The sequence below is a fragment of the Perognathus longimembris genome, chromosome 6 (genome assembly GCF_023159225.1).
Source record: "Perognathus longimembris pacificus isolate PPM17 chromosome 6, ASM2315922v1, whole genome shotgun sequence".
Taxonomy (NCBI): domain Eukaryota; kingdom Metazoa; phylum Chordata; class Mammalia; order Rodentia; family Heteromyidae; genus Perognathus; species Perognathus longimembris.
In genome coordinates, this window is record NC_063166.1 from 12,176,688 (window position 1) to 12,246,920 (window position 70,233).

General features: G+C 49.2%; 2 protein-coding genes across 4 annotated transcripts in view; both read left to right on the plus strand.

Annotated features, from left to right (window-relative positions):
• The first annotated feature begins 1,943 nt into the window (after positions 1-1,943).
• Ilrun (inflammation and lipid regulator with UBA-like and NBR1-like domains) lies at positions 1,944-47,222 on the plus strand. Of its 3 annotated transcripts, none has more exons than XM_048347928.1 (5): positions 1,945-2,295; positions 16,811-16,965; positions 22,949-23,146; positions 29,954-30,282; positions 44,262-47,222. In XM_048347928.1, exons 1-5 carry the CDS (start codon positions 2,138-2,140, stop codon positions 44,295-44,297), a joined length of 876 nt encoding a protein of 291 aa, XP_048203885.1. In that variant the 5' UTR covers positions 1,945-2,137; the 3' UTR covers positions 44,298-47,222. The 3 variants fall into 3 exon arrangements, with proteins under 3 accessions (XP_048203884.1, XP_048203885.1, XP_048203886.1); XM_048347929.1 differs by having other exon boundaries at positions 29,954-30,057; XM_048347927.1 differs by lacking the exon at positions 44,262-47,222 and having other exon boundaries at positions 1,944-2,295; positions 29,954-31,507.
• Positions 47,223-65,613: 18,391 nt separating this feature from the next.
• Positions 65,614-70,233, plus strand: part of Spdef (SAM pointed domain containing ETS transcription factor) — a 12,908-nt gene continuing 8,288 nt past the window's right edge. The window contains exon 1 of the mRNA XM_048347313.1: positions 65,614-65,656. The gene's annotated coding sequence lies outside the window, so the exon portion shown is untranslated. The remainder of the gene's footprint in view (positions 65,657-70,233) is intronic.

Sequence of the window (70,233 nt, forward strand, 5' to 3'; positions counted from 1 at the left end):
TACCAGCACCTGGCATTCATTTGTGTATCTTCCTTAGATACTGGAAATGTAATATTAGTTTTATGATTATCTTTTGTCTCACTATATAGTGCAGCATAGTCTTAAAATTAATATGTAGCACAGGCTGATGTTGAACCCTATATGGTCTTATCTCAGTTTCTTGAGTGCTGGGATTAGATATGTTCAAGGCCATGCCTGGCTCTATTTTTAGTTTTAATATTGAAATTTTTTCTTTTGTGCCTTTGAGGGTTGAAGTCAGTACTGTCCACATAGTAGGCAGGTGTTCTACCACTTAAGATACATTCTCAGCCCTTAACACTGAGATTTAAAAAAGAAATCTGCAAGGTTGGGATTGTGGCTTAGTAGCAGGGTGCTTGCCTAGCATGCATGAAGCCCCTGGGTTCAACTCCTCAGCACCAAATACACAGAAAAAGCCAGAATCTGCACTGTGGCTCAAGTGGCAGAGTGCTAGCCTTGAGCAAAAGTGCCCTAGACCTAGGACAGTGCTCTAGCCCTGAGTTCAGGCCCCAGGACTAGCAAACCAACAACAGTGTTTCCATTCCATCACCCATACAATTGAGATATATGTTGCTCACTTGTGAAAAGATACAAAATTTCTCTAAATGTGAAATATTCCAACATTGTGACCACACAAAAGTCTGGTTGTGGCAATGATTCAAACTAGCTAGGATTAAAGGCATGAGCCAGACTCTGGGCCAGTTGAAATTATTATGGAAAATATTTCATTAAAGAATCACAAAGCTGGGGCTGGGGATATAGCCTAGTGGCAAGAGTGCCTGCCTCGGATACACGAGGCCCTAGGTTCGATTCCCCAGCACCACATATACAGAAAATGGCCAGAAGCGGCGCTGTGGCTCTAGTGGCAGAGTGCTAGCCTTGAGCGGGAAGAAGCCAGGGACAGTGCTCAGGCCCTGAGTCCAAGGCCCAGGACTGGCCAAAAAAAAAAAAAAAAAAAAAAAAAAGAAGAATCACAAAGCTGGGTTTTGTACACTCTATTTGTGCACAAGATATATAATCTCTCTGGACTCCACTTCCCTGTTACTCAAAGGCCAGAGAACATTTCTTACCACCTTTCAAACAAGTGATGTTTAGAAAACACCTTTAGATTGTAGAAGAGGCAGTCTATGTTCCTTATTCCACGCAGACATGGGACCCTGACCAGGGTCAAGTGGGTTAAGGGTATACATAATATACAGTTACACTTTGCCTTAGGTGTTAAGGATAGAACAAGGTTGGTTAAATTCTGGTGACTTAACCTAATGTGTCTGTCGAGAGGTCTGGTCCAGAGTAGGGAGTAGGTGGTGTTCATCTGGTGTTTGTATTGTGATCCCTTTTACTATCTGGAGAGACGCTTCACAGATGGTCAGGAAGGGTGACCAGGGGCTGCAGGTTCACGACGGCTTTCCTCCGGGACAGCAGATCTCCCCACGAAGTCCTTCCAGGGTGAGTCTCAGCCCTCGGGCGGGGCGAGCTGCTTCCGGAGCGCGCGCACCAGGCACGTTTGACCTTGTCCTCCGTCTCGGCCCCAGCCTGGCCTTCCGCCTCCTCACCTGCACGGCGGTGGCGGGGGCCACCGCCCTACACCCCAGACCCCCCCACCCCGTCTTTTACTCCTCCCCTAGACCGTGGGGGGCGGGGCGGGAGATCTTTTCCCAGGGCCGCCCCCTCCCCCCGCCGCCCCACCGCCCAGCCAACACCTTCCTCCTACCCACTTCCCGCCCCCTCGCTCCACCGCGGTGAGGTCACGCGGGAGACGTCACGGGGTTATGACGTCACTGAGGGCGGGCCTTCAGGAGAGGAAGGGGCGGGGTCTGGGCCGACGACGCGTGCGCACTGGGCGCGGCGCGGGGGGAGGCGGTGGTGGCGGAGAAGCTAGAGGCGGCGGCGGCGGCGGAGGCGGCGGCGCTGGGGGGGGTGGGAGGGGGGGGAGCGAGAGTGAGAGAGTGGCTGAGTGAGTTTACCCCTATGAGGCGGTGAGAGGCCCGGGGCTTCCCTCGGAGGAGCGGGGTCGCGGCGCCGGCTAGCAGCGGGCCCCCTCCCGGTCCCCGGGCCCGGCGGCGCGGCGGCAGCTTGCTGGTGAGGAGGCGGGGAGGTGAGCGTCCGTCCGGCCCCCGCCATGGAGGGCATGGACGTGGACCTGGACCCGGAGCTGATGCAGAAGTTCAGCTGCCTGGGCACCACCGACAAGGACGTGCTCATCTCCGAGTTCCAGCGGCTGCTCGGCTTCCAGCTCAACCCGGCCGGCTGCGCCTTCTTCCTGGACATGACCAACTGGTGAGCCGGCCTGCTGTGCCAGCGCCGGCGGCGGCCTCGGTCCCGGCCCCGGTCCCGGCCCCGGTCCCGGCCCCGCGGGGAGGGCAGGAGAGGGCAGGGACACCCGAGCCGGGCGCCAGGCCGGGCCGGGCCGGGCGGGAAGCAAGGTGGCTCTCCTGGTTGGGATGGAGCCCCGGGGGCGAGGGGAGAAATTCGGAGGGTGAGCGGAACTCGGAGAGAGTTAGGGGGCCGTGGAGGCAGGAAGGAGATGGGGTTCTGCGGAAGATAGCGCCCCAGCAACGTGGGCAGTGGGGAGAGGAGGCATAGTGGGGTAGACTGCGAGGAAAAGCGTGTGGTGTTTCTGAAGAGTAGAAAGGTCGGGAAATGTGGATTTAAGGTGTATGTGTGGGGGGAAAGGTATGGGATTTGGAATCGGGGGCTGAGGATGACAAGGTTGGGAGGAAACTATTGGGGGGGGGGTGTTTGTTAGGTGCTTTGGATGAACCTGGGGCTCGGGAGAGATTAGGGAGTTGGAGCTGAGACGAACGCGCGCGCCGGTGTGGTGTGGTGTGTGTATGTCCACCCAAAGGTAGGGTAGAGACATGGTGATTTTAGTGGAGGAGATAGGTCGTGTTAGAGTTGTGCCTGGGAGAGGTGGGACCTATTTCTCTGGGATGAGGCCTGGAGAAAAATATCTTTGAAAAGTGGGGGAAAGGGGATGATCATTGGGGAGGGAACTTTGTGAACAGACTGGAGCCTTGGCAGAGGAGTTCGACTAGGGAACTTGCCTCCAGAGTATGAGTGAAGAGAGGGGGTTATATTAAAAGAAAATAAAAGTTGATAAACCTTTGGGAAAATGGAGAACTTGACTCAGGCTAGGAACCAAATATTTTTGGCTTGAAGTTCGGTTGTAGAAGATTGAATCGGGGTAGAAGATTACCACCCATAAACGATTGTTTCTTGGCTTGTGAAGCAGTATTTGCTATTTTTGATAAGCAAGTCTTCTCTGTGTTCTGTAGGGGCTGTTGAGTTCACTTAGGGTGAGGAGAGCAGAGACCATTAGATTTCCTTTGAAAAGCTTTCAGGTGAAGCAACTAATCTTTCTTTGGACAGAAAGCAATGGGGGATGAGTGCCCTTTGGTCTGTGTGGGCATTTAGTCCCCTGACATGTGGAATCTTGTTTCTCTTGGTATCTCTTGCACAATCGAATGCCCCTTTATTTTCATATCCACTAAATTCTGTAAAGCAGTGCCAAGCTTTTCCTACTTTTTATCCCATGCCTCACCTAGCCCTTGGAGCCTTGTAGGTATGGTAGAACTAGAAAAATGGCGTGTTTTTTTTTTCTTCCCTTTTTTGGCGTAGCATCTTTGGATTTTAGTATTTTATCTTTTTTTTTTTTTTTTTGCCAGTTTGGGGCTTGGACAGAGGGCCTGAGCACTGTCCTTGGCTTCCTTTTTGCTTAAGGCTAGCACTCTACCACTTGAGTCACAGTGCCACTTCAGCCTTTTTGTTTATGTGGTGCTGAGGAATCTAACCCAGGGCTTAATGCATGCAAGACAAGCACTCTACCACTAGTATTTTATCTTTAAGCTGGAGTGGGACAGAATATTTAGGTGTTGAAAAACACTCTGAAGCTTTGCATGCAGGATATCTTTAGAAATGTATGTGAGCTTTGCTTATGTCTTCGTTTTGCCATATTGCCACTGTGGGCTTCTTGCATGCTAGGCAAGTGCTGTACCACTGTGCTACACTTCTAGCCCGTGGCTTGTGCTTATTATGTCCAGATGATCTCAAACAAGGAATGTAACTTTAGTTTTCTGACCAACAAAACACACTCAGAGGATTTATTGCTCTCTGGCTGGAAAAGTGGCTTAGCAGTAGAGTGTTTGCTTAGCATGCATGAAGCCCTGGGTTCGATTCCTTTGTATCACGTATACAGGAAAAGCGCTACTTCTTAGCGCTGTGTCTCAAGTGGTAGAGTACTAAGCCTTGAGCACAAAGAGGCTCAGGGACAGTGCTCAGGTCCTGAGTTCAAGCCCCAGGACTGGCCAAAAAGAAGAGTTATTACTCTGGTGTAGTTTTATCTTGAGGAGAGTTGGTCTTTGCCTACCCAGTTCTCACCGCCAGTGCTTTTCTCTCCCCTTTACACCATTTCACTTTAAGAAACTTGGCATGTTGGTACTGCCCATGTGGTAGGGAAGGATAATTTTTCTTCCTACCCTCTTCTGTTCTAATAAGTTTTTTGAATTTTTAGTCAGTGTTTATTAGTATAATTATTATGACTACAAAAGCAGTGTAATGAATTTTATATGCTTGAGTTGTGTTTAGCATCTAGAATTGTTTTCACATGGTAAGGAAGAAATAGGTGAGTCATAGTGTGGATAAGAAAAAATAACTTAAAAAATATCTGGTTATGAGTATTTGAATTTGTAAATTAAAAGACGTGGAATAGCCTGTATACTGATCTCATGTTTCTTCTATATAAAACAAGAACAGCCAGCACCTGTGGCTCTTGCTTATAATTCTAGCTACTCAGGAGGATCTGAGGATCCGGGTTCGAAGCCAGCCGGGGCAGGAAAGGGTAAGAATCTAAACTCCAATTAAATACCAAAAAAGCCAGAAGTGGAACTGTGGTTCAAGTGGTACAGCACTAGCCTTGAGCCAGAAAGTGCAGGAATAATGTCTAGGTCCTGAGTTCAAGCCCCAGTATTGCCACACAAACAGATGATTAAAAACAAAGAATGGGGTCTGGGAATATGGCTTAGCGGTAGAGGGCTTGCCTTGCATGCATGAAGCCCTGGTTCAATTCCTCAGCACCATGTAAACAGAAAAGCCAGAAGTGGCGCTGTGGCTCCAGTGGTGGAGTGCTAGCTTTGAGCAAAAAGGAAGCCAGGGACAGTGCTCAGGCCCTGAGTCCAAGCCTCAGCACTGGCAAAATATAAACATAAAGAAAAAAAAAGTGAACCATTTTTTTAAATGTGTGTTGTTTTTTTTAGTTGTGGGTATCAAACTTAGGACCTGGAACATGGTAGACTAGTGCTCTATCCCTGAGATAAACTCCCAAGAGCTAGGACTTTGTGTGTGTGTGTTTGGTGTGTGTTTGTTGCTGAGCATTGACTCCTTGGCCATGTGCATGTTAGGCAAGTGTTTGTGATCTGCTTTAAAGCAGTTGAAGTCAGTGTTTTGTTTTTTTTTTGGGGGGAGGGAGGAGGGTTGTCGATCGGAGGGCTTGAACTCTGGGCCCATGCACTATCCCTGAGCTCTTCAAGCTGAAGGCTAGCACTTTATCACTTAAGCCACAGCCCCACTTCAGGCTTTCTGATGTTTTATTGGAGATAAGAATCTCACAAGGGGCTGAGAATGATAGGAGTGCTTGCCTAGCATGCACAAAGCCCTGGGTTTGATTCCTCAGTACCACATAAACAGAAAAAGCCAGAAGTGGTGCTGTGGCTCAAGTGGTAGAGTGCTAGCCTTGAGCTGAGGGGCTCAGGGACAGTGCCCTGGCCCTGAGTTCAAGCCCCAGGACTGACAGAAAGTCTCAAGGACTTTTATGTGCCCAGGCTGGCTTTGAAGCTCAGTCCTCGGATCTCAGCCTCCTGAGTAGCTAGGATTACAGGTGGGAGCCACCAGTGCCTGTCAGTGTCTTTTATTTACGTACTTATTTACTTATTTATTTCTGGCCAGTCCTGGGGCTTGAACTCAAGGCCGGAGCACTGTCTCTGGCTTCTTTTTGCTCAAGGGTAGCACTCTAACCACTTGAGCAACAGCGCCACTTCTGGCTTTATTCTATATGTGTGGTGCTAAGGATTCGAACTCGGGACCTCATGTATAGGAGGCAAGCATTTTACCACTAGGCCATATTCCCAGCCAGGTATCTATCTTTTTAAATAATATCCCCTTCCCCTCCCCTCCCCCCACCCCCATCTCCCATCTCCATAGGGTTTGCCCAGGCTGGTTTCTAACTTGAGATTCTCGGTTTTCAGCCTACTAAATGCTGGGATTGCAGGTGTACATCTTCATGTCTTATTAATGTAGAGCAATTTTTTTTTTTTTTTTTTTTTTTTTTTTGCCAGTCCTGGGCCTTGGACTCAGGGCCTGAGCACTGTCCCTGGCTTCTTCTCACTCAAGGCTAGCACTCTGCCACCTGAGCCACAGCACCCCTTCTGGCTGTTTTCCATATATGTGGTGCTGGGGAATCGAATCCAGGGCTTCAGGTATACGAGGCAAGCACTCTTGCCACTAGGCCATATTCCCAGCCCCTAGAGCAAATTTTGTAGCTACTTATATTTGCTTAATTTAGAAGCAATTGTTGTTGATGTTTTCTACCAGTGTTAGGGTTTGAACTTTGGGTGCTGTCCTTGAGCTTTAAAGCTCAAGGCTGGCACTCTACCATTTGAACCACAGCTGCATGTCTGTCTTTTTTGGTGGTTAATTTAAGAGTCTTACAGACTTTCCAGGCTGGCTTTGAACTGCAATTTTTAGATTTCAACCTTTTTTCCCCCCCTTCGTTCATGGGGCTTGAATTCAGAACCTGGACATTCTTCCTGAGCTCTTTTGTTCAAGGCTACCACTCCACCACTTTGAGCCACAGCACCACTTCTGGTATTTGGTGGTTAATTGGAGATAAGTCTCTTGTACTTTCCTGCCCAGACTGGCTTTGAACCATGGTTCTCAGACCTTCTGAGTAGCTAGGATTACAGGCATGAGCCACCAGGGCCCACTTAGGAAAACATACTTTGTAAAATAATGTCCTATTGATCTCAGCATTATCACTCTACCAGATAAAATAAACATAACCGTAAAGTAATGAAATAAAAATCTAGGGTAAAAATTAGTTATACTTCTTATCTGAATTGTGTGTTGTTTATGCTGGTACTTGAACTCAGGGCCTTGAGCTCTTGCTTAGCCTTTTTGGCCAAAACTGACATCACCACTTAAGTTACAACTCCACTTCTGATGTTAAAAGTCTCTTGGGTTTGTCTGGCCAGGCTGGCTTCAAACTTGGATCCTCAGATCTCCTGAGTAACCAGGAATTACAAGTTTGAGCCTCAGTCATTATGCTCTTTTGCATTTTTTAGGGGAGAGGGTGTTAGTTTCAGGGCTTGAACTCTGGGGCTGGGCACTGTCCCTGAGCTCTTTTGCTCAAAGCTGAGGAATCAAACCCAGGGCTTCACGTATACGAGGTGAGTACTTTACCACTCGGCCATATTCCCAGCCCCTTTTTCTGCATTTTTAAGAAAGTTGAGGGCTGGGAATGTAGCTTAGTGGTAGAGTGTTTGCCTAGCATGCATGAAACCCTGGGTTCGATTCTTTAGTACCACATACACGGAAAAAGCCAAAAGTGGTGTTCTGGCTCAAGAGGTAGAGTTCTAGCCTTAAGCAAAAGAAGCTCAGGGACAGTGCCCAGGCCCTGAGTTCAAGCTCCAAGACTAGCAAAAAAAAACCCCACAAGTGGCATGTAAGTGGCATGTATAGTTTGGGACTAATATAATGTATAAATAGAGCAGCTGGATTCATTATAGGTTTTGTTTTTGGTGGCACTAGGATTTAGTTGGCTGGTGTGCTACCATTTGTGCTGCACCTCTAGCTCTGCTTTTTGCTGATTATTTTGGGGAGAGAGTCTTTTTCACCCCCCAGTCCTGGGGCTTGAACACAGGGCATGGCACTGTTCCTGAGCTTCTTTTGCTCCAGGCTAGCACTCTACCACTTGAGGCACAGTGCCACTTCCAGCCTTTTCTGATGATATGGTACTGAGGAAGGGAACCCAGACGCTCATGCATGGTAGGCAAGCACTCAACCACTAAGCCAGGTTCTTAGCTCCTGGCGAGAGTCTTGAGGACTTTTCTGCCCAAGCAAGCTTCAGGCCATGATCCTCCAGGTAGCAGTCTCCTGAGTGGCTAAGATTATAGACAGTAGATATGAGTTACTGGTCCCTGGCTTCTTTTTTTTCCTTTCTGGAATAGGGTCTCTCTCTATATGGTCTAGACTTTCAGTCACAATCTTCCTGAGTATCACTTTATAGTGTTTCAGAAGAACATGGTAAAAAGTGTATTGCTTTTTTTTGTTGGTGGTGGTGTGGGGTTTGAACTCCAGAGTTCAGCCTGGGCACTGTCCCTGAGCTCTTCAGCTCAAGGCTAGTGCTCTACCACTTTGAGCTACAGCAATACTTCTAGTTTTCTGGAGGTTAATTGGAGACAAGAGTCTCATGGAATTTCCTGCCTGGACTGGCTTTGAACCGGGCCCGCTTTGAACTGTGATCCTCAGAGCTCAGTCTCTTGAGTAGCTAGGATTACTGGCTTGATCCACCGTACTGGGTTTATATTCCTGTCTTGCAGAAAGTCTCCTTTATTGTGCCATTACTGAAGGATTTGTGTTTCCAATCATAGGTCAAGTCAGAACTGATGACCATTATAACCAGGGCAGACAGATAAGGTTTCTTTACCTCCTCCCACTGACTTACACATGGAAGCAAAAATTTAATAGGCATGCAATATTTAACTAGATTTTTTTTGGGAGGGGGGGGCGATAGATCCTTAGCAGATAGAGTAACATAAAAGTCACATAGCAGGCAACTACTATTCTAATTTACTATTTAAGAGGAAGCACATATACCTAAAAACTATCAGAGGAAAGTTATAGGATAATGAACCATGTATATATTGGTGAATTAACTGAATAAAACTTCAGAACAGGTAGGAATAGACTGAATTACATAGAACCTGGGATTCACAAAGATTTCTGTGCCTTGTGTGTGCAAGTTGCTTTCTTGGAAGTTAAGTTTCAAAGTTGTTGGGATTAGAATAGAAGGAGAAGCTTCATATTGTAATTAGACGATATTTCCTGAATGAGATCAGGAAGGAACAAGGTGGGCTTGGACCATCTAGAAGATTGCTGTGACTAGAATGTGGATGAGATCATTGGTGAGATTTGGACACTGCTTCTACCAGTCGCTTCATACTAGACTGCTGCCTATTTCCCACTAAAACCTTTGCATTCTCAGTAGTAAACATTTTCCTTCTGTATAGAATGGTCTTCTTTCTTTTCTTCCTGCCCTATAAAGTCCTACTATTTTTCTGGAATTGTCATACTAATTACTGTTCCTTAATAGTACTTATTCTCTGAACTTCACTGTTACCTTTATGTAACTTACTCTTCAGAAGAAAATGCCTTTGTCTCTAAGCATCTTAGTAGAGGCGATCAGTAAATATCTGTTCAAATAGTGTAGGACAATGAGAGTTTATTTTACGTAGCACAGGCTGGCTTTGAACTTGAATTCATCTTTCTTAGCCTCCCAAGTGCTAATATTATAGATGTATGCTAACCTTGTTACACTTTCTACAGTGTGTGTGAGCCTACAGGTTTGCACTTGAATTACTGTGCTTAAGTCAGTGATTCACAACCTATTTATGGAGCATCTAGCTACTAATGATTGAATAATATACATTGTGCTTTTTTATTTTTGCAATAGTGGGGTTTTGAACTCAGGACCTTGCACTTGCTAGGCCAGCATTCTACCACTTGAAACACACCTCCAGACCTTTTTGCTTTTAGGTGATTTTTCAGATAGTCTTGCTTTTTGCCTGGGGTGGATATTGAGCTGTGATGCTCTTCACTATGCTTTCCATGAGGCTGGGATCACAGGTAAGAACCTATCATGTGTGGCTGGGGATATGGCCTAGTGGCAAGAGTGCTTGTCTTATATACATGAAGCCCTGGGTTCAATTCCCCAGCACCACATGTAAACAGCCAGGAGTGGCGCTGTGGCTCAAGTGGCAGAGAGCTAGCCTTGAACAAAAAGAAGCCAGGGACAGTGCTCAGGCCCTGAGTCCAAGGCCCAGGACTGGCCAAAAAAAAAAAAAAAAAAAAGAACCTATCATGTTTGGCTTGGTTTGTTGCAATGAGGTCCTGCTGACTTTTTTTCCTGGTCTGGCCTTGACAATCCTTCCCATTTCTACTTCCTGAGTAGCTGGGATTATAGGAAGGAGCTACCATGTCCAGCATGGTGAATGAAAGAAACAAATGCTTTTCTGGTCATTCGTTTTCTAAAGTGAATTTTGTTCTTTCATCCCCCACCCTCCAAATACTTTGATAACTTGTCTGAAGAATGGAAACCCCTGGTTAGAGGATCCCTGGGTTTCTATAGAACTGTGACAGAAAACTGCCATCTTATTTTCAAAATTTTTAAATAATTCATTTTTTTGTGGTTTTGTGTTGGAACTTACTGCCTTGCTAGGCAAGTGCTCTAACACTTGAACATGCTCCTTCCTAGTCCTTGTGCTTTAGTTTTACTGCTTAGATGGGAGGTCTTGCTTTTGCCTAAATCTAGCCTCAAATAACAATCCTCCTACCTCTGTCCCCCACATAGTTAGGATTGCAGGTGCACAAAAAGTAAACAAGCCTTGGGCTAGAGCAGTAGCTCAAGTTGTGGAGCATTTGCCTAGCAAGTGAGTGAGTTCATTATCCAGTACTGCAAACAACAAAGTCATTTGTTTCTATATTCTTCTAATATAATACAATTTATTTATTTATTTTTGTTGGTCATGAGACTTGAACTCGGCCTGGGCGCTAACACTGAGCTCTTCAGCTTAAGGCTAGCACTCTACCACTTGAGCCACAGCACCACTTCCAGTTTTCTGGGGGTTAATGAGAGATTGAAGTCTCACAGACTTTCCTGTCCCTGTTGACTTTGAATTTTTTTTTTTTTTTTTGGCCAGTCCTGGGCCTTGGACTCCGGGCCTGAGCACTGTCCCTGGCTTCTTCCCGCTCAAGGCTAGCACTCCGCCACTTGAGCCACAGCGCCGCTTCTGGCCATTTTCTGTATATGTGGTGCTGGGGAATCGAACCTAGGGCCTCGTGTATCCGAGGCAGGCACTCTTGCCACTAGGCTATATCCCCAGCCCTTGACTTTGAATTTTGATCCTCAGATCTCAGCCTCCTGAGTAGGATTACAGGCATGAGCCACCAACGCCAGGCTTACTACAGTATCATTTTTGTGTTTATGTATCTGGGCTTGCTTTATAAAAATGGAATATTTGTTATATTTCAGGTAATATTGTAATACGTGTTTAACATGTACTTTAATAGTCACAATAATTTTATGTAATACTGTTCCTTCTTTTTTTTTTTTTTTTTTGCCAGTCTTGGGCCTTGGACTCAGGGCCTGAGCACTGTCTCTGGCTTCTTTTTGCTCAAGGCTAGCTCTCTGCCACTTGAGCCACAGCGCCACTTCTGGCCGTTTCCTATATATGTGGTGCTGGGGAATCAAACCCAGGGTTTCTTGTATGTGAAGCAAGTGCTCTTGCCACTAGGCCATATTCCCAGTCCATGTTCCTTCATTTTTTAGAAAAGGAAAATAGAGTTGGGCACAAGTGGCTTACACCTGTAATCCTAGCTACTCAAGAGGCTGAGATCTAGGGATCTCAATTCAAAGCCAGCCAGGGCTGGAAAGTCTGTGAGACTATCTCCAATTAGCCAGCAGCAAAAAAAAACACGTGGAATTTCTATTGTAGAGTGCCAGCCTTGAGCAAAAAAACCCCTAAGTTTTAAGTCCTAGCAGTGGCAGAAAGGAAAGGAAGGAAGGAGGAGGAATAATGAAAAAGGAAAGGAAAACAGGCTCAGAGAAGTTAGTAACTTAAACTCACATGAAGGGAGATGAGATTTTTTTTTTTGTCCTGGAGTTTGAACTCAGGGCCTGGGCCTGGTCCCTGAGCCTCTTTGTGCTCAAGGGTAGCGCTCTACCACTTTAGCCATAGCACCACTTCCAGCTTTTTTCTGTTTATGTGTACTGAGGAATCGAACCCAGGGCTTCATGCATGCTAGACAAGCACTCTACCACTAAGCCACATTCCCAGACCTCATTTTAGTTTTCTGTAATTACATATTTGAGAAATTTTTGTTTTGTTTTTTGCTATTACAAATATCTGTTCACTGGCCTAATTCTTCTCTTTCTCTCTCACACACACACGCACCCACACATACACACACAGAGTGTGTTGTGACATGTAACATATATTTGGTTGGAACAAACTTTAAAAATAAATTTTTGGTGGTAAGGGGATTGGAACTCAGGGCCTCATGTTCCACTTGCTTGCCCAGTTGGCTGTGGCTCTACCACTTGATCCACACATTCAACCCTGATTTTTACTGGTTCCTTTAGAAATAGAATTTTTGTGGACTTTTCTACCTGGTCTGGCTTTGAATCTCAGGCGTCTAGATCTTGGCCTCCTGAGTAAGCTAGGGTTATAGGAATCAGTGACTGACTGGCAGGTGGCTTAGGAAGAAAATTTAAAACTTTTTTTAAAACTTCACTCCTTATCTTTCCCTTCTTCCTAATTTTTCGTCACTTTATTATTTTTTTTTTAGTACTAGGTATCGAACTCAGGACGTTGCACTTGCTAGGCAAGCGCTTTGCCACTGAGCTACATCCCAGCCCTTTTTCGTCACTTTATAATGAGAGTAGATGGTAATTTGGGGAACATCTGCTGTAAGTTATTTGAAATGGGCTAACTACCACCTTGTATTTGTTAGGGTTACACACTTAGAGAATTTAGCTGCCAAAATACAGCAATTCTGAATGTAATCTGACCTGCAGAAGTTTCAGATCTCTGGCTTTGGAGAGAAAGGACATCTTTGCTCAGTTAAGTTAAATTTTTGTGTTGTGTGTCATATCACCAGAATGGATTGGATTGTCGTCTTAAGAACTGTAGTTAACACAGTTTTCTATGGCTAGCCAAAAGGTAGAAAACCAACCAAGTCCTTCTCTCAGGTCAGGTAAACCTTGATTAGTACAATTGGAAACTGTTATGCACCAAGCCCATTTTTCCGCCTTGAGGAAGAGCTAGCTGCCTTGGGCTGATAGGCTGTTGTAAGCAAGTTGTGCCTTTTATCCCTAGTCCCAGACCAAGTGATTAACACATGAGTGAGTGTTGATTAAATATTGGTTGAATGAATAACTGCGCATTAAGAACATGTCCACACATTGGTGAGGGGGTGATATCCACTCAGTTTTGCAAATGAGTAAACTGCTTTGAGACTTAGCCTATCTGCCCCAAGCCTGACAGCCCAGAGTAGGAACTGACTCCCAAAACTGATACTCTTACTAATTTTTTTTTGGTGTGGTACTATCTACATTGCAAAACATTTACTGTTTAAACCACCACAAGTATACAGTGCCCAAGCACTAAGAATTTACACTGTTGCAGCCAGCAGCCATGGCAGGTCCCAGCCTCATGCCTCTCTTTGTTCTTCTAGTGCTGTTCACATGCTGGCAGCCCATTAGAAACTGCTTTTGAGCAAAAACCCGGAAGGAATCTGGGACTTTAAAGTGGCCGGAATGCAGGGCCCATGATGTTTACCTTTCTTGTCTCTTTGGCCAGCTTAATTTCACTAAAAATTGTTGTTTGCTAATAATAGCCATGTTTTCAGTTGGAGTACATGTTAAGGCTACTTTTCTGTCCCTGACTTATAGCTGTTTGGTCTATTCCTGCTCTTGCTCAGCCCAGGGAGGCAGGCAGGAATCTCAGTGATCCTGCCTGGAGGAACTGTGTACCTGCCTGCTAGCTTTAGAGCACCCCTGGCCAAAGTCGGCTTTCTGCCTTGTGCGTGGCAAACAAATTTGCTTTGTCATCCTCCATGCCAGCCTCCTGCCAGAACTCCGATTCACTACTTTCAGTTTCTGTTTGCATTCGGAAGGATAGTTTCTTTTTTTTTTCTGGTTAAATTACCTGTAAAATACAGGTACAAACAAGCAAGTTTTGTTTCCTTTGCTTTTGGATGAATTGGTTTGAATAAAAGGAGACTGGAGGAGAAGATGAGCCTGCCTAGAAGCGAGGGCGCTTGACTTCTCCATAGGTGTCCCTGTTGCAATGGTCTCAGGGCTCTCGTGGAGACAGAGCCAAGAGGTGAAATAGAGCACAGGCTGGAGATGAGAATTAGCAGTTGTCCTGAATGTTCAAATAGTTTCTTCCCTCACAAGTATATTTCACAGCCAAGTGAACAGAAAACAGTTTAGCAGGCTACTTGCTGGAGACCAGAGGCAGAAAAATTATGTTTGCAGCTATTACAAAATGTTTTCAAAAGCACAAATTGCAGAGTAGAATTATTTTTCCCCTCGTTTTATACCTGATCCTTAAGGGAAGGGCTGATTCCAGATCTACTTTTGAGCCTGTCTGGGCCATAGAAGCTAGACTTGGGAGGTTTGTTTTATGTGTATGTATGTGTATATATATGCACATACCTAGTCTTGGATCACAATAAACCAGATAGGAAAGTGCTGGGAAGACTGAAGCTTAAGCCTTAGTATCAAATAGTGAGCACACAGGTGCCATGTGGCCCCTGGACCAGCCTCTGCTCTGTGTAATTTTATCTTGCACACACATACAGGCAAGTGATTGGTATTGTTGCATTTACTCACTAACTAATGTAACAGGCCGTTCTTACGTGAGGTCAACTAAGGTAGCTGCTCAAAATATAGCCTTCCTTTTTGGTAGCTGAAACATCTGGAGGAGTAGGTAACCCCTGCCTCTTCATCCCCCTAGGAAAGTATTTGTACAGAACAATTGTGTACAGTCTGAGCTGGTTTCTTGCTGTGTTTGTGCATAATTGTGGATTCATTAGCTTATGTTTGGAAACATGCAATTTAGATTGTTGTCTGCTGTGGGAATTGGAGATATATTATGGGAATTGTGATGATGTCACTGATTTGAGTAGTACAGAAGAGAAGCAGTAAATGTAATTATTGAAAATTTCTTTGATCTCTGAAATGAACATAGCTTACTTACATTGCTTTTGTGGCCTTTTCCCTGGCATTGATGAATGGTGGAGCAGTCAGTGATAAGATTCTGATCAATTGAGGAAGACTTGGGTATATGTACTTGGTAATATTTTCTAAACAATAGAGGGTGTGTGAGTAATTTACAAAGTAATTCTTCCAAAAGTGAAATTAAAAATAGCACTTAAACATATAAGAAGATATTTACTATACTTACCGAGTACCCCTTCCTCTTTATTTAACTCAGGGACTAGTATAAGCATGTATTGATGCAAATAATACCTGCATCCCCAAGAGAAACATTTTAAGATCTCACTGAGATAATATATATTCTCAGATTGACAAAATGCTAGAATATTGAAGAAACAACACTATGGATAAACAAGTAAAATAGACACTGCTATGCACACTTTCAGGTCGGGAGAAGCATATATATATCCTTTGTTGAAGGCTATATGGATATATCTGTGAAAATCACAAATACATACCCTCTTGACCGAGCACTGTCACTTAACAGGAATTTATCCCAAAGACACATGTGCATGGCATGTATCCAAAATGATACATGCTTAAACTTGTTTATGGAAAAGTCAAAGATTAGAAACACTCAAGTCAATTGGTTAAATAATGATCTATCTATACAGTGACTATTACTGCTAAATAATGAGAATATTCATTTTGCATTGACAGAAATATCTTTCAAGACCTAGTGTTAAGGGCATAAAGCCACCGCTGGTGTATAATATGACATCAGTTGTGTTAAAGGAGAAAATAGGAATGTGTACTGTGTTTGCTTGTATATGTACAAGAACTTCTAGAAGGATATTTTAAAAAGTAATATAAATGGCTATACATGAGGTTTTGTGGATTGAGGGAAGAAGAGAGATTTTTTCAGTTGTATGCTAATACATATATATATATATATTACTCATGTATATATTTTTTTCAAGAAATTAAATTAGAATGCCCTTATGTGGAACTTAAATGAGTTTCGCAGTGACAGTTAGAGGTCTCATGATTTCCTTACCCATTCTTTTTTGTGTTTGGAGCTTGAAGTCAGGGCCTCATACTTTTGCTTGGATTTTCCCCTCAAGGCTGGCACTCTGTACCATTGAACCACATTTCTACTCTCTTTTTTTTCTTTCTTTTTAGTTGGGGGGAGGTTCTCTCACTATGTAGCCCAGGCCTTGAACTCTTGAGTCTTGCCTCAGCCACCCTTGCATCTCAGCCTCCTGAGTACTAGGATTACAGGTGTGCACCACCCCTCTTGGCTCCCAAACCTGTCATCCTTGTGGATAACAGATGTCTTCATGTTGATGCTAATAATACTTGGTTACTTCCTAGATGGGTTACTCCCTAGTGGGCTGGGAATATGGCCTAGTGTTAAAGCACTCGCCTTGTATACACGAAGCCTTTTTTCGATTCCTCAGCACCACATATATAGAAAACGACCTGAAGTGGCGCTGTGGCTCAAGTGGTAGAGTGCTAGCCTTGAGCAAAAAGAAGCCAGGGACAGTGCTCAGGCCCTGAGTTCAAGCCCCAGGACTGGCAAAAACCAAATACTAGATGGGTATCCTAACAAGTGACATACACACTTGTTAGTCCTGGTGGGTTTTTTCCAATTGTTCCTCAGCCAGAATTGATAACTTTGAAGATTTGATACTTTACGGGTCAGCATTAGGTTCGGTAACAAACTCCATGAAAAAAGCTTTTCCTTTGGTTTGGTAGTAAGGACTGTAGTCTTTTCCCTTTTCTCTTTGTTTATAGGAACTTACAAGCAGCAATTGGCGCCTATTATGACTTTGAGAGCCCAAACATCAGTGTACCCTCTATGTCCTTCGTTGAAGATGTCACCATAGGAGAAGGAGAGTCAATACCTCCTGACACTCAGTTTATAAAAACATGGCGAATCCAGAATTCTGGTAAGAGTATAATGGACATTTCTTCCTCACTCGGTTTTTTAAAAAATGAATATAACATGTTTATTTGGTAAAATTTTATACTGGCCCAAAATGTTGTTATTCTTAATAGTTATTAAGAAACAAGTATTTTAGCTTATGGATGAGATAATTGTGGCTCTGAGCTTTTCATATACATAGAAATTTCTTTCTCTCTCTCTCTCTCTCTTTTTTTTTTTTTTTTTTTTTTTGCCAGTCCTGGGGCTTGAACTCAGGGCCTGAGCACTTGTCCCTGGCTTCTTTGAGCTGAAGGCTAGCACTCTACCACTTGAGCCACAGTGCCACTTCCGGCTTTTTCTATATATGTGGTGCTGAGGAATCGAACCTAGGGTTTCATGTATACAAGGCGAGCACTTTACCACTAGACCATATTCCCAGCCCAGAATTTTCTTAAACTAGCAAGGTAACCAGTAAAATATACCTACTCTATAGAGTAGGAAGAAGTGTTTAGTTTTCATGCTGGCATCTAAACACAGTCGGATATTTGGTATTAGGAGCTAGGCTGGTTATGTGGTGAAATATCTCCATCGTTTTTTTTGTTTTTGTTTTGCCAGTCCTGGGCCTTGGACTCAGGGCCTGAGCACTGTCCCTGGCCTCTTCTTGCTCAAGGCTAGCGCTCTGCCACTTGAGCCACAGCGCCCCCTCTGGCCGTTTTCCATATATGTGGTACTGGGGAATCGAACTGAGAGCTTCATGTGTAGGAGGCAAGTACTCTTGCCACTAGGCCATACTCCCAGCCCTCCATTGTTTTTATTTCTGATTTGGTTGATTTCAGTTTCCTTGTCAACTATTTACAATTCAGTTCATAGTGAGGGGAAAGACTGGCTAAATTAGCTTTTTTTTTTTTTTTTTTTTGCCAATCCTGGAGCTTGAACTCAGGGCATGGGCACTGTCTCTGAGCTTTTGCTCAAGGCTAGCACTCTACCATTTGAGCCATAGTGCCACTTCCGATCTTTTCTGTTTATGTAGTACTGAGGAATTGAACTCAAGGCTTCATGCATGCTAGGCAAGCACTCTACCACTAAGCCACACTCCCAGCCACCTTTAACCTTTTGTATAAGAATTAATGAGCCAGGGCTGGGGATATAGCCTAGTGGCAAGAGCGCTTGCCTCCTACACATGAAGCTCTCGGTTCGATTCCCCAGCACCACATATATGGAAAACGGCCAGAAGCGGCGCTGTGGCTCAAGTGGCAGAGTGCTAGCCTTGAGCGGGAAGAAGCCAGGGACAGTGCTCAGGCCCTGAGTCCAAGGCCCAGGACTGGCCAAAAAAAAAAAAAAAAGGAATTAATGAGCCAGACACTGTGCACTCCTGTTATCCTAGCTACTCAGGAGGCAGAGATTTAGGATGATGGTTCGAAGCCAGTCAGTGAAACTCTCATCTCCAATAAACTACTCAGAAAAAACTGGAAGGGGTGCTGTTGTTCAAGTGGTAGAGCGCTCCCTTTGAACAAGAGACGCTCAGGGACAGCGCCTAGCCTCAGAGTTTAAGCCCCAGGACCTGGGGGTGTGACAGGGGGGTGTTAATGTATCAGATTCAATTACTTTTTTTCTGCAAGTTAAAGATTATACTCTTAGAAAAATGTTATGGATGTCACTGATCAAACACCTAATCGCAATGGACCAGACCCAGTGTTATAGATGACTCGAATGCCTGTGGCTTTATAACATTTTCATTAGCTTCCTTTTCTTTTTGGATTATCAGTGGTCCATTGTTAATATGGGAGGCACATAGTAACACAGGAAAAGCGAATATTTTATTTTTTCCTTGAAATTCTTGGTCTAAGTCTGATTTTCTGTGTGTGTGTGTGTGTGTGTGTGTGTGTGTCTTGGACTCGGGGCCTCTCTCTTTTTTTTTTTGGCCAGTCCTGGGCCTTGAACTCAGGGTCTGAGCACTGTCCCTGGCTTCTTTTTGCTCAAGGCTAGCACTCTGCCGCTTGAGCCACAGCGCCACTTCTGGCCATTTTCTATATATGTGGTGCTGAGGAATCGAACCTAGGGCTTCGTGTATATGAGGCTAGCACTCTTGCCACTAGGCCATGTTCACAACCCAGGGCCTCTCACTCTTAACTTGTATTTTTTTCCTCCAAACTAGTGCTTTAGCACTAGAGCCATTCTTCCACTTCTGGCTTTTTGCTGTTAATTGGAAACATCTATCTTTCTTAAATTTGTTCATTTGGACTTCCTTTTAACCTTGATCCCCAGATCTCATTTTCCTAAGTAGCTGGGATTACAAGTGTGACCACCAGCTCCCTGTTTAGTTTTTGTTTTCAGACAGAAAAAAATACCACCTCAATTCCTGAATTTTTTTCAGTCTTGGGGCTTTTTTTTGCTCAAGGCTAATGCTCTATCAGTTTGAGCTGCTGCGCCACTTCTGGTTTTCTGGGGGTTAATTGGAGATTAGAGTCTCACAGACTTTCCTGCTCCAGGCTGGCTTTGAACTGCAATCCTCTGATTTCAGCCTCCTGAGTAGCTAGGATTCAGGTGTGAGCCACCAGTGCCTGGCTGTATACCAACCAGAATATTAATCAATTACAGCATAGCAAAAATCCTACCTACTTTAAAATCTGGTTCATGTAAAATAGTTTTACAGTTACAGGTTGTGGGATTTTTTTGCTTTGTTTTGTTATATTGTCAGTCCTGGGGCTTGAACTTAGGGCCATTGTCCCTGAGCTTTTGCTCAAGGCTAGTGCTCTACCACTTGAGCCACAAGGCTGGTTCCAGCTTTTTCTGTTTATGTGGTAATGAGGAGTCAGACCAAGGACTTCGTGCATTTTAGGCAAGTACTCTACCACTAAGTCATATTCCTAGCCCACACTTTTTTGTTTTTGTTTTTGTTTTGTTTTTAAATACAAAATAGTGTGAATTGCTATGCAGTAGTATCTCTACTGTCAATATTTTAAAGTGGTTTAAAGTGGTCTGTAATTTCTTTAGGTTTTTAAAAAATGTTACTATAAAGGTAATGTACGGAGGGACTGCAGTTACACAAGTCAGAGTACATTTCTTTTTGGACAATGTCACCCCTCAGGCTTGATTTTTTGTGTGTGTTGGTACTGAGCTTAAGCTTTTTCTGCTCAAGGCTAACACTCTGCCACTTGATCAACAGTTTTGCTTTCATCTTTTTGCTGGTTAATTGGAGATATGAGTCTCATGGACTTTCCTGCCTGTGTTGGTTTCAAATCTCCATCCTCTGATCTCAGCCTCCTCTCCTGAGTAGCTAGGATTACAGTCAAGAGGCAAGGGAGCCCAACCGGGGTAGATACGTACGTGTGTATGTGTATCCCCTTAAACAAATGTGTTTGCTTGGCCTGGTGGTGGTGGGGATTACATGTATTTCCAGTATATTATCCACAATCCTTCCCTGCATTTGTTTCCTTCATAATGTTAATTTAAAAGATCTGGGGTGTTTTGTCAGTTAGGTCCTGGGTGCTGTTCCTGAGCTATTTTGGTCAAATCTGATGCCCTACCATGTTGAACTCCACTTCCTAAAAGTACCCTTTTATGGAAAGTTTTTTTCTTTTTCATTTTGTTTCTTTTTAAAGAATCAAGGTCTTTCCAGGAGTCGGTTGGTGGCTCATGCCTCTAATTCTACCTACTCTGGATGGAGGCTGAGATCTGAGGATCGCGGTTCAAAGCCAGCCCAGGCGGGAAAGTACATGAGACTCTTCTCCAATTAACCAGCAGCAAACCAGAAGTGGTGCTGTGGCTCAAGTGGTAGAGTCCTAGCCTTGAGCTAAAGAGCTCAGGGACAGCGCCCAGGCCCAGAATTCAAGCCCAAACTAGGCAGGCACCTTACCACTTGAGTCACATATCCAGCCCTTTTTGGGTTAGTTTTTCACATAGGGTCTTAGGTTTTTTTCTTGGGCTTGCCTCAGACTATAATCCTCCTACAGTTTACAACTTCCCAGCTTCCCCAGTAGCTAATATAGTTGATGCCACAAATGTATGCCACCACAGTTGGTTTATTTTGTTGAAATGGGAGACCTAGTAACTTTTGCCCAGACTGGCTTCAAACCATGAACCTCCTGATTTGTAACCTCTCCAATAGCTAGAATTAGAGGTCTGAGCTGCTGTACCCAGCAGATTTCTCATTTTGAATAGCATACTTTTTTTTTTCTGTTTTGTTTGTTTGGTTTTGTTTTTGTGGCTAATCCTGGGGCTTGAACTCAGGGCCTGAGCACTGTCCCTAGCTTCTTTTTGCTCAAGGCTAGCTAGCACTCTACCACTTGAGCCACAGCACCACTTCTGGCCTTTTCTATATATGTGGTGCTGAGGAATCGAACCCAGGGCTTCATGTATACGAGATGAGCACTTTACCACTAGGCCATATTCCCAGCCCCCTCTCCCCCCCTTTTTTTTTCTTTTGCCAATCCTGGGGCTTGGACTCAGGGCCTAAGCACTGTCCCTGGCTTCTTTTTGCTCAAGGCTAGTACTCTACCTCTTGAGCCACAGCGCCACTTCTTTTTTTTTTTTTTTGGCCAGTCCTGGGCCTTGGACTCAGGGCCTGAGCACTGTCCCTGGCTTCTTCCTGCTCAAGGCTAGCACTCTGCCACCTGAGCCACAGCGCCCCTTCTGGCCATTTTCCATATATGTGGTGCTGGGGAATCAAACCGAGAGCTTCATGTGTAGGAGGCAAGCACTCTTGCCACTAGGCCATATTCCCAGCCCACAGCGCCACCTCTGACCTTTTCTGTTTATGTGGTGCTGAAGAATCCAACCCAGGGCTTCATGCATGCTAGACAAGCACTCTACTGCTAAGCCACATTTCCAGCCCTTTTTCTTTTTTTTTTTTAAATGCTGGTACTGGAGCTTGAACTCAGGGCTTTGCCCTCTGGTTCTGTTTTTTGCTTATGGCTGTAACCACTTGAGCTATCCTTAGTCTGGCTTTGTGCCATTTATTTGGGAAATGGAGTCTTGGGAATTTTACTGCCTGGGCTGACTTTTTTTTGCCAGTTCTGGAGCTTGAACTCAGGGTCTGAGCACTGTCCCTGGCTTTTTACTCAAGGCTATCACTCTACCACTTGAACCATAGTGCCACTTCAGGCCTTTTCTATATATGTGGTGCTGAGGAATCAAACCCAGGGCTTCATGTATACGAGGCAAGCACTCTTGCCACTAGGTCATATTCCCAGCCCCCCTGGGCTGATTTGAAATTTGATCCTCCTTTTCTGTCTCCCAAATAGGTATGACTGTAGGCTTCAGCCACCAATGCCTGCTTTGTTTTTATTACTTTTGAAACAGAGACTTATTAGATAGCACAGACTGGTAGAACTTGTTGTGTGGACAAACTGGCTTGAACTAATGATCCTTCTACCTCAACCTCCCAATTGCTTTATTTACAGGTGTATTCTGCCATGGCCAGCCTTATTTTTATTTGGTCAGGTTTCAAGTGCAAGTGGATATATGGTATCTTTTAGTAGAGTTAGCAGTCTCCCAAAGGAATGAGTGATCACTTCATCTCTATGGTTCTTTTTTTTTTTCTTCTTCTTTTTTTTGTCATGGGACTTGAACTCGGGTCTCGGCACTGTTCCTGAGCTATTATACTCAAAGCTAGCACTCTTCCACTTTGAGCCACAGCTCTACTTCAGGCTTTTTCTGTGTATGTGGTGCTGAGGAATTGAACCCAGGGCTTCATGGATGCTAGGCAAGCACTCTACCGCTAAGCCACACTGTGTATGCTTTTATCGGAGGTCAACTAAAACACTCATCTTCTTAAGGAACTACTTTGGCTTTGCCATAAACATAGTTTCATGAAGACACATTGTAGGTCAGTGGTTGGTTTTGACAATTCCTTTTGCTTAGTCATATTTCCTTTTGCCCAGTCATATGAGACATTATTATATATATAGATTTCCTTATATGAGAGAAACAGGTTTCCCCAATTCATATGTTATACCAAGCAAAGGACCACAGATTGCCTAACCTTTTTCTCTTTTGTTTGAACTCAGGGGCAGAAGCCTGGCCTCCAGGGGTTTGTCTTAAATATGTTGGAGGAGACCAATTTGGACATGTGAACATGGTGATGGTGAGATCTCTAGAGCCCCAAGAGATTGCAGATGTCAGCGTCCAGATGTGCAGCCCTAGCAGAGCAGGAATGTATCAGGGACAGTGGCGGATGTGCACTGCTACAGGACTCTACTATGGAGGTGAGTGTGTCCTTGTGTAGCCAGAGTGAAGGAATTAAGACGGCATCTTTTGACATCGCCGGTGTTGTTCGCAGAGCCTGTTGACTTGAATGACGAAGTATGGCTTCTTATATCTACACTGGTAAATAACCTGAATTTAATGACTGACTGGCTCCGTCTAGTGCTCTTCTTTTTATTCAAGATGTGTATGAGATACTGTACTTTGCATTGTGAATGGTGGTTTAGTGTTGTTGTTAATTTTATTAGAAAAGCTTGGTAGGGATGCTATGAGTAGACAGTTGTGGAAGTCTCCAGACATGAGTTATATACTCATGAGTTATATATGTGAAAATGCACACAATATATATACTTTCCAGTCTGATAATTTGTAAAATTACTAATGCCTATTATTACTTCATTATTTATTTGCTTGTTACTTTTGTTTAATGTGGGGGGGGGTTATTTTTTTTTAGTCGTGGCCTGGGCACTGTCCCTGAGCTCAAGGCTAGTGCCCTACCACTTGAGGCACAGCACCACTTCTGGTTTTCTGGTGATTAACTGGAGGTAAGAGTCTCAAGGACTTTCCTGCCCCAGCTGGCTTTGAACCTTAATCCTCAGATATCAGCCTCCTGAGTAGATAGGATTGCAGGCATGAGCCACCAACCAGCACCTGGCTTCTGTAGGTTTTTTTTGAGGCAGAACCCTACTATGTGCCTAGGCTGGCCTTAAACTCTTAATCCTTTTGCATCAGCCCCTTGAGTGCTAGGATTGCAGACGTGTACAACCACACCCACTTTGCCCTTTATTAGCAAAAATTTTGACAGTGATCTATATTGTCTCTCCTTCCACATTTTCTCTTTACTCTTTAACCCACTCTCCCCCTCTTCTTTATCAGTGATTGCCTAGTTATTTCTAGTAGCTTCTTTGCAGCCTTCATACTAGCCAATCTTTAATTATTATTTGGAACTATACTACAGATATTCAAATGTGTACCTTTTTTTTTTTTTTTTTAATGTGTACCTTCTTAAGTGCAGGTGATACCTATCCTGTTTTTCATTCTTCTCATTTGTCCTGGGTTACTACGTTCTGAGCTGGGTCCTGTTCATGCTCAGTGTCCTCATTTTTTTACACATATCCATTTTGATGTCACCACATCATATGTAGTCAAGTTCTTATCCATGACCACAGTCTCATTTCAGAGCTTCCAGCCCATTTTAACTGCTTATATTCAGAAGACCTAAATCTTCATAGATGTCTGAGTTTTAACATTTTTCCAGACAAAACTTGAAATACTTCTCATTGGAAACTTGTTGAGATAATCAGGCCAGAAACTTTGGATTCATCATTTTTTTCTTTCCATCATCCTTAATCACATGTCTCATGCCCTGGAGATCCAAAGAAGAAAATAAATATATTTTGCTCTCAGGGAGCTCTTAACTGGATTCATGGTCAGTGGAACCTTTGGAGTTATTTTGTTGACTCTGGAATTAATGTCCTCATTTTTTTCTTTTTTTTTTTTTTTGCCAGTCCTGGGCCTTGGACTCAGGGCCTGAGCACTGTCCCTGGCTTCTTTTTGCTCAAGGCTAGCACTCTGCCACTTGAGCCACAGCACCACTTCTGGCCATTTTCTATATATGTGGTGTTGGGGAATCGAACCCAGGGCCTCATGTATATGAGGCAAGCACTCTTGCCACTAGGCCATATTCCCAGCCCCTAATGTCCTCATTTTTAAAAAATTGTCATTTAAGGTAATATACAGAGGGGTTACAGTTACGTAAGTCAAGTAGAGAATACATTTCTTTTTGGACACTGTCACCCTTTCCCTCCTACTTCATATTTTTGTAACTGGAAATTTTCAATATCTTTTTAGTTTAAAAAAGTTAGTAGTAGAGGGGCTGGGAATATGGCCTAGTGGGAGAGTGCTTGCTCATATATATGAAGCCCTGGGTTCCATTCCTCAGCACTACATATATAGAAAAGGCCAGAAGCAAAGCTGTGGCTCAAGTGGTAGAGTGCTAGCCTTGAGCAAAAAGAAGCCAGGGACAGTGCTCAGCCCCTGAGTTCAAGCCCCAGGTCTGGCACCCTTCCCCCCCCAAAAAAAGTAGTAGTAGAATGTTTCATAGTGCTTATGTGCCATTATTTTATTGTTGCTTTATTTTGGTGCTGGTCCTGAGGTTTGAACTCAGGGTCTGGGTGCTGTCTCTGAGTTTTTGTGCTCAAAGCACAAGACTTGAGCCATACTCTTCTTCTTGCTTTTTGTTAGTTAATTGGAAATCAACGTCTCATGGACTTCTGCCCAGGCTGGCTTTGAACGATGATCCTCAGATCTTGCCCTCCTGAGTATCTGGGATGACAAGCTTGAGCCCCTGGTGCCTGGCTCACTAGAATCTTCCTTATAGTCAGTCCCCAAAGATGCCACATGCTTTCTTTTCAAGAACTAGATAGGCAAATGGGCAAACACAGAGAGAGCATCAGAAACTAAGAAACCTCCTAAGGAAACAGGACAGATAGAAACTAAACTAAAATCAACAGCCTGAATTGGGCTCATGCAAAGAACAAGAAGTAATAAAAACGCTAGGGTGACTTTAGTTACCAGGGCCACTACATTTTTCTGAGTTTTGCCTTCAGCAGTTCTCACAGTGAAATATTGGAGAAAAAGCCTCCTTCGCTTCTAGCTGGGGAAGGGGGAAAGTAATAAAAAATTTAATTGTTAAGCTTTTTTTATCCAGTGTTATTTAGGTGCTTTTCAACATTAGTGTCAAAATTATTAAGAGGTCAGTTTTAAGCCGGGTGCCAGTGGCTCACACCTGTAATCTTAGCTGCTCAGGAGGCTGAGATCTGAGGATTGCAGTTCAAAGCCATCTCAAGCAGAAAAGTCTAGGAGACTCTTATCTCCAATTAACCAGCAGAAACCTAGAAGTGGTGCTGTAGCTCAAAGTGGTAGAGTGCTAGTCAGGAATAAAAGAGCTCAGGGACAGTGCCCAGGGCCTGAGTTCCTCCAGCCCCAGGACTACCGACCCCACTACACACACACAACAATCTGGTTCTAATGGTGTGACATAGCAAATTCCTGGTTGGCTAAGAAGTAACAAAATCACTGGCAATCGAGTATTTTTATTTTGATTAATGTAACAAAACGCACATAACATTTGGCATCAACTTATTTTCTTTTTTCTGTTCCTGGGGCTTGAATTCAGCCTGGGAACTGCCCCTTTGCTCTTTGCTCAAGGCTAGTGCTCTACCACTTAAGCTCCACAGCTCTACTTTTGTCTTTTTCTGTGGTTAATTGGAGAGAAGAGTCTCACAGACTTTCTTGCTAGGTGTCTTTCATATGCTTATTGGCCATTTGTGCACACTTACAGAAGTATCTCCTCAAGTTCTTGGCTTTTATTTTTTATTTTCTGTAAAGCTTTAAGCCTTATCACTTTCTTTCCTTCCCTCTCCCTTTCTTCCCTTCTCCCTCTTTCCTGGGCTAGCATCAAACTATGAGCCTCAAATCTCAGCCTCCTCAGTAGTTGGGGTTACAGGGCTAAGCTACCAGCGTTCATGGTTTGCAGGGATTTTTTTCATTTCACTATGTTGGATTTTTTTATATGGTGCCCAGGAGGTAGGGTTTTTTTTTTTGTTTTTTTTTTTTTTCCTTTCATTCTTTTCAAATAGGGTCTCACTTTATGCCCAGGCGGGCCTGGATCTATACTTCCTATTTATTCACATGTAGTTGAGATGACAGGCATGTACCATTATTATGCCTGGGCTTTTATTAGTTGAGGTAGGGTCTCACTAGCTTTTGCCCAGGCTGGCCTCGACCTGTGATCCTCCCAATCTGTATCTCTTATGTAGAAGTTTCTAATTTGACACTTAATTTTGATGTATTTTAAAATTCTATTTCCTTTTGGTGACATATTTTTAAAAAAATATTGCCAAATCATATGTTTTGAAGTTTTCTCCTATCCTTTATGTTTGGTTTTGTTCACTGATAATTGGATGGTAGCTAGGTAAGATTCACATCTGTGATCTCAGCTACTAGGAAGACTGTATGTAGGAAGTAAGTAGTCCAAGGATTGTAGTTCAGACTGAAAAAAGAAAAAAAGAAGGACTGGGTATATGGCTTAAGTGGTAGAGCCCTTCCTAGCAAGCAAACCCCAGTGACACTAAAACTTAAAATAATAATTCACATATATACTATGCAGGAATGAACTTATTCTGGCGTGCAAGTCTCAGAATGGTGCCTAGATAACTGATTCATGGTGGCCCATTGTGGTGATAACTTTGAGGGTCAGAATTGACATTTATAAATCAGTATCTCAAATGATTTTCCTTTCTCAACTGCTGCCTGGAATCAGAATAGCCAAGGGACAGAGAGATGGCTCAAGTGTGATAAGATCCAGTGAGTTAAAGAAGTTTTAGATCAAGCTAGTAGCTCACACCTGTAAGGAGGCTGAGATCTGAGGATAACAGGGTCACAGCCAGCCCAGGCAAGAAAGACCAGGTGACTCCCAATTAACTGCCAAAAAGCCTGAAGTGGAGCTGTGGCTCAAGTGGCAGAGTGCTAGCCTTAAGCACAACAACTCTGCCCAGACCCTGAGTTCAAGCTCCAATGCCAGAAAGAGGGGAGGGAGGAGAGATGATAGAGAGAGGAGAGAAGAGGCAGCAGCAGCAGCTTTAGTTCTCAAATGATGATGGATTTTCTAAGACCCATTCTCAAAAGCATTTAAGTTTCCTGAACTATAGTAATGTAGCATCTGACCTGGAGCTGATTATACTGGACTTGTTGTGTGCTTAGAAAAGGACTTTTTAAACAAATGGAAAAAGACAAAAGTAGGAATAAACATAATTATATAAGACCTATGAATTTGGGGAAAGTGATCATTAGAGTGATGAATAGAGAAGTGTGGAATGACTCTGCTATCAGATTATTCTTATGGAATAATCTTGTATCATACTGGTTATGAGATTAACTGACTCTGTAACTCAGAGCCTCTGACCTGTCCCACGTTTAAATAGCATGCTATATTTAGTGTTAAATCAAGGTTTAATGTTTTGCATTGTATGCATGTATGGAAATACCGCAGTGAAACCCCTTCATGAAAACTTTTAACTTATAGTACTAGTTTGCACGAGGGGTTATATTTAATGATAAGAGTGTCTGTTGTGATTGTACTTTGCATTGTCTACTAGTATCCCTATAATTTAGCTTCCTCTTCTTAGGAATGAAGCATTGCAATTCCCAAAGTGAACAGCAGATGTCACTCCATCTCCACTTACTAGGCTCTGACTCTTAGGCTGCTTGGATAAAATCAATTTTCTAATGCAGCTCCCCAGTCTCTACATTTAAGTATTTATGGCTGTATAACATCCTGAGATCCCTTTCTTCAGATGAAGAAGCCACTTAGACAACTGAAAAGCTGGGTGCTGGTGGCTCTCACCTGTAATTTCTACTCAGGAGGCTGAGATCTGAGGATTGCAGTTCAATACCAGCTCAGGCAGGAAAGTCCATGACACTCTTCTCTCCAATTAACCACTAGAAAACCAGATGTGGTGCTTTGGTTCAAAGTGGTAGAGGGCTAGCCGTGAGGAAAAGGGCTCAAGGACAGGGCCCAGGTCCTGAGTTCAAGCCCCATGAACTACAAAAAGCACCTGAAAATAAAACAAAACACAGCCTAATCAGGTTTTCTCCATTTCCTTCCATATTTAATTAAAGCAGATGAATGACCTGTGTTGTAGCTTTGGTTTCATTAGACGGGCAGTAGGGTCATATATTACACAAAAGCACAGTTTATCCTTTCCTACCTGGGCTGGCTTTGAACCATGACCCTGATCTCAGCCTTCTGAGTAGCTAAGAATTAAGGCCTGAGCCACCAAATACCTGGCCTTTTCAGTGTATTTTGATAAAATAGATTGATATAATAGACAGATTGATACTGTGTCTCAGTTTGTCGAGGATAATAATTGGCTTGTGCTTGCTGCCTAGTCTGATGATTAAAAGTTCCTTCTTTCACTCTTAGTTGCCCACATTTGGACAACATGATCCCTCTAGTTCCTCAAAAGGGAGGACAGGTCAATATATTGTAATTATAGTCATTAAAAAATGTCTTTTTCGTGCCACTGTTTCTGAGTCCTTTTCTTTTTTTTCTTTTTTTTTGCCAGGCCTAGGACTTGAACTCAAGGCCTAAGCACTGTGCCTGGCTTGTTTTGGCTCAAGTACAGCACTCTACCACATGAGCCACAGTGCCATTTCTGGCTTTTTCTATAAATGTGGTGCTGAGGAATCGAACCCAGGGCTTCATGTATGTGAGGCAAGCACTCTACCACTAGGCCATAATCCCAGCCCCTGTCTCTGAGTTCTTTTGCTCAAGGCTAGCACTCAGCCACTTGAGCCACAGCTTTACTACTGGCTTTCTGGTAGTTAATTGGTAATAAGAGACTCATAGACTTTTCTGGGCTGGTCAAACCCAGGACTTCATGTGTGCTAGACAAGCACTCTACCACTAAGCCACATTTGCAGTCCAGTAAGCATCTTTTGATTGAAGAATTCTTGCCTTTCTTGGATTTCTTAGTTAAGGGCATGCAAAATAAAGCAAAAAGTCTAGGAACAGAAGTTTCTATGTGTCTGCCATTGTCTGGAGTAATATTTCCAAATATGGGTGTGTGTTAGAACCAAGTGATAAACCTTTAGTTTTATGGATCTGTAGCAGGGCTTGTACTTGGCTCTACCAAAAACGTTGAAATAAATACAATGCACTTGCTCTTGGTTGCCATATGGAACATGATTTCTGTCTCTGGTTTGGATGATGCCTGGCATTGATATGAGTTACTTTTTCATTTCAGATGTCATCTGGGTGATTCTCAGTGTGGAGGTGGGTGGACTTTTAGGAGTAACACAGCAGCTGTCATCTTTTGAAACGGAGTTCAACACACAGCCACATCGCAAGGTAGAAGGAAACTTCAACCCGTTTGCCTCTCCCCAAAAGAACCGACAATCAGATGAAAACAACCTAAAAGACCCTGGGGGTTCCGGGTTCGACTCGATCAGCAAAAACACATGGGCTCCTGCTCCTGACCAAACTGAGCAAGATCAGAATAGACTCTCACAGAACTCTGTAAATCTGTCCCCCAGCAGTCACGCAAACAACTTATCAGTAGTGACTTACAGTAAGGTAGGTGCCCTCGGAGAAGAGGAGAAGGGGCAGGTGGTGGGCCTTGGGATTTGTGATACCCCTTCATGGCAAACCTAGAATACTAGACTGCCACTCCCCAGAGGCAGTTTTTTAAAGATTTCTTAGCTCTTCTGCCAACAGCAGCGATATAGAAGCCTACCCCTTCTCCCCTCCCCCTACAGTATCCACAGGATACTGCTTCATCCACATTTAAATCACTCTTGTCTGTCTGCTCTGGTTTGGGTGTTGGAAGACTGAGTTTCTTGACCTTCAGCATTAAAAAACAAACCCAAGGATGTCAAAAATATCACCAGCTATAATACTCCCACTGTTAAATGTATACAAAACTTAGAGTAATAACAATGCACAACCAGTGCACATTTTCTTTTGGGGGGGGGGAGTGAGGGTTGTCCCCTGAGTAAACAGACAAGCTCGGTTATTTTGTCCTAAATAGTATTACTGGGCTTTCAGTTGGTTCTGTTTGTGTATCTTATTACTGATGTACTGATTCCCTACATCCCGGAAACTAGCCCAGAGTAGCTTTTCAAATGTGGGGAATAGGTGAAAGAATTGTTGAGCTGGGATCTTAAACATTCTGCTTATTGCAGATACTCTTCCAGGTGTTTGAGTTCTTGATTTGTCTTGCTCCATGCTAGTTGGCCGAGCATCTCCCACACCTTCCAAATTGATGATAGTTCCTGGTTCCTAGGTTTGATTGGTTCAGTGACAGCGGTGATGCTGAGCGCTCAAGGGCTGTAAGTGGTTGGTTGTCATGACTTAGTAGTGTGAGCATCTTAGTACATTCTCCTTTGATAAATAATTCTGTGCATTTAAGCCTGCATTCCCACCTATATAACCATATAAAACTGTTAAGTCTGTCTTGGCTTCATGCTGGTATCCACCTTCAATTTTTAAAAACAGAGTTCATTTGAGGGGCAAGTTGCTCTGTTACTATATAAGAATGGCTATTTCTGGCCAGTATTTTATGGCATGAGGACAAGAGGCAACTTAGTAAGAGAAACCTGGTGATGTGAATCTTGGTTCTTCACATGATCTAATAAGAGGGACTTCATTTGGGAGCACTAATAGAATGAGGAGTCGATTTGGGTTGATAGTCATTACAGAGGTGTCTGCAGTCCCATTGGTTGTACAGGATATAAGAGAAGTACATTTCCTGGAAAGACATCATATCGTAGTATTCTAATAAATTAATAGAAACTTAAAATTCTAAGCTATATTTTGTACTTTTGTTTATTTTGTCTGCCTGTTTGTTTATGGAGGGGTTTGAGACTAAGCCTTGCTATGTAACCCATGCTGACTTTGAGCTTCTAGTCCTCTGCCCTCATCTTCTTTCCTAAGTGCTGAGATTATAGGTGTCTCAAGCTCATTCTTTTGTTGTTGTTGTTTTTCCTCTCTTAAACCCCAGAATCTGTGACTACTTTGGGTCATAAATGACTGGACTTTAAGCCTAAACATGTCTTATTAGAATGGAAACTTGAGGCAGTTGCATTTAATGGGAAGATGAAAGTTGGCAGAGGCAAAGTTAGATATTCCACTACTTTCTGGACTGGAAGTTGCTTCACTCAACTGAGCTGGCTGGCTGAGCCATGACTTTAGTCCTAGACAGGTGGGTATTTTCAGCCAGAGTACTGCACGAATCCCCCAAATGAACCCCAAGGTATGAATCTGGTAGTTGGTGCTCTCTACAAGGACTGATGTTCTTTAACCTGCTCAGTGTTGGTCATCCATAGGACAGGTAATGACCTGATTTTGGCTGCCAGTTTTGATTAAGGCCTGGTAGGTTCTGCTTTGAACTATGGTGAGGCCATGAAAGTATTTCTTGAAGTTGATGGATGTATGCCATTTACTGAATTTTCCTCACAGACTCTGCGGGATCATTTAAATCATTTAATAGTAGCTTCCCATTGAAAGTAATGTCTAAAGGGCTGAGACTGTGGCTTCGTGGTAGAGTGCTTGAAGCCCTGGGTTCAATTCCTCAGCACCACATAATCCAAAAAGACCAGAAGTAGCACTGTGGCTCAAGTAGTAGAGTGCTAGCCTTGAGCAAAAAGAAGCCAGGGACAGTGCCCAGGCCCTGAGTTCAAGCCCCAGGACTGGCAAAAAGTAAAAATAATTTTAAAATTAAAAAATAATATCTAAGAAAATTATATAATATATTAGAAATGTAGGTCCCAAGGAAAAATTGAGGAATTCTTTTTCTTAAGCAGCATTTTAGTTAAAAAAGAAATGACAGAAAGCTTCCAGTGAAGCTCTCTGAAAGTATTTCTGGCTAAAATTGTTAGCTCTGTTAGGACGCCTTGGGATGGAAGTGGAATGGGGGTTATTCGGTAAGTATTGTATTAACAAAGCTGTGTACTGTTTAGTGTACGTTTTACAGTAGGAGACTTGAGGAAGAAAACATTGAATCCCTGCCCTCCTGGCTTACAGTCAGTGCAGTAGGGAAGGTGAAACATGCTCAAAACAATTAGAAAGCAGTTGGGTCTGGATGAAGTGTGAATTTGGCCAGAGGACTGCATTTCAAATTGCATAATTTGTAATATCACAAAAATTGGTGTGTGCAATAAGAGTTACAGAAGCAGAGGGGCTGGGAATGTGGCTTAGTGGTAGAGTGCTTGCCTAGCATGCACAAAGCCCTGGGTTCAATTCCTCCGTACCACATAAACAGAAAAAGGCCAGAAGTGGTGCTGTGGCTCAAGTGGTAGAGTGCTAGTCTTGAGCTGAGGGGCTCAGAGACAGTGGCCAGACCCAAGAGGAAGAATAAAAAAAAAAAAAAAAAAAAGATAACCAGCTTTAATGTGAATTGCCTGTTATATCTTGTTTTTACAACACCACCCTGTTTGCTGGGTATTTAAAATAGTGACTTTGGCTGCAGCCTTGTGGCTTCTGCCTATGATCCTAGCTACTCAAGAGGCTGAGATCTGAGGATCGCTTGCTGTTCAAAGCCAGCCGGGGCAGGAAAAGTTCGTGAGACTTTTCTCCAATTAACACCCGAAAGCCAAAAGAGGAGCTGTGGTTCAAAATGGTAGAGCTGTAGCTTTGAGAAAAAAAAAAAACACCAGAAAACTTAGGGACAGGCCCTGAGTTCAAGCCCTATGACCAACAAATAAAAACAAAACAGTGGCTTAATTTCTTGATTGATTAAAGCCATTTTTAATACTGAGGGTGCACAAACCAGTGTGGTCTTTATAATCAGTACTTTTTTTTTTTTTTTTTTTTTTTTTTTGGCCAGTCCTAGGCCTGAGCACTGTCCCTGGCTTCTTTTTGCTCAAGGCTAGCACTCTGCCACTTGAACCACAGCGCCACTTCTGGCCATTTTCTGTATATGTGGTGCTGAGGAATCAAACCCAGGGCCTCATGTATACGAAGCAAGCACTCTTGCCACTAGGCCATATCCCCAGCCCCCTCAGCACTTCTTTTTAAATGAATGAGTAGAAAGGAAGAATGAGATCTGGCGCTGTGGAGTTGGAAAGTGTTTTCAGTTCACTTAATGTGGCATTGTTTTTTGTTTTTGTTTTTTGCCCAGTCCTGGGGCTTGGACTCAGGGCCTGAGCACTGTCCCTGGCTTCTTTTTGCTCAAGGCTAGCACTCTACCACTTGAGCCACAGTGCCACTTCTGGCCGTTTTCTATATATGTGGTGCTGGGGAATCGAACCCAGGGCTTCATGTATACAAGGCAAGCACTCTTGCCACTAGGCCATATTCCCAGCCCATGTCCATCGTTTTTAATGGGTTGGAGGGGTGGTACTTGATACATTGGCATCCAGGTTCACTGAGTAGGCAATCGTTTTAATTTACTCTAAAGAAACTCCTTGCCTGCCATCCAGACTGGGAAAGACCACGATGCTCCTGGAAGCCGGGCTCACAGTTTTAGTAGGCAAATGATTCCCTGTTGCCTCCATAATTCGTTTAATGTGCTAAGGTTGGTAGGATGAAATGAAAAGATTGTTTGGCATACCTGTTCCCTGAGGAGTGAGTGGATTTTTGTTGACAGAATGGCGTATCTGTCAGCGTCAGGAGCTGGTTACCCTGAGCTTTTTTGCTAAAGGCTAGAGTGGTGCCATGAGCCAGAACTCCATCTCTGGCATTTTGGTGGTAGATTGGAGATAGCAAGTGTCTCACAGACTTTCCTCCCCCTGCTATCCTTAAACCGTGATCCTAGATCTCAGTCTCTTGACTAGCTAGGATTACAGGAGTAAGCAATTAGGTGCCCCAACCACAGCTGCTTTGGAGTGGTCATAAACTCTCAGTGCTCTGACCCTGAAGATAAGCTGTGGGTGGGAAAATGTCCCAGCTGCATCCCACAATCAAGAGTTTGGTTCCTCCCTGTGAGAGCCAAGGAAGCCAGCAAAATAAGTATATGATGACCTCCAGAGATTCATAAATCTGGGTCTTTGCTTTTGTTAGAAGCTGTCACATTAGTGGAGGCAGGTAAAGGTTAAAAGGTTAAAAGTTATTTATTATCTCGTTTACGGTGATAGCTCCAATGCCTCTGAGCTCCAGCAGATACAGCAGGATACAGGGGAACTCTTGACTCAAGGCTCCTCTTAGCATTGACTCATCTCTGGAACCAGAGTAGCATCTGTTTGGACAGAAAAACAATGGAAAGCAATTTACAGAGGGCGCTGCAAGGAGGGGAAAAATCCCATTAAAACTTGTTATGTCTTTTTCTAATAACTAGTAAGTTTTTAGACCTGAATTTTTAAAGAAGACCTTCCAAAGCAGTAGGATACCAAATGACCTGATTCAGGACAGCTGGGAAAAAAGTGTGGCAGGCAAAAAATGACACGCTATTCTTCAGCGCAGCCAGATGCCTGTCTTCCTTTATAAAGGATAAAGGGTTTGTTCAGGGGAGAGTGGAGGAGCTGAAAAGGATCCTGAATTCATTTGTTTTGTTACTTGGACTGTGATTATTTTGTGTTTGTTCTTAAAAAGTTAAGGGCTAGTATTTGTTACATACTTCTGCTTCCAAGTGAATTGTATCTGAACCACTGTTACTGCTTCTACCAAGGCTAGTTCAGAAGAGAAAACAAGTTATTATCTTTGTGGGAAGTTGAGCCCATTCTTCCAGCTTCTCAGCATGGTCTACCACTGTCTAGTGCCATCTGCCCTGCTTGCCACATTCCTTCTCATCTTCCCCACCCCCCCCCCGCCCCCGCCCCACCCTCGAATCTGCTTTTATCCCATCTGAAATCTGTTCTCTCTACCCTTGGCTGCCTTCTTGATTAAAGCCTGGTTTCTTTTTACTTCATTGGGATGGGGAGTGGGCTGCTTAGCTAAGGGATACTGAGGAGGTTTGGGAAGGCCAATAGTTTTTTTGAGTGGAAGGGAGAGGAAGGGTCTTACTATGTAGGCCAGGGTAGCCTTGAACTTCCCCTTGTATCAACCTTATGACAGGTGGGCACCACCACTGTTTGCCTGCCGTCTCTTCCTCCATTAAATCAGTCATTAAGACAGTAAGCCAAGATGGTCGCCAGTGGCTCACACCTGTAATCCTAGCTACTATGGAGGCTGAGATAATAGGATCAAGGTTCAAAGCCAGCCTTGGCCAGAAAGTCTGTGAGACTCTTATCTCCAATTAACCAGCAGAAAATGGGAAGTGGCACTGTGGCTCAAGTAGTAGAGCACTAGCCTTGAGCTGAAGAGCTCAGGATCAGTGCCCAGGCCCTGAGTTCAAGCCCCACGACCAACCACAAAAAAGGACATTAAGCTATTAAAACTGACTTAGTAGGGGCTGGGGATATAGCCTAGTGGCAAGAGTGCCTGCCTCGGATACACGAGGCCCTAGGTTCGATTCCCCAGCACCACATATACAGAAAACGGCCAGAAGCGGCGCTGTGGCTCAAGTGGCAGAGTGCTAGCCTTGAGCGGGAAGAAGCCAGGGACAGTGCTCAGGCCCTGAGTTCAAGGCCCAGGACTGGCCAAAAAAAAAAAAAAAAAAAAAAAAAAAAACTGACTTAGTGCTGAAAAAGATTGCTCTCGCTTCTTTTGTGTGGCAAATAGAAGGTAAAGGTAGATGCAGGGGATCAATAGGAGGCTGTTTGCCTGATTTAGGCTAAAGGGGTAGCCACAAAAATAGGATAAATTGTTCCTGTCTGGATCTCTTGTTGGTCAAAACAGCTAGATTTGCTAATGGGTTGGCCAGGATATAAGAGAGAGCAAAGGATGACACCAAGATTTTTAGCCCAAGTAATTAGGAGGATGCAATTGCCATCAGTAGAGAGGAAAAACTGTGGTAGATTAGGGGAAGGACCAAGGGTTCTCTGGTTCTCTTTTGAGTAAATTGAAGATTTCTATAAACATCTGAATGTGAGCCATTTTATATCCAAATTGGATATGGAGTTATGTAGAGTTAGAAGTGAAGGGCATAAACCTGGGTTTGTATCACATGGACAATGCGATCCCCTAAACAGTGAGTATAGATTAGGATTTCCCAGCCAACTGGCACAAATGCTGACACTTTGGGACAGAAAAGTATTTGGGCAGGTGTGTATGTATCTTACACACTGTATGATCGTTAGCCCAATTTCGGGTCTTTACCCACTGGACAACAGTAGTGCCATGTATACACAAATGAATCCTCCCATCCCCCCAAAGGAAGGGGTAGAAATTCCCCTTAGTGGTACACAGGAAAGGTCCAAGAACTAAGGTCATTGTTACTTGTCTGGTGTGTAAACACACTACTTAGTAGTGTCCTTGCTGTTTAGTTCTTTTTCTTTGTAGTTCTGAGAATTGGGCCTGGGGCCTTGATCATGCTAAGCTACCCCTAGCACATACTACATTATCCTTCCCTGTCCCCTTCCCTTTCCCCTTCCCCTTCCCCTTCCTTCCCCTTCCCTTTCTCCTCCCCTCCCCTCCCCTCCCCTCCCCTCCCCTCCCCTTCCTTTCTTTTTGGTTTTTTTTTTTTTTTTTTTTTTTTTTTTTTTGGCCAGTCCTGGGGCTTGGACTCAGGGCCTGAGCACTGTCCCTGGCTTCTTTTTGCTCAAGGCTAGCACTCTGCCACTTGAGCCACAGCGCCACTTCTGGCCATTTTCTGTATATGTATATGTGGAACCCAGGGCCTCATGTATATGAGGCAGGCACTCTTGCCACTAGGCCATATCCCCAGCCCTTTGGTTTGTTTTTGAGACCAGGTCTCAGCTATGTTGCCCATGCTAGCTAGCCCTAAGTTACTGGGCTCAAGCAGTCATCCTCCTTCAGCCTCCTGAGTAGAAGATAGTTATGGTGTACATATGACCACATCTAACTTCATTCCTCTTTTTGCCAGTCCTGGGGCTTGAACTCAGGGCCTGGGCACTGTCTCTGAGCTGCTTTTGCTTAAGGCTACTGCTCTACCACTTGAGCTACAGCACCACTTCCTGCTTTTTCTGTTTATGTGTTACTGAGGAATCAATCCTATGGCTTCATGCATGTAAGGCAAGCACTCTACCACCAAGCCACATTCATTGTTTGTATTTTCGATTCATACTTCTGTAATTCCACAAAGTAATAAAAAATTTATGAATGACTTCTCACATTCCCACAGCAAATTAAGGGTCAGTTGCAGAGTAGAACCCATTTTGAGTCCACTATGGTAGGTTACACATGATGAAGTTTGTTAGCAGCTCAAGTTGGTTGACTGTTCTCTGTAGTTTAGATTATACGTGTGTATGAGGTTGTAGAAGTCTCCTTGTTCATCTGCAGAAGCGAAAGAAGAACTTGTGGTCAAGAAGGAAGCTACACAGAGCAACCAAAGGCTCCGCCCCAGTGCTCTGGCCGTTCAGCACATTCTGTACCAGGAGAGGCTCGCCAGGACTCTCTGAGTTTGATGATACTATGAAGACTCTATCTTTTGAAAACCCAGAAGAGCCCATAAAGTCCTCCCAGCTTTGCTGGTGTTTGCATTGGCATGGATCATTTGTGCCATGATCCATTTTTATCTTAAGAATAAATTAGGCAAACACTATTGGACTTAGAAAATGTCTTTTCTTGTTTGTAACATTACTATCTGACTTAAGAATAAAGCATACATCCAGGAACTCTCCTATTTGTACCTCAACAGGCTCAAAACTGCTTTGGAGCACTAAGCTTTGTTTTAGACTCTTCGAATGCTTGGCTGCCTTCCCAAGATTGCCAGTGCATTTTGTTTGGTGGTCAGCAGTAAAATGAATGAACTCTGAGACACTCAGTTGGCTTGTGGCACCCTGATGAGCTGTGAGCCAGGGGCTTCAGGGCTGAGGGTTTATCTGCTCTCCAGTCCATCTGAACGTAAGCCCCTGTGCTCACAGCTTTGACAGCTGGCCAGTGCAGAGCTTAGGAAAGACTGAAGCTAAACAGGCAAGACTTCAGCTGCTGTGGACCGACCTAAATGTTTTCTGGTGCCCTTGCAGACATGGGGTTGCTCCAACCAATATAACTTTCAAAAATCCATTTCTGGGCAAGTTCAGTAGAGGGGGGCTGGGGAAGGGGGGGGTGTCTATTAGACATGGAGTCAGAAGAAACGTTCCTTTGTGGATTTGAGTACGCATACCATGGTTAACCAGTCTTAGGGGTTAACTTAGCATGATTAACTCAGGTCCCTGTGTGATGGAATGTGATTCCTAATAGAAGAGTGTGGCATTCGGCATCAAATTCATAGGGTTTTGTCACACCAGAGGCCTTAATTTTTGCTTAGAACAAAATTGAAACCAGTGTTCTGTGGTGCCATCTGATGATGCACCTATGGCTTGTCTGTCTTCCTTGGTAGTAAGTAGCACAACTTTTACACAACATGAATTACTCATACCAAGTGAGTTAATATATAATCTGCTTTTCCCACATATAAAAATTGAATTACTGCTGGGCACTGGTGGCTCACACTTGTAATTCTAGCTACTCAGGAGACTGAGAGCTGAGGATTGTGATTCAAAGCCAGTGTGGGCAGGGAAAGCCTATGAGTCTCTCATCTCTAGTTAACTGCCAGAAAGTCAGAAGTGACACTGTGGCTCAAAGTAGTAGAGCACTAGCCTTGAACAAAAAGTTCAGGGACAGCACCCAGGCCTTGAGTTGAAGCCCCACGACTGACCAAAAAACAACAAAACAATTGAATTGTGCTAGTGTCATTGTTTCATGCATGTAATCCTAGCTGTTGGGGAGGCTGAGATAGGATTGTGGTTCAAAGCCAGCCTGGGCAGGAAAAGTCCAAGAGACTCATTTAATCATGAAAAGCTAGAAGTGGTAGAGCACTAGCCTTGAGCAAAAGAGCTCAGGAATAGCACCCAGGCCCCAAGTTCAAGCACAGTACAGGCATCCACTAAAAAAAAAAAAAAAAAGTGAATTGCTAAGCCCCCAGGGACAGTGAACATTAATCTGAATTGCTACATCTTTTTTAAGTTAGAGTTGGATACCATAACTGACACCAGATCTTACAACTCCAGCAGAACTTGCAGTGTGGAAGTTCCTTGCACTTTGAATCATCCTGTCTCACTGCTAAGAAAAGATGCTTCCCATTGGGCCTCTGTTCTTAGACTCTTAGCCAGTCTTTTTCCTCCGCAACTGGTGGTATAGCCTGTGTTAGTCTAGATTATAAAGTGGTTTTGAAATAGTGTGAATCCTTTCCCTTCCTTGAAGTGCTGGCAGATAATTTGGGGGAAGGAAGGGAGTCATCTTGTTCCTCAAGCCACCTTTCTTCAGCAATTAAATATCACATCAACCACTCTCATATGCCATTCTCCCCCACCCCTGCCCCCATGCTGGTCCTGGATCCTTGTGCTCAGGGAATATGCACTGTCCCTGTGGTCTGTTGCTCAAGCTAGAGCTCTACCACTTGAGCCTCAACTCCACTTTTGGGTTTTTGGTGGTTAACCGGAGATAAAAGTCTCATGGATTTTCTTTCCTGCCTGGGATGGCTTTGAATCTCGATCCACAGATTTTAACTTCCTGTGTAACTAGGATTATAGGCATGAGCCACCAGCACATGCTCAATGTGCCATTCTTGAGATGAAAGGCAATTAGTAGCATTTTTCTCCTTAGAAGTCAGAGTCATTGGGGAATCAATGAAAGCTGCAACCTAAGCTAGTTAAATGCCCCACGCTAAATGGTCTGAAGCCCATACTGTCAAATGGAAATCTGAAAAGGTACATGTCTGTAATTCTTTTCCCTGCCAGCTACATAGAACCCACTTCATTTCTGTGAAATGGGAAGGCACAAGCATTCTTTGGCAAGGGTTCTGAGACAAGTCACAGGCCCGCAGTGCTTGATCCAGGCCCACAGCAAGTGTGGAGCTTTGGCTTGGAAAGCAGTTACACTTAAAGTGAAGGAGGAAATATTTTGTAGGAAACAAATGCTGTTTGCTTTTGGAGTTTCCCCTGTGCATTTTTTTTTTTCCTGGCGTTGTTGTAAATCTTCAGGGAACCTAAGCTTCTCTTCTGAATGAGTGAATGTGGGGAGGTGCTGAGGCAGGGCAGCTTGCTTGAAGTTGCTTTACTTCCTGCCTTGGTGTGATGTGACAATCACCAAGTCCTACAAAATGGAAGCCAGAGTGTTTTGCTGTCCCTGGCCCACCTTTGGCTCTGTGGGTGGGGCTTGGGCTCCCCACACGGTCACAGCCTTTGCTTGCCTGCTGGAGATAAGGCTGAATTTGGCCAGCAACTCTGGAAATGGCGGTAAGCTACTCCTTCACTCACTAGGGCCACGTCCTTGGTCAGGTTTGCTGACTCTGAGCTGGGAAGTCGTGCTTGTCTCCATGGGTCTTTGCTTCAGTATTGCCTGCCCTGCCCCCACTTCACCTCCTCAGGAGTTTCTGAACACTAGAGACATTCTTTTTTTTTTTTTGGGGGGGGTGCTTTCCTGGGGCTTAAACTCAGGGCCTGGGCACTTGTCTCTGAACTACATTCATTCATTCATGTATTTATTTTGCCAGTCCTGGGCCTTGGACTCAGTGCCTGAGCACTGTCCCTGGCTTCTTTTTGCTCAAGGCTAAGCACGCTGCCACTTGAGCCACAGTGCCACTTCTGGCCTTTTTCTATATATGTGGTGCTGAGGAATCGAACCCATGGCTTCATGTATACAAGGCAAGCACTCTTGCCACTAGGCCATATTCCCAGCCCCACGTCTCTGAACTTCTTTTTGCTCAAGGCTAGCTCCACCACTTGAGCCACAGCACCACTTCTGGCCTTTTCTCTTTGTGTGGTGCTGAGGAATTGAACCCAGGGCTTCATGCATGCTAGGCAAGCACTCTACTACTGCTAAGCCCCATTCCCAGCTCCTAGAGACATTCTTATTTCTGATCTTTGGAGGCTCATGAAAAAACAAAGTGAAGCATTATCAGCGCTTTCTGCTGGGGGGTAGAGGGGGAAGACTGGACATTTTAATTTTATGTTCCTCATCCTTGCCAGCTGTGACAGCTGACTCATGACTAGAAGACATTTTTTTCTCAGAATAGTGTTTTTCAGCCTCCTCCACAAGGCACTTTGTATCAACTCCTAGAACTATGAATTTAGGTTTGCAGAGGAGTCTAAGGTGCTGTGGGGGAAAGAGACCTTGCCAGGGTAGCTTGGTGAGTGGTGCTTGGTGAGCATGGGGAGCTGACCAGCTCTTCCCGCGTCTGCAGCCCACTCCAGGAGGAAGGTTGAGCATGTGACTAGCCATATCTGCGTAGCCTAGCCACTGGTAGAACCTGGGAGCCTGTAAGCAAGGCAGATGGCTTGGCACCAGGGCACCTGTGTCCCCCACCTAAGCAATTGTTTGAAACCTGGCTTTGGAAAGGTCACCATTCCCGTGACTTAGAGTGTGCTGTCACTCCAAATTGTAGTGTGCAGCTATTAATCCAGCAAGTATTTATTGCATGTCAGCTAAGGACTGGGCACAATTGGGGGGGGGGGGCGGTGAGGTGGCAAGGAGGATGCCAGCAAAGGAAGCAAAGTCAAGGAAGTCTGTGGTCACTGGCAACTCTGAAACTGAGTTGTGCCCAGGGTCAGTGGGGTTTGTTATTGTTGTTTACTGCACAGTGCATGCTAGGCAAGCAGCCCCTGGATTCAAGATTCTTAACAATAGCTGTCAAAGATTGGGAAATCCCCTCTGGTTATGGTCCTGTGTGTGGCTGAGGCCATGCCTATTGTCTTTACCACCCGTTGGATCTCTTCTGGTCCCAGGGACCCTGGGGTGGCCTGTTCCGCTACCTTTGCCGGGTTTTAGCTGAGTCTTCTCAAGATGGGAGGGCAGAGGGAGTCACATGTTACTGTGTAACGAGCTACTTTGGTTGTTGACAAATCTTGGTTTTTCATTCTTTTTTAGAAAATGTGTGTACTGGGGTTTGAGCTCAGGACCTTGTACTTCCAGGGCAGCCACTCTAGTACTAGAACCATATCCCCAACTTTTTGTGCCTTAGTTATTTGTAGACTCAAGTTTTTGCCTAGGTTTCAGCTCAAACCATGATCCTCCTACCTGTCTAGCTTGTTTGTTGACATGGAGATCTCAGTTTTTCAAACCCAGATCTTCCCAATAGCTCCTTCTGATTTTCTTTTTAAAAAACGAGTGCTTTAGCTTAGGGTTAGGGCACTGTCCCTTAGCTTTTTTCATTCGAGGTTGGTGTTTTATCACACAGGCCACAGCTCTACTTCTGTTTTGTTGCCAGTATGGGGTTGAACTCAGGGCCTGAGTCCTGAGCCTCTTTGTGCTCAAGGCTAGCACTCTACCACTGGAGCCACAGGGCCACTTCTGGCTTTTTCTAAGTAGTTTATCAGAGATAAGAGTCTCATGGGGACTTTACCACCCAGACTAGCTTTGAACTGTGATCCTCAGGTCTCAGCCTCGTGAGTAGCTAGGATGACAGGCGTGAACCACCAGCTGTGTTTCATTCCTAATATAAGAGAAGAGGGGCTGGGGATATGTCCTAGTGGTAGAGTGCTTGCCTCGTATACATGAAGCCCTGGGTTCGATTCCTCACCACCACATAAATAGAAAATGGCCAGAAGTGGCTCTGTGGCTCAAGTGGTAGAGTGCTAGCCTTGAGCAAAAAGAAGCCAGGGACAGTGCTCAAACCCTGAGTCCAAGGCCCAGGACTGGAAAAAAATTAAAAAATAATAATATAAGGGAAGAGCAAAACTGAAGCCAGGGATCCAGAGTACCTTTGAGAATTAAATAAACCTATCATAAGGCAAAAGAAGACGAAGTGTCAGTGTAGAACTGCAGGCCACCAGTATTCTTTGTGTCCTGATGTTGTTTCTTACCAGCCTGATGACCTTGAACAAGTCTCCTTGTCTCTGGTAAATTAGGCATCCCTCAAATGGGTGTGGTAATACTCACCTGGCTTTCAGGGTGAGGTGAGGATTAAAGGTAGCATGTGACCTATTACCATGCCGGGTTCCTAGGTGCCACATGGTTTCTATTGCTCAAGTTACCTGAGCTGGGACTGGGAATATGGCCTAGTGGCAAGAGTGCTTGCCTTGTATACATGAAGCCCTGGGTTCGATTCCCCAGCACCACATATATAGAAAATGGCCAGTTGTGGTGCTGTAGCTCAAGTAGCAGAATGCTAGCAAAGAGAAGCCAGGGGCAGTGCTCAGGCCCTGAGTCCATGGCCCAGGACTGGCAAAAAACAAACAAACAAACAAACAAAAGTTACCTGAGCTATAGCAGTATCCTGAATCTGAAGTGTTATATGGGGATCCTCAGCAGAGAGGCTGAGACCCTGCTGTCAAGAACATAGAAAAGCTTTGTACCCTGGGTGGAGGAAAGCTGGTGCTGACGGAGCTACCTGTTGCAGCAGAGGAACAACATCTTGCCTGCCTCCCCTCTCAGTGGCTGGCGTAACTCGGTGAGAAACTTTACTCCGTGCCTCGATCTTTGGCCTTCTGAGTTTTTGTATGTCAGGGAGCCCTCACACTTCATCTGGGACTGGGACTCCCTACTGGAGTGCTGGGAACTATAGATTCTTGTACTTGGTTTGGTTGTGAAATTGAACTATTGTGTACCCTCAACTGACTGTCTTCACTCTCTTCCAGGGGCTCCACGGGCCTTACCCCTTCGGCCAGTCTTAAACGGGTGTCAGCAAGAAGAAAAATTAACAAAAGACAGAAGGCCCGACTTTGGGGGGCGGGGGGAGGGCAAGGGGTTCCTCTGGATTACAGACCACATGGCACGGTCCCTGGCTCTGATCCTCCCCCATCCTGGACGAAGAGGAAGAAGCAGAGCAGGCTCGTTTTGAGTAAACTCAGTATGCATGTATGAACGCTGGATCGCAGGAGTGGTGTTGAGGCTACCAAGAAGAAGTCTGTGCAGCCACCTTGGGTTCTGGTTATTAGGCGTCAGTCGAACGACTCATTAGGTCACTCGGGAAGGGGAAAATAAGCCATCTTTTTAAACAAAAATTATTTTGCCTACGGAAAGGTTGTAGTTTTGAGCACAGTTAATTCCCCCCCTCCCCGTTTTTTTGTGTTTTTTTTTTTTTTTTTTAATAAGGGATAACATGCTCTCTATAGAATAGTGTTTGCTCTGGAAGCGATTCAGGCTGCAGCTGGCGTGGCATGTTTGGGGACTGTGTGGGTCAGTGCTGCAGAAGCACATCACTGTGTCATCTGACTCCAGAGTCTAACCCCAGTGTTTATCGTGGCATCAGCCAATGAATTGTCACCCTTCCTCCTCTTTTCACTTTAATCTTGTGTTGATTTACACCTTTGACAGTTGTATTTGTCAACCCTTTGGCTTGTTCGCATCAGAACCTTTCTGAAGACCAAACTTCCCTGTGTGGCCGGCAGAGGAGGCCTTGGGGACGGTGCCGGCTGATGGGGTTTGAGGCCGGAGGTGTCCGTGTGCGCACATGTGTGACAATTCAGGTTGCTTTCTCCCATGTTTCTCTTGGCAGAAGGAAATGCCATCACGTTTTTGTTCTCTTGCGGCTCCCCGTTTGCTCTGGGAACAGTACCTCTGTGCTGGCTGGGTGGGTGTGCCACATGCACATGGAAGGGCAGCTCACCAGCAGGTGTGCAACAGACAAGTGTGGAGCGGGTCCCATCCCATGCCTCTCTGGTCACATAGCTCCCTTCTCTGTTCCCTGCGGTTGTCCTTCGTTGGTGTCCCCACCGCCCGTGTCTGGAGGCTGAGCAGCCCTGAGTGGGGAGCTTGTTCTGGGAAATGGCCACTGACTACTTGGTCTTGGAGACCATAAATAATTTAGATAGGCCTGGAAGGGGATCTCCGCTAGCACAGGGCTTAGCTGAGCGGGAGCAGGGGCTGGCTGCTCACGGGCCTGGTTGTCCCACCCGTGTCCTCTGGATGCTGAGCAGGCCGAGCCGTGGGTGTCTTCCACGAGGAACTTGCACAGGTGAGAACAGCTGTCTGCCAAAGATACATGAATATGCAAAGTCCCTCTTCCCTTCTCAACCCCCCTTCCCTAGAGTTGTGGTTGGTTTGAGAGCCAGGGATGTGGGTCTAGGGTATGGTTGCAGGGTCCCCTGCCTGTTAGCATGCCCCCCCCTCCCCCGGGGGGTGTGAGCAAAGCAGGGAGACCATGGGGTGAGTGGCTGCCAGGGGTCCTGTAGCCTGGGTGTGGGTGATGGTCTGCCTGCCTGTCTGTCTCTGTCTGGGTGTGAGTTCCCCCCAAAAAAGCGTGGTGTTTGTTCCTCCTCATCCTCTTCTGAGACTGTTTTTAAACACTTGATTGTGAGACAAAGCTTGTATGAAATTTCCCCTGTCCTCTCCTCTTCCCCCAAGCCCAAAGCTTTGGCTCGCAGGAGACAGGGCCTAGAAGAGCAGTATGGCTGGGGTGGCCTGGGGCTTCTCTGGAGTGCACATGGTTCCCGTCCCCTAGCACAGCCAAGGGAAGTCCGCACCAGGGGCCCACTCCACAGGGCACAGGACGGCTTTTGTCTGAAGGCCCTTGTGAACCCAGACTGCTGCTGCTCTAGGTGCCAGTCATTTGTGGCCTCAGAGCAGCTCATCTTCAGCCTCCCTGGCATCCCCATCTCCCCTCCCCCCCAGGTGCCCTTCCTGTTTGCCAGCACTGGTTTTCCGCTTCAATTCAGCAGAGCCTTCATCAGCCACCACCAGTCCAGCCCTGCCTGTCATCCTGCTGGTCTTCCTGTTTGTGGGCCACCTTGCTTGGAAAGCGAAATGTCTCAGGCACTCTGGCTGCCTTTCCAAGAACGAGCAGTTTCCGTGTCTGTCTTTGTAGAAATGAGCTCCTTGCAGAGGGCCAGAGCAAGTACAAGCGTGGTGCGTGGCTTTCCCGGGGCCAGAGGAGGGTCTCGGTGCCACTCATTCTCCCTCCCCACACTGGTGCGGCTTCTTAGAACGGCCTAGAGTTCCTCTTTATTCCCTGCCTGGTAGGGTGGCGGGCAGTCGCCTCCACCACGGAGCAGGACCGCCAGTGTCTGACACCCTCGCGGCGAGCAGCGCCAGCCTGCGGAGATCTGTGATCTGGGCTGAAGCCCGGTGGGGAAGACTGTAGGTTTGGGAAGAACCTGTCTGTGTGCATGGAGTGAGGTGTGTGTGCGCGTGCGTGTGTGTGTGTGTTTGGATGTGTATGCACGTGTGCATGCCTTTTCTTTTTGCCATGGGGCAGATGAATTTGGGGCATTTTTCTAGAACAGCCTTCTCCCCGTAGTAAGGCCTGGTTGTAACTCTAAGCCCATTAGAGGCTCTTCCGGCCTGGAGAGAACCTCAAGCCCGTGGCCCAAGGGTGGCCGGGGGGAATTGGGTGTTAGGGTAAAAACCCCCAAATTCAGCCTGAGCCCTGAAAGGAGAGGATGGAAGGGTCGCTAGGGCCCAGAGAGTGAGCTGCCCTCCCCCAGCCTCGCTGTCCTGGGCGGCCTCTGGATGTGGGGGCCGCACTGGCTCCCCTCCCCCTGGGCTGGGCGGGTGTCTGGTGGGCCTCACGGTGCCTAGGAGGAGAGGAAGAGGAGGAGGTTTTCCTTACTGTATAAATGAATATTTGTATGATTAAATTAACACACACAAAAAGCTTTTCTCCTGTGTCTGAGTTTTTTGACCCATTTAGCCTCCATGACCTGCTTGACCCCAAAGTAGCAGGGGGGGGGTGGGGTGGGAGGGTGTCCTTTTGGTCCCTGGGGCTTTCTGTTTAGCAGATGGGAAAACAAACCCTGAGCTTCATTATCTTTTTGGAAAAGGTGGCCTGGGGTTACAGTGGGTCTGCTAGTCTTCCTGTTGGCTGACGATCAGAAAGGTAAGGACACTGCCTCTAGGGGGCCTGTGGTCACCAGGGCACCCCTCTGTTGGTTACCCCATGGGCGGGCTCAGCATTGGGTCCGCACATCCGCACAGTGAGAAGCTGCACAGGAAGCTGGCAGGGCGTCACAGTGGCCCCTGGGGAAGCAGAAAGGAGAGCTGGGCAGCTCTTCACTTCCACTTGGGCCCTGACCTTTTGGATTGTGAAGATCTAGTCATACATGGCTCCCAGAATAGCTGTAAAGTGCAATAGTAAATGGTGCATGCATTGCCTCATCTCAGTGTTTACGGCACGCTTCAGAGCCCATCCTATTTGTCCACATCAGCTCCTGTGTGGTAGAGAGCAGGGTGACGGATCCCACGGCCGAGCCTCAGCTCTGGAGGAGGCAGGCTGGGCCAGATGCAAACACGTTTCACTCCCTGAAGAGCCAGCCTTTTTCTTAGACCTGAATTGAGCGGTCCCCTGCCTGACAGAGCTGTATTCCAGGGATGGGTTTGAGTGGAGTGTTGGGTCTAGGGTGAAGGGGTTGAGGGGGTAGGGAGTTCTTGGGCCACAGAAGCTTGGGGTGATGCTGGACACAAGACTCAAGTTCCCCAAGAGCAGCCTGAGAAGAGTCTAGGATGGGCCCTGGCAGAGAGACCACCAGGGACCCCCCCGAAGCTGGTATCCTTGTGTTTCCAGGCTCCTCCAGCCATTCTCTGTGAATGGGGAGTTCCCACCCCAACACCTGGTCTTTGGGCAACTCTGACCCACTCCAGGGCCTTCCCCAACACCTTTACTGCTAAACAGTTATTTGTTTGGCAGAATCTATTTGTCTTTGGGGCTGTAACCTGTCAAGAAGTCACCAGGCCCTGGGAGAAAGAAGCAAGTTTGGTGGTAGCTCCCAGTTTGAGTCATTCCCACGGGGGCTGGGTGACAGGGAGGGGGCTCCCGGCTGAGTCTGGGGGTGGAGTGGGCAGTTGCAGAGGTCTGGGCCCGGCCCTTTTGGCAGAGCAAACCTGTGCTCACAAGCTACCTCCCTGCCCAGCTCAGGTTTACGTGTGCCTCCCACCCTGTTCCTGAGAAGGGCCCTCCCTCACCTGCTGCTGTGACCCAGCCACTTCTCAGAAAACACCTGTGTCCAGGCTGAGTGGCCACCAAGGGGATACACGCTGAGGGTGCTCGGCAGCCCGGGATTCCAACACCTGCCAAGGAAACAGGCCAGCCTGCCTAGAGATGGGAGAATGGGGGCCAACGGGCCAGAGACGGGCCTACCCAGGCAGCGAGACTTCCCCCCAAAGCATACTAGTTTAGAAACCAGAACCACATGTTTTTAGCATTTAGGTGTGTGTGTGTGTGTGTGTGTGTGTATCCATCCCAGACTGGGGCTTGAACTCAGGCTGTGGTTGCTGTAAGCTTTTTGCGCAAGGCTGGAACTCTGCCACTTGAGTCACAGCTCTATTTCCGGCTTTCTGGTGGTTAATTGGAGATAAGAGTCTCCTGGTCTTTCTTTCCTGCCAGGGCTGGCTTAGAACCATGACTGTCAGTTTCTGAGTAGCAAGGATTACAGGTGTGAGCCACTAGGGCCTGGCTAGCACTTAATTCTGAGACGCTGTAGCTCCAGCTGTTCCTACTGAACTTAAATATGTTTATAACACTGATTGTGAATGAACAGGTATTAGAGCAGTTATGGGATTGGGCATTTCTAACCCACTTCCAGCTGAATAGTTGCACTGGTCCCCTGTGGACAACGCTGGGTGAGGACGGGGAAGGTGGTCAGCCAGGGCTCTGCTGGCCAGGCCCCCCTAGAATTGGAAGCAGCTGACATACTCAACCTGTGGCCATGGTTTATGCAAATTGTATTTGCTGGCTTCACCACTCCTGGTGTGCTTGCTGCTCTGTAGTCATGCAACAGATAGTTCAATGTCCACTCTAATTATGGTAATTTATGTGAATTACCACAGATAATCCACAGCCCCCCCGCCCCCCTTTGAGGCAGTCAAGGGCAGCGGGCCTGGTGCTCAGGTGCGAACAACCAACTCCTGCATGTCACAGTCCATACAAGTGGACGGGTAGGTAATCTTGTAGGCCGGGCAGTAAGGGACCTTTCAGGAGGAACGGGAGGCTTCTCTGAGGAAGTGACACTGAGGCTGAGACAACCTAAAGCATGAAGAGATGGAGTTCGAGGAGCCTACCTGCCTGCAGGAAGGATGGGGAGGCTCTGGAAGGAGATAGCTCGAAATGGAGCAGGAAAAGGTTCTGAGCCCATGTCCTAGTAGATGGTAGCTTGCTTCCGGTGCTTCCTTCCCCCACGGACAGCAGGGCCGTGGCGGGAGAAAGAATGTGTTTGACTCGGGTTTATAGAACCATGCTTCCCTACACCTGGTCCTCAGGGCAGCTGGGCATTCCCACCCCACCATGCCCCAGTCAGAAGGCAGTGGGGCAGATCACCAGCCAGCGAGGGATGGCAGCGGAGCTGGGGTGGTCCTCGTCTCAGGACAGCCATGGACTGGCGAGGTGGAGGGGAGCAGCAAGTGGCCCGCTGGCCCTGGGATGTGACCACCATCTGCTGGTATAGGGTGGGCCTGCTGCCAGCAGAGGGCGCCACGTGGCCAGGCTCTCCTCTGCCATGGGCTGGGCCTGCCTGGAAGGAGGCCCCCAGGCTCCAGGGCAGGTGGTGTTTCTGCCCCCCAACTTGCAGGCAGGCGGCCTGGGTGGGAATTCAAGCCCTGCTACCCAACAGTTGAGAGATGTGGCCATTTTACATAGGCACTTGGCCCCTCAGTGTCCGAATGAGGTAAATGAGGACAGTTCCTACCCCAGGTGTCGGAATGAAACGCTCATGAAGATGTTTAGCATTCCCTGGCATGACCTGCTTGATGTGGTGTGGCCTGGACCCCTGGGGAGAACATTGGCCATTTGGGAGGCAGAGGCCAAGGAACCTGAAGCCTTCTCTTGACACCCTAGGCCAGAGTTTTTATTTACAGAAAACTTTATGAGTATTGGTTTGTGGCAGGAGTTGAGGGTATGGTAAAGAAGAAGCCTGGGTAATCTGTATTTCCTCTAAGGCAAGGGGGCCCTACTCCGCCGTTGCTTGCAGTGGGCTCTTAGGGTGTTTGTTGGGTGAAGAAATGAACTGGTGTGTGGGAGAAACAGGAGCCTACCCTGTGCTGGACCTGCCTGACTTCGAAAACAGACACTGCCTAACTGAGTGGCAGAGGGCCTTGCGGCCAGGAGAGAGCCGCAGGGGAGAACGCCAGCCCAGAACCTCTGGCTGGGAACTGGTTCGGCCACTGTGGTGTCCCACTTCCTAGGGCAGAGGACAGTGGTTGATGTGTCTGCATCCAGGTGTCACAGGAACCTACCGGAGCCAGTTGCAGGGATGGGAGCCAAGGCCACGGGTGGGCACTGGGGTATCCAGCAGCAGCCAGTCCCATGAGCATCTCCAGAGCTTCCTCCCGCCCTCTCCTGCTGTCATGCACAGTTCAGTCTGAGCTGAACACGCTCCTCAGGGGCCCAGCCCAGGTGCGGAGACCTAGGGCTGGGGCGCCCACTGAGAGGTGGTAGGTTTGGAGCCACTGTTGTCGTGTGTGTGTGTGTGTGTGTGTGTGTGTGTGTCAAGTCCTTACTAGGCCCCCTGAAGTAGGCGTTCCTGGTGGGGAGACAGGACCTAGGAGACAGCAAGGTGGGCTCCCATGAAAAGTCAGGCTGAGGTACTACGAAGGGCCCACAGTCACTATGCCTTCCAGGGTATCTACAGAGTCAGGTCTCTGTCCAGCTTCTCAGAGGGGACAAGGAGCCCCTGGGGGAGCCCCACCTTCCCCAGAGTCCTACTGCCAATGCAACCCCTCCTCACCAACTCTCTCCCTGACAGCTGAACCTGCTGCCAAGGCCCCTAGGGAAGAGGCGCCCTGGGGATTTGAGAAACAGAAACCAACTCCACCTCACTCCGATCCCCTGGGGTAGTCTGGTGGGGTGCAATCAACATGGTAGTTGGACCCCAGGAAACCAGGCCTGGCTCTCACACCTAATATGCATGGAGCAAATGGGATTTACAGCTTTGCAGAAACTGTGCAAAGGGAAGGGGTGCTGGAGGAGCACTGGGGTCTCCTGCCTCTCCTTGGGGGGAGCGCAGTGGGCCCCACAGCCCTCTGTGAGGTGCACATGCACATGACGGTGTCGTAGCATGGACGCAGCACACCTGGGCCGTTCTGCACCCTGTGCCCACGGCAGTGGAGGACCACATGCCGACATGTGTGCTGGTTACATTAGCTTGCACCGACACTCCACAGGGCCTTGGTAGTCTCACACTCATGTGCCCTCACAGAAGCTCACACTTATGCACATTCACTTTATTTTTTATTTTTTATTTTTTATTTTTTATTTTTTGCCATTCCTGGGGCCTGAACGCAAGGCCTGGACATGGTCCCTGGGCTTCTTTTTGCTTGAGCCACAGTGCCACTTCTGGCTTTTTCTGTGTATGTGGTACTGCAGGATCGAACCCGAACCCAGGGCTTCATGCATGCTAGGCAAGCACTCTCCTGCTAAGCCACATTCCCAGCCCCCCCCCCCACCGTGGATCTTTTCTTACTCACTTTTCCTGCAAGTCAGGAAATTGTGCAATCTTTCTATGCTCTCCTCACAACTCCCTTCAGATATGTGTTCTAGCACGCAGTCACCTACTCCTCTGTCTGCAAAAAGTGCTCCATTGTTTCACCCAAGAAACTCTGGGTCCCCCTTGTCAGAAAGGAGGAAGCCAATGCGGGGCAGCACCTCACTCTTCTTGCTTGCCCTCTTCCTGCTCTCCCCTCCCCCAGGGGGAGGCCCTCTGCACACACACACACACACACACACACACACACACACACACACACGCGAGCCTGCGGGGGGCCCTCGTGAGGGGAGAGGGGATGGACCATCAGTCTGTGCTGTCCCCCTGAGGGCAGCGGCTGGCCTTGCTCAGACACCCCGCCATCCGCACAGGCAGAGTAGCTGGACTCTTGAGGACACTGAATTGAGAGGCGGCCCTGCCCAGCGTGCTGATGTTCTGAGGTGGGCACACTAACACCTGGAGATAAGTCCAACCTCCTCCCAGTGCCAGGGCAGAAATCCCAGATAGACAAGAGAGAACAGAGGCGCCAGGCAGTGAGCAGAGGATACAGGGGGGCAGAAGGAAGTCCCCTAGCGAGTGGTCACTGCCAGGGAGGCAGACCCCGTGGTCCCCTTCAGAACAGCCATAGGCCCTGCTGTGTGGCTGCAGACTGGCGGCTTGAGCAGGCAGGGCCAGCTGTGGTGGATGTAGCCTTGGGTCAGCAAAGCCTGGAGAAGGAAGACATCATGGGGTGTGGGGTTCTAGCGGCTGTAGGTCCCTTGAGTGACCCTTCCTCAGGGCATGTACCCCACAAATGCATGGACCTCTAGGAGTCTGAGTCCCCAGAGGGAGGCAGGGCCTCTGTGCAGACCCCGCAGGCACTGGGGACCACAGACTGGGCCCCGTGGGAGGAGGACACAGCCTCGAAGCCCTTCACCCTTCCTGAAGAACAGGGCTTGATCCAGAGCCCGAGTCCCTGCATGGATCACCCTGGCCTTTCCCCACGTGTCTCAGCTGTTATGAGTAAGGAGCCCCTCAAATATCCAGGTGACACGTTCTCTTTTCAGGAGCCCCCCGGGCCCCCACAGGGATTTGCTGGGAAGAAGTCAGTGCCCGCATGACCCAGGAGAAGGTGGAGCCCCAGGGAGGGAATCCTGCCTGGGAAGGGAAGCCGGGCAGTGGGGAGGGGGGGAGGCCTCATGGCTGGGTCCTGAAGTCTGGAGTCAACAAGGATGCCGGGGGAAGACTTTGTCCTGAGGAAGCTTGAGCACAGAGGAGTCTTCAAAGTTCTCATGTTGAACCCACCAGTCCCACAACCCACCCCCCAACACCCAAACCGGAGCTGAGAATGTGGCTTAGCAGTAGAGAGCTTGCCTTGCATGCATGAAGCCCTGGGTTCGATTCCTCAGCACCACATACACAGGAAAAAGCCAAAAGTGGCTCAAGTGGCAGAGTGCTAGTAGCCTTGAGCAAAAAGAAGCCAGGGACAGTGCTCAGGCCCTGAGTTCAAGCCCCAGGACTGGCAAAAAAATTTTTTTCTCCTGTCCATCCAAAAGGTATTGAGTCCCAGGGAGGTTGAGTCCTTGCCCAAGGTTTTGGGGTGGCCGTGTTAGGCCTGCTCCATTCCTGACTCTAGTTTGCCAGTTGGGAAAGGACATGGGCACCAGTGTCACCTATGCCTGGGCTGGAACCCAGTTCCCCTGCTGGCCGGTGTGGCCGGGGCTGGTCGCTGACCCCTAGGCCTCGGTGTTTCACCCCCAGATGAGGTTGCTTCCTGCTTTGCAGGGTCTTTGTCAGACTGTGTTGGACTCACGTCCACCCAGCGCCCCACCCTTCTCTAGAGGCCAGGCAACAGCTGGGGGGCAGCTCCTCCACAGGCCCTAGGGCCCCCGGCCCTGCCCTGGCCCTGTTCCAGCCAGGCTGCCCATGCCACATCTTCCAGATGGCATTGCACCATAAAGCCATCCCTGAACTCGGGCCACCAGGAACAAACAGCCCCTCCCAGGAGACCGCACCCACCAGAGACCACAGCCGCAGCTCCCCGGGCTGGACACCGGTGTGGAGCCGGAGCATGGCGGGAGGGCAGGCAGCACCAGGGTCTCCGCTGTGAGAACAGGGGCTCTTCAGACCTCCACCATGCTGCTGCTGCTTCCCCCCTCCCTCCTTCCCTTTCCTCTCCCTCCTCCCTCCTCTGAAGTGAGGCAAAGCGCCCCCTCCGCTCACCCAGTGACCTGTGCAAGTCCAGCTCTGCGCCGTTCCTCCCTCTGAAATGGGGTGAGGACCCCACAAGCCTCTCCTGGGGCTGCTGAGACTGAGAGCCTGTGGGGGGGGCCTCTATTGTGTGAGGGAAGAGGGGTGAGCCCTCCTAGGAGGTTCTGGGTGTCAAGTTGTGAACCAAAGACCCAGACCAGGTAAACACGGGAGCTCCCTGCTTCCCTCCGCTAGACATGCCAGCCCAGGGCCCGGTGAGATAGGGCCTGAGCCTCAGTTTCCCACCTAGGCTGTGAAAGCAACAGGGCTTTCCTCTGAATTGTTGATCAGCTGGCTCTGCCCAGAGTCTGTTCTCCGATTCCACTCTGCCCACCCCCTCATGCCGCCCTGCTCCCAGCATGGACTCCATGGGCCCAGCAGAGCCGGAGTGCAGGCCCTCAGTGCCCTGGCTGTGCCCCTCTGCCTCCATCTTCCTTCCACCATATTGGGTTCCACAGGGCCAGGCTCTCACTTCCTGGAGGCACCCAGGGGAGCTGGCTGGAGCCAGGCAACGCTGGCATGGCGCCTGCAAGCATGACGCCGGCCAGCAGCCCCCTCATGGGAAGAAGAGGCTGGATGGGGTCGTCTCTGATCCCAGCTACATGTGGGCTCACCAGGGGGCATGTGGGTGGCAGCCCAGCCTGCAGCCTCCCTCTGGAGGGCTGGGGGCTGGAGGCCAAGCCAGCCTGGGAGGAGAGGCGAGGACTCCCGACTCCCCTGCTCCCCGCTTTCTATGGGACATGGCCACCTTCTGCCTCTTTGAGCCTCCGTTTCCCCCTCTGTAAGCTGTAAACTCGACCTTCCTCAGAAGGAAGCGCCCAGATGATGGAGGTGCTTGGCGGGCGGGCGCCAGGAATCTCACCAGGACCCCAGCGACACCATCTCTTCCAAACTCTTGTCTCCAGAGCCTTAAGTCAGCCTGCGGCTTCGGTTTGAGAGGGAGTCTTGCTGTGTAACCCAGGCGGGTCTGGAAGATGGGGGCTCAGGCACTCTTCCTCCCAGGGCGCCACCACGCCTGGCTTCTTTCAGCTTTTAGACCAGGCCGAGGCCCAGAGACAGAGGGCGATTTATAGGGGAAGGGGGTTGCGCTAGGCGGCCGGGCTGTGGGTGTTGCCAGGAAAGGATCTCGGCTCTGGCCCCCGACTCTCAACCTACTCTGGCCTCCAATGTCCTGGCACCGGAAAGCAGGGAGCCCCACACGCTGATCTTGCCCACCATGGCTGGTCTCCTTGCCCTCCTGTGTCCTCGTGCCCATCTCTGCAATAGGCTGTGGTGAAGCTGGACGGTGGGTTCAAGCCCCCAGCACACACCACGTGGTCCTCACTACCCTGTGTGATGACAGTCCCCACCCCCACCTCCCACCCCCGCAGAGGGAGGGCACCATTGTCTGAGACACCAAGGTGAGAGGTGGAGGGACCTGCCCAGGCCAGGCTGCCTGCCCCGGGCCCCTAGTGAGCCCAGGGGAGCAGTGAAGGAGGAGGCAGGTGGTGTGGGGTTCCCGGCCCGTGGGGGGGGGTGGCACCTGGAGGATATGTGAGTGATACCTGAGAGGCCCGGCTGGTCCTGCTTCCTGCCGCGGCCGCCAAGTGTGTCCCGGACTGGGCGAGGGGCCCTGGCTTCTCCGATGTGACGTAGGGACTTCCCCGCAGGAGGCAGGAAAGTTCAAGGGCTTGACGGGGGGCGGGGGTGGGAGTGGGGGGTGGGAGTGGGGGGTGGAGTGGGGGTGGGGGTGGGGGTGGGGGGGGGGCTCCTGAGGGCAGCCAAGCTTGAGCTTGGCTGCTTTCCCATTGGGGCTGTTTCTTACGAGCGACGTGTCCCTGAGCAAGCTGGTAATCCTCTCAGGGCCTCAGTTTTGGCATATGCAAATGGAAGGTATGATGTCCACTCCACAAGGTTGTTCTGATAATTAAGGTTAAGAGAATTTAATAAACATATATATATCATATATATGATATATATGTCATATATATGATATATATGATATATGTCATATATATGATATATATGTCATATATATCTCATATATATATATACATCAGGGGGCTGGGAATGTGGCCTAATGGTAGAGTGCTTGCCTAGCATGCATGAAGCCCTGAGTTCAATTCCTCAGTACCTCATAAACAGAAAAAGCCTTGAGCAAAAGAAGCTCAGGGACAGTGCCCAAGCCCTGAGGTCAAGCCCCAGGACTGGCAAATTTAAAAAAAAAAAAAAAAGAAGAAGAAAAAGAAAAATCAGAGCTTGCACCCTAGAAAGGTTTCAATAAACATGAGTAGTAATATATCATTCTATTTAATTCTTACAAAGGCACAGAGACCAAAAGAGACTGAATTGAAGCTGCAAAGCATACAGAAGTCCCAGCAGGTCTAAGACTTCAGCTAGAGACAACAAAGCCTTGGATTAGACTTGAGGTTTTAGAGCCAGGCTATTTCACCAAATCAGTTTTGCCACTCATAAACTGTGTGTCATCACCGTGTCTCAGCTGTGAAATGGAAATAACAGAACTCCTGCCTCGTAGGGCTGCTGGAAGAGTGAAGGAGCTCGTGTGTGCAAAGCTTGCAGAAGAGTGCCCACAGTTATGGTGCTGTGTGTCCTTGAGCAAGTCCCTTCCCTCTCTGGGCCTCCACCACGCTCTCTCATTAGGTTTGTTCAGCTCCTTCTTGCTCTGCGGGCCATGGTTCTGGAATACCCACTTCCTTTTTGACAGTCGTCACGTGTCTGAGTGTAGACAGGGCCCTGGCCCATCCCTGACTCCCTTTCCTCTCTCCTCTCCCCTCCTTCCGCACGGGGACCTGCTCACCTGTGCCCTCTGCCCGGAGCATGCGCCCTCCAAGGCCGGGCTGTCACCTGCAGCAGGAGAAGCAGCATCGTCTCCTTGGCCCAACGGCCCTGCAGGGTGAGGACAGCAGAGCCCAGCAGCAAACCTGACTCCAACACGCCTGCAGGCAGCCCCTGAGCCCGTGCTGGGGCCTGAGCACAGGGCCAGCCGTCCCTCAGCTCTTGGAACTGATGACACAAGTCCCTCCCAGGGGGAGAGGCAGCACTCCTGCCTCAGAGAACTGGTGTCCAGTCTGTGGGGCCCACCCTGCACCCCCTCGCACCTGAGACAGGGCTTGAGTCACTTCAGGGCAGCCGTGCCCTGGCTGGAGCCTCAGGGTGGGGTGGGAGCTGTGGAAACCCCACAGCAGGAAGCAAATCCTGTTCCCCTTCACCCTCCCTCCCTCCTGCAGCACCACGGGCACCCCACCCCACCACCCTCCCGGGGTTAAGACACATCCTCAGCTCTGGCCCTTCTCACCCCCGGGGAATAGTGGTATTCCCAGCTCCACATCCACCCACCCATCCACCCAGCTAACCACCCATTCAGCCATCTTCCCATCCAACCATCCACTCACCACCCACTATCATCCATCTGCCCATCCACCCATCCATTTACTCACCCATTCATCCATCATCCACTCATCCATGCACTCATCTGTCCACCTACTCCTCCATCTGCCTACCTATCTATTGACTCATCCATCCATTCAGCTGTCCCTTCATTCACCTACCCATCTACCCCCCTCTTCATCCATCTACCTATCCATCCACTCATCTGTCCACTCACCCATCCATCTACCCACCTATCCATCCCCTTGCCCATGCCTACCCATCCATCCACCCATTTATCCACGGATCCATCCATCCCGTCCTTTATTCCACACACAGCTGTTTGCCACATCTGCCCCGGGACACCAAATGTAGAAGACAAAGCATCTCTACATGGGTTCTCAGCCCCTGAGCAAGAAGGGAGGATGTCTGACAGACAGCACTGGAAGTGATCTGTGATGGCAGCGTGCCTAGAATGGCAGGATCAGGAAAGGTTCTTGTAGGAGATGGCACCCACATTGGGTTCTGCAGATGAGGCCTGAGGATGTGTAGAGAGCAAAGAGGCAGAGCCACTGTCCCCCTGCAAGGGCGGAGCCTGTTCTGCTCACAGTGAGATGCTCAGTGACCATTGGAGGTTGATGTGAAAGGGGCTGGGCGCTCCTCCGACTGGGAGGCGACATGGTGGTGGGGTAGGTTCATTCAGGGATTCTGTGAATTTTCTCACGGGGGCCTTGGGGAGCCACAATCTGTTAGACGAGCAGCTCCCTCGCTGATTTTGAGTCTGATCCAATATGCGGCCCCGGCCAGCAGCCCTTTTCTTTATCCAATCAGTCAGTGCCCATTGACTTGTTGAGGTAATAAGCACATGCTAAGCACCTACTGCATGCCAGATGTTTTGCTGTAATCTGGTGGTAAATCTAACAGCCCTGCATACATGTTACTCACCACCCAGGACAGGGCCCCGGGTTTATGGAAATGCTTTGAGGGTTCTGTGAGTCCCTAGTATTGTGGGGTGTGTGTGTGTGTGTGTGTGTGTGTGTGGTGTGTGTGGTGTGTGTGTGTTTTCTGAAGTAAAAGGCCCTTCACTCTTAATAGATTGTCAAGAGTGACCAGCAATTGGAGAAGAGGAAAGGTGGGAGAAAAATGAGGGAGGGGGTAACAAGTGTGATAAGAAATGTACTCATTGCCTTATTATGAAACCCTAACCCCTCTGTACCTCACATTAACAATAAATAAATGTTGTTGTTTTTTTTAAAAGAAAAGAGTGACCAGCATGGCTGGAGTGTGGCTCCGTGGTAGCATGCTTACCTGGCATTCCCGAGGCCCTGGGTTCAACCCCGACCCTCCCTGCCCTGTGTGGAAATGGCCTGTGGCTGGCAGCGGCCAATTCTGTGCCGCTACCGTCAGGGGCACTTACCCTCCATCCAAGCCCTGAGGAGCGACTGGAACTGCATCAGCTCAGGACAGGCCTGAGCAACTGTGCGCTGCCCTGCGTCGGGGAGGTGCAGGGCAGATCCAGGCTCCGCGGGGCCCTGGTGAGGGGGCGCTTTCATGGCTGAGTTCCATCTTGTCCTCGGTCAGTCCTCACGCCCCTCTTCTCCACGCTGCGTTGTGGCTACCTTGGGCATCCCTTTCCTTCCAGCAGCCCCTGTCATTCGTTCGCATCCGCTGGTTCCTGCATACGTACATTTCTCCATTCTCCCAGGGTGCTGCGCTGAAGGGGAAGGTGGGGGGAGAGTATTGGTCAGGCTCCCCGGGCTCTTGGGTCACTGGGCGGGCCCAGGCAGACTGGCCAGCGGTCTCCAGGCCCCCAGGTGCAGGGCTGTAGAAGTTAACCCCCGCGCTGTGGGACGGGAGGGGTGCATGAAGTACAGAACCGCACAGAGAACACCGGAGAGTTAAGGAATATGTCTGCCCAGGGTCACAAGCAGGAAACATCGGGGAAAATGTCTTACTCAGGCCATCTCTAGCACCATCCCATCGAGGGTGCGCGAGCTCTCCAATGGACCTCCATTTCCTCATCGGTAGAGCAGGAGCAATTCACAGCCCCCGGCCCCGCCTCACAGGGTTTGCATAGGCAATAAGGGAGAATGACCAAGAATAACCTCGACGTTCATGAGGTCTGTTATGTTGTTGAAAATTTAGAGAGGGCTATGCATGCACCCCAGCAAGTCAGGGCCTGTGCTTGCTAGACAGGTACTCGACCACTTGAGCCATGCCTCCTTCCCTTTTTGCACAGTCTTCAAGACAGTGTCTTGCTCTTTGTCTAGACTGGCCTGGCCTACAATCTTCCGATCTGCCTTGACAAGTAGCTGGGATTACAAGCTCCAGCCACCATGCCCAGCTCAGGTACCGTGTTTGTACCCACTCCATCAAGATCCTTTAGAAAGGGGATCCTAGGGCTGGGGATATAGCCTAGTGGCAAGAGTGCCTGCCTTGGATACACGAGGCCCTAGGTTCGATTCCCCAGCACCACATATACAGAAAACGGCCAGAAGCGGCGCTGTGGCTCAAGTGGCAGAGTGCTAGCCTTGAGCGGGAAGAAGCCAGGGACAGTGCTCAGGCCCTGAGTCCAAGGCCCAAAACTGGCCAAAAAAAAAAAAAAGAAAGGGGATCCTAGATCTTCTCAAACCCAGGAAGAAAACTGAGGCTGGGTGAAAGGCGGCCTGCCAAAGACATCGCAGGGGTGCAGCAGAAACTGACTAGAAGTCCATCTTGAGCCCACAACCTCACGGCTCCCCCAGCCTCAGGACCTCAAGAGGCTCAACCCTCCCTGCAGCTCCCCTGCAGAGCCTCCTGCCCCCCCCTGCCCCCAGCACCACCGGTTCATCCGCCACCTTAGAGCTCATCATGCCAAGGGCAAGCTCCGTGCTCCAGCCCTCCCCTCCCCCCTGCAGGCCCCTTGCCCTCCACCGGTGCATTGGGTTTGAGCAAAGAGCAGGCGCTTTAGCCAGGGAGCTGATGGAGAACACGCCCCTGGCTGAGGGATCTGGGATGATGACGCTGAACAGGGAGGTGCTGAGGGTTCAGAGGGTGCCTGGGGTTGTTGGCGTCCTGTCTCTAGCACCTAGATTCCATCCACATCCTCGCTGCAGCCTCTCGCCAGGGCCCGAGCCTCCCCTCGCAGCCCTCGCTCTGCCCCGGCCGTCCCCCAGTTCTGACACACGCGCCCACACCTCCCCTCAGTTCCCACCTCCACTCCAAGAACGCCCAGACTGTACGGGCCAGGGCCCGGGCAGTGCAGTGTCCCCCAGCCTAGGAGCAGCAGAAATGGGGGCGAGGGTCCGGGCTCCTGCTCTGCTGTCACTGTGCTGTTGAGCAATTCACTGTCCTCTCTGAGCCTCACCACAGAGGGAACTTGGACGGATGGAAGGCTACCTTTTCCTCTTCCTCTTCCTCCTCCTCCTCCCTTCTCTTCTTCCTTTCTTTTCCTGTAGCATTGGGAACGGAACCTTGAGCACGCTAGGCAAGCACTCTACCCCTGAGCTATACCCTCAGTCCTTTTGTAAATCAAATCTCAAGACAGGGTCATGATAGTTGCCCCGGCTGGCTCTGAATGGTCAAATCTTCTGCCTCTGCCTTCTGAGTAGCTGAGACTCCAGGGCCTGCCCACCACCGTGGCCAGTTTGGATCTTTCTCATAGCTCTGCCCACCCACCCTGCCCACCTCCAGTCCGTGGATCTTAATTTAAATAGGATCATGGAAAGGCAGCCCCTCACTCCACCCTGTCCACATTTAAAATGCTCCTCGACACTTTCTGTGTGTCCGTGGCCGCACTGTTTGTCTCCTGGCTCTGAATTCTGATTATTTGTGTGTGTTTATAGTCTGTCTCCAAGAAGAGAGTGTCGGCTCACAGTTGAGTGAGGTTAATGGGTTCGCTGTTATGCCCCCAGAATCCGGCCTGTAGTAGGTGCTCAATAAACATTTGCTGAAGGTGTGATGGGTGCTGTTGAGGGGGGAGGCATGTAGCAGGCCTGGGCTGTTGAGGACGAGGCAAGGGTAGGACAAGGGACGGAAGCTGGCCTTCCCACTTGGCACGGGGGAGGGCTGGCTAGGCGGGGAGGGCGCCCTGATCAGGCAATGGGGAGCAGGTGCCTGGAGGAACCTTTTCAGCCCGGGACTTGGCAGTGATGCCTGCCAGCCCCCCACCCCCCACCCCAGGTATGACTGCAGGGGCCCCTCGGGGTTAGAGGGCCAAGCGTTCCTTCCTCGGGACTCTCCTCCTCTCCTGGGCCATGCGGAAGGACGGCAGCAGGGGCCACACAAAGACTGAACAGCCTCCCTGGAGCTCCCGGCTGCAGCCCAGATAAGGTGGGTAAATTTCAAAGGGGCTGCTGGGGGGGCAGGGCTGCTGATAGCGGCTCCCAGGTTGCCAGCACTCCCCTCCGCTGGTGGCCCTGCGGCCCCGGCCCCTCGGCAGTAACAAAACGAGCTCGATTGTGCTCTTATCACTCCTGTGGTTTTGTAAGGCCCCGCTGGCCCGGCTGGCTCTGCGTCAATGGGGGAAAGGCAGCAGGCCGGCTCAGCGCTGGCTCGCAGGGTGTGAGCTGTGACGTGGGCCCTCCCCTCCCCCAGGGTGGCGTGGGGTCCACCTGGTGCAGGGGACAGGGAGGAAGGGGCGGCGGCCACCCCACCCCATGCTAAGAGCTGCCTTAGCTCAGGGCTCCTTGCCATGTGGCACAAGCTCTGAGCTGCCCGTGCCTCAGTTCCCTCTCCGAGGTTAAGCAGGAAGCAAACGCGATGGCCGCTCTTGAAGTGGCTCTGCAGAGAGCAGCTAGTCTAGATTGGGCAGGGACCACCCAGGACACAAGAAATAGCAGACTCCACCAGCGCACTTCTGCTTGCCTGGACTAATCACAGGTGCAGCAGAGCTCCTACCTTCCCCACCTTACATTTCCTTCCTGGCTACCACCAAGAGACCTACTAACCCACCAACTGATGACAGATGGACAGACAGCCTCCTCTAGTGTGTCTACAGCCCTCCCAGTCTTCTTGTTGTCAATCCTAGAAGAGACGAGGGCACTTGCACGCCTCCCGATCGTACCACTAGTACACGGCAACCCCAAGTCCCAACCGTGGGTCTCGTGGTGGGACGTGAGTCTGTGGTCTCCAGCAGTCAGAGAAGGCCAGTGTGCGAGGATGCTCGCGCCGGTGGCTCCACAAACTACCATCTACATCCTGGGAGAATGGAGCTTCTTCCATAGCATGAGGATTTCCACTCAAACAAGGGAGTTGACCGATCCGTCTGCCTCCTGCTCTGCGCTGGCAGCTCCCTTCGTAGACCTTCAAGGTTCAGAAATACCCATGCCAAGAGAGAATATTCCATCTCATCAGGTTAGGGGACAATGTTGGGATGGAGATCAATGGGGCCAAGTCCAGCTGTGCCTCAACCCGAGGCAAGAGTGGTGCGCTGGGGTACACATCACTTGGATGGAGGGGGTAGGAGCAGGCCAGGGGAAGAGAGAGGGGGCCGGCCGGGGAGCTGTGGGCAGGAGGCCAGAGGCCTGGTGGACCTCAGGTGCTTACACAGGGCCCTGGGACTTGACCCTGAGGGACCCAGGAGAGGCAAAGGCTCTGCTAGGTGTGGAGGAGCACAGAGGTCTGCATCTCAGCTGTGACCTTGGACATGACCTTCACCATGCTCAGGCCTCCATGGGCAAGCGCCACCAGTCTGCCTGGAGGGAGCTATCAGGAGCAAGAGGCCAAGTGTCCGGCAGAGCAGGAAGATGGCCACTTGGATGTACAGGGCACTTTGCCTCATCTACTCTGCCCCCCTACCCCTGAGCAGCTGAGCGCCCTGCTGATAGGTCAGGCGCTTGCCCTAGTCGCAAAGCTGGAAAGTGGCAAAAGTAGGACATGTTCCTGGGTCTACTTCAAGCTGGGGCTCTGACACCACACAGGGCTGATCACGTGGACCGGGGCATGGGCCACCTCGCGTCCCCTAATGGTTAAAGATGAGCGCACTGTCCCTTCCTACCACCTGGTCATGGAATCACCTTAGCTGCAGCCATGTGTCCAAGTGAAAATCACCAGTGATGGGCCGGGACTCAGGCTCTGTGGTTGAGCACTTACCTAGCATGCGTGGGGCCCTAGGTTCTATAGCAAAACAAAACAACCACCAACCCAAAGCTAGGCATGGTGACATATGTCTGAAATCTCAGCACGTGAGAGGCTGAGACAGGAGTGTGTGTGTGTGTGTGTGTGTGTGTGTGTGTGAGCACACGTGTGTGCACTGGTACTGAGGCTTGCACTCAGGGCCCGGGCGCTGTCCCTGTGCATTTTTCACTCAAGGCTGGAGCTCTACCACTTGAGCCATAGCTCCACTTCCAGCTTTTTGGGTGGTTATTTGGAGATAAGACCCTCACAGACTTTCCTCCTGGGCCTGGCTTTGAACAGTGATATTCAGATCTCCGTCGCTAGGACTAAAGGCATGAGTCACCAACGTCCAGCCGGAGGATTGAGTTTGAGTTTGAGGTCAAGCCTGGGCTACCTACATCGCTACCCTGTCTAAAATAAAACGAAACAACACAAATCCCAAACTTGTTTCCCAAGTAAAGAGGGCGGGCGGGGGGCGGGGGGAGGGATGGACATTGGCAAGGACTCTTCGACTTTCCTGGACATGCCATCCATCCACTCGGAAGCCTTTACTGGGTCCTGCTTAGACTTCCCCTCCACACCTCGTGCTGCTGGCTAAGGCGCAGCACATCAGTACCAGCCCATCAGCTGTGCCCATGAGCACAATGGGCTGTGAACAGGGAGGAAGGCTTTTGCACCTTGGACGACTGGGGGTGGGTTAAGACCCTGGGTTGCCTCCTCCCACCTCCACTCCATCCCATCTGCACCTGGTCGGGAGGGGCGGGGTGCAATTCCGATAAGGTTCTGGTGACGTCACGAACACACACACACACACACACACACACAGGGCCCTCTGGGCGTGGCCGGGGGTGGGGCTGGGGAGGGGGGAGGCCAGTCTTCTTTGGAAGATGGTGGTGTGGATCAAGGGGAGTGACTAGTCTAGTTCCACAGGCTGGGATTTCTTCTTTAAGCTCTCTCACCGGCTACCCAGCTACTTTCAAAGTTCAGTGAACAATGGACGTTGTCCAAAGCTCACTCACCTGACAGAGGGGCAGGGAAGCATTCGGAGACAACCCAAAGGGTATCTCTTAGCTCAGCCCCGTGTAGCCGGACCCCTCCCCCAGTGGTCTCCAAAGTGACCTCCGTGCCCAGGGGCGTCGATATCACCTCCTCCAGGAAGCCCTCAGTGACTGCCCTGTCTGATGCCCGCCCTCATCACCCAATGGCCTTCCTTGGATGGGTGGCTCTGGAGTTGTGTCGCTGCTCGCCTGTCCAGCCCGGGCCTGCTCCTGATCCCTCCCTCACAGGGTCCCAGCTCTGGGCCCGCTGGATCAGCCTTTGTGCCTTCCTGGTAAGAGAGATGCAGTGGCCCGCGTCATCTAGGGAGCGAGGGGGGAAGAAAGGAAGACCCTGCAGCTAGGGAGTGGATCCCTAGGCTGAAGGGGAGGCCTGCAAGGGTTAATTAGCCAGGAGCCCGCCTGTGGTCTGAGGTAAGCAGGGAGTGTATTTGTTCAGGTAAATAAGGAAGGATTACTTATAATGGGAAACCAGGCCCAGCCAACTCTCCATCCCTCAGCCGCCTGACTTCCTCCCAAACATTCCGACAGTCCACCTGTCCTCTCTGCCCCAAGAGCCAGCCCCAGGCCGCCGCGTGGGCCTGCCCCACGCCCCTGCCCCACGTGCCCCTCACCCTGGCCTTTGTCACCGTGCCAGCAGGTGGCCCTGGGCCCCTCCACAGACCCACCACCGCTCTGCTACCTCAGCCGCTCTGATCACCTGTGGAGGGGATCAGGCTGCCGGTGAGAAGCCTCCCAGGGCTCCCTCTCCCCCATCCCTGCCGGTCCTTCATCCACTGCCCCCCCCCCCCAATGCCTGGCTGAGACACGTCGTGGCCACGGCTGCGCACACCTGTGGCCCCGAGACTGTGGCCTCACTCTCCGGGCAGCTAACGGGTAAGTGCTGGGGAGGCAGGGCGGCCCTGGCCGGAGCTCTTCCCTGCCAGCTGTGGGGAGGCCGGGGACCTGGAGCAGGACCTGGAGGCCCACATCACGGGCTTGGAATCCATCTTCCAGGCTGCGGTGACCCCCTGGCGGGACCCCTCTGCCCTCAGAATCCTGCCCACTCCAGATTCTGCCCTGTCACCCCTCCCCACACCACAGCGCGACCTGGGGGTCCTGTGTCCGTGGGTTGGGCCCGGCCCAGCCTGTGTAGACCGGAGGGTGGCAGCTATGCAGCCCGGCCTCGGGGCCCAGCCTGTTCTCCTCAGCCAGCAAACCGGAGGCTGTCTTCCTGCAGCTGCGGGGCCTGGCTGCTCTTCCTGAGAAGGGGCTCCCCAGGGGGAACAAACGGGGCTGGCTGGGCCCTGAGTCTGAGGGCAGTGCCTAGGGGCCAGGGCAGAGCAGGAGAAACAGCTCAGAGCACAGAGAGTTCGGGGTCACTGCTAAGAGAACCGCCTGGGCTTTGGGGTGTGTGGGGAGCTGAAGGCCCTGGGAGTCCTAGTCTCGGTTCCAGAGGGAAGCCACAGTGGGGGAGGGCCCCCTCCAAGGGCTCACTCCTGGGGTGGGGCAGAGGGATCTAGGTGGCAGGGACATTAGGGGCAGGGGGGAGCTGAGGGCTTGCGTTTTGGGGTGCTCCTGAGGCTATTCAAGTTGCATGTGTTTGTGTGAATGGCTGTGTGTGTGCAGGTATAGGTGTGGGTATGCACACACGTGCAGGCCCATGGAGCTACTCCAGTTCCCCTTGCCTCAACCTACCCACACCCAGGCCACAGGCCTCCTCTGTGAGGGTGGTGGTCCTAACCCCCCTCCCTTGCCAGGACTGGGACTCAGACTCACTTCCTGCCTCCACCTTCCCAGCAGCCCCCAAGGAAGCCACATGGCCCCAGCACCAGCTGCTCAGCTGAGTAAGAAAGCAAACAGGCTGCTGAGCTGCCCCGGGCCCCAGGTGGAGGAGACGCCCCGCCGGACAGGCAGGCCAGGCCAGCCCCCAGCCGGCCAGCGCAGCCCAACCAGGCCAGCCACCCGCACGGGGGGGCCAATTCAAACCTGGGGGTCCCCCCTGCCTCAACTCTCAGACTCGTGGGGCACACAGGGAGTGTGGGTCGGAGGACCACACCTTCCTCCCCAGCACGGTGGGGAGGTGGGGGGAGTCCAGACGCTTTTGTTTATTGCACAGTATCAGTGCACACTCACTGGATGTTCAGATAGTGGGACTGGAAGGAGGCAGAAGGCCCGGAGAAGCCACTTACTAGTCCCGAGGACATTGCAACTTAAAGCTGGCAGCAGGCTGAGTGGCTCAGTGCAGCCTGAATGGAACCTCAGGCTGACTGTGGACCAAGGCTGGAAGGGGCCATCAGGACCCCACTGCGCGAGCCTGGAAGAGCCACACTTCCTCAGTGCGCTTGGCCCTCCTTGTCTGTGGAAAAAGAAGGTTAGACAAGGCGGGCTACCAAAGGAGGCTCCGGGGAGGAGACAAAGGCACGAGGCTCTGAAGGCTGTGTAGGAGTTGGTTACAGACTGTCTGGCAGCCTGGACTTGTGAGCCTGTCTGCGAAGGCGAGAGGGAGTTGGGTAGGGCAGGAATTCCTGGCTCCTCCTGGAGGGAAGGGAGGGGCAGATGGAGTTGGCCACCGCCCTGGACTGGTCTAGGGAGCACAGTGACCCTGGGGTCAGGGACCCAGGTTTCCCCCACCACACCCTCAGCTCTGGCCCAGCCTCCACCACCACCACCACCACGTGCTTTTTCCTCTGTTCTCATTTCTACCCCCACTCTCTCCTTTCCTCTCCTCCAGCCCTAACCCCTCCCTGCTCCCGGGGTGCCAGATTTAAGCTTGTCTAAGCAATCTGTGTGAATCCCTCTCTCTCACCCCTCGGTCAGTCCACCGCTACACCAGCCAGCCGGCAGCCCACTGAACAAACCGCACACCCGAGTCCCAGAGGAGACGGAGTCCCTGGCCCCCGGCCCGGAGCTGGGGAGTAGGAGGCAGAGCTCGACCCCGCCCTGACCCTTTCCTTGTCCCCTGCCCCACTTCCCACTCCCACCCTCCCACCTTGCACCCCGCCAGGTGAGTGGCTCATCAGGTTTTCAACGATGCACAAAGCCAACTGTGTGGGAGCCTATCGCCCTGGGCCCTTCCTGACATTTAGTAGCACCGACTGTCTCCAGCTCCTTTGCATAGATCCACAGGTGCCTGGCTAGACCGGGTCTCCTTCCCTACCAGGGGTGAGGGTCTCCTCCTTTCTTTGGTCGTTGCTGGCCAGCCAGAGACCTCAGTGTCTCTCTGGTGGAGGTGAAGGGACCAGAGCCTCCCCAGAGCAGGAGGAGGAGGTGATCAGGACTCCCGGACAGACGGCCCTCCTCCCCCAGCCCTGGGACTGGGGAGAGGGGGACTGAGCCTGGCTGCTCCCTACTAGGTGCTGGCCCGTGAGGCTGGAGACAAGGGCCAGGCCTAGGACTCTTCCCTCTGGGGATAGCAAGTTGTTCTGAGGCTGCTGGGGTTCAGCTTATTCCCACCCCCACCCCCACTAGGAGGGGTGTCTTGCTGGGCTTCTCTGTGGGAAGACCTCCTTGCATGGTTCTTTCTGGATCTTGATGGTCTTGGGGTCAGGCAGCTCATCCCAAAAATTTCTACAACATCTCTCCCCCCCCCCCCCCCCAGGCAGCTCAGGGGTGAGGAAGATTAGAGAGTAGCCTGAGGAGACTTGTCCAGCCCCATGACAGACAACCACTGCTTTTAAGAATCCATGTTACTGGGGCTGGGGGTATGGCCTAGTGGCAAGAGTGCTTGCCTCCTATACATGAGGACCTGGGTTCACCAGCACCATATGTACAGAAAATGGCCAGAAGTGGCTCAAGTGGCAGAGTGCTAGCCTTGAGCAAAAAGAAGCCAGGGACAGTGCTCAGGCCCTGAGTCCAAGGCCCAGAACTGGCAAAAAAAAAAATCCATGTTACTGGCAGGGAAACTGAGGCCCAGGGCTTCAGCTACAGTGCCAAAGGCAGCTGCTGCCCGAGGAGACATGAGGGAGGTACTGGGAGGTGTGGTAGAGAAGTGGGGGCTGAGGAGGAGCTCAGGGAAGGAGGAGTGGCCACGTGGACAGCAGGGGCGGTGGAGAAAGAGACGTGAACTAGATCTACGCACAATGTGTGCTCAGCCAGGGCCGAGGGAAGAAGTGAATTGTGGTTTCCAGCAACCTGGGGAGCCAGGCAGAATTGTACTTAATAGAGTGGGAAATTAGCACTAGTCACTCCAAGCTGCAGGCTGGGCTGAGCTGAGGAAGGACCGGGGCAGGAGGGTGGCAGCCATGGGGTCACCATGGAAACCTAGCCTCTGCTGCTCTTTGCCCAGCCCCCTTGGGCAGCCGGGAGCCTCATCTACCAGTTGTGTGCTGAGTCTTCCCCTTCCCCATGGCTTCTCTCCAAGGTGCTGACCAGCTGGAAGTTTGGGGGTACAGGGCTGCAGGCCCCCTGGCCCACTCTGCATAGCTTTTGGGTCTTACTCCCACACCCCAGCATATTCAATGTTCCTGTTTTGTTTTGCCATGCTTGGAATTGAACCCAGGGCCTTGTACATGCAAGTGTTTTTTGTTTGTTTGTTTTTTGGCCAGTCCTGGGGCTTGGACTCAGGGCCTGAGCACTGTCCCTGGCTTCTTTTTGCTCAAGGCTAGCACTCTGCCACTTGAGCCACAGTGCCACTTCTGGCCATTTTCTGTATATGTGGTGCTGGGGAATCGAACCCAGGGCCTCATGTATATGAGGCAGGCACTCTTGCCACTAGGCCATATCCCCAGCCCTAGGCAAGTGTTTTAACCACTGAGCTAAGTGGGACACGTGGAATGGGGCTGCAACAGGTGGCTAAGGATGCAATTCTGCATCGAGGCTGCTGGGAGCCAAGCTGGGGGCTCTGTCAACCTGCCCTCCCTGCTCCCCCTCTCTTGAGGCCTGGGCTCCAGGTTCACCGGGCCTCAGGATTGAGGGGTGATTAGGCACATTTACCCCCACCCCAGTCCCCAGGAAGTAGAATCAGCACCCCCATGTAAGCACCTTATGTAAGCACCTCTCAGGTGACTCCATTCCCTGCAGTTCAGGTGGGCTAAGGGGGGGGGGTCAGAGATCAGAGGTCAAAAGGCAGGAGCACATTCCTGGCCAAAGCAGGGAGGGTTGTCAGGAGACAGCTGTGCTAACTTTGGTGCCTCTTCCCTTTCCCCTCCTTGGCCTTTCCCGGGGACCCGAGCTCCCCGCGCATCTGCTCTTGTCTCCAGCTTGCCCTCCACCAGCTGTTACCAAACTTTCTTTGTGTGTAAGGAGAGCTGAGCTTCTGGGGCAGGCGTGCTGAGCCTCAGTCTAGATCCACCGCTTAATCCAGGATAGATCAGCTCGAGGTTTGGGAGCTGGAGGCATCACTCGGGAGACCGCAGCCCAGGGCTATTGGCAGAGCTGTGGGAAGGCTGGCCTGTCCTCTCCAGGGGATGGACAAGTGAGCGGTGGTCAGGCCCTGGCTCTGCTGTGGGACCCTGGGTACCTTTCTGCTAATC

Bases quoted from the DNA above. Each gene is read 5' to 3' on its own strand.
- Ilrun (XM_048347927.1), top strand. From the start codon at position 2,138: ATGGAGGGCATGGACGTGGACCTGGACCCGGAGCTGATGCAGAAGTTC. The intron at 2,296-16,810 runs GTGAGCCGGCCT...CTTTGTTTATAG, and splicing joins TTCCTGGACATGACCAACTG to GAACTTACAAGCAGCAATTG. The intron at 16,966-22,948 runs GTAAGAGTATAA...GTTTGAACTCAG, and splicing joins ATGGCGAATCCAGAATTCTG to GGGCAGAAGCCTGGCCTCCA.